Source organism: Neovison vison, chromosome X, assembly GCF_020171115.1.
Source record: "Neovison vison isolate M4711 chromosome X, ASM_NN_V1, whole genome shotgun sequence".
NCBI lineage: Eukaryota > Metazoa > Chordata > Mammalia > Carnivora > Mustelidae > Neogale > Neogale vison.
This window is the reverse complement of record NC_058105.1, coordinates 15,745,156-15,817,244: the sequence shown is the minus strand read 5'-3', so window position 1 is coordinate 15,817,244 and position 72,089 is coordinate 15,745,156. Positions and strand designations below refer to the sequence as shown.

At 41.9% G+C, this 72,089-nt stretch overlaps 1 protein-coding gene and 1 pseudogene across 1 annotated transcript; one reads left to right on the top strand and one right to left on the bottom strand.

Annotated features, from left to right (window-relative positions):
* Positions 1-41,630: 41,630 nt before the first annotated feature.
* Positions 41,631-42,469, top strand: LOC122896490 (annotated as a pseudogene).
* Positions 42,470-58,367: 15,898 nt separating this feature from the next.
* On the bottom strand, positions 58,368-69,715 carry MMGT1 (membrane magnesium transporter 1; the record flags this gene model as incomplete). Its single annotated transcript, XM_044234683.1, has 4 exons — positions 58,368-61,440; positions 63,040-63,143; positions 65,317-65,369; positions 69,391-69,715. Coding segments are annotated over 4 exons (642 nt in total), but the record flags the coding sequence as incomplete, so codon positions are not given.
* Between the last annotated feature and the right edge of the window lie 2,374 nt (positions 69,716-72,089).

Sequence of the window (72,089 nt, the reverse complement as noted above, 5' to 3'; positions counted from 1 at the left end):
ATATAAAGGAATTTCAGTAAGTTGGTGTACAGAGGCCGCGAAGGGTGCTCTAAAACCCAATCATCTGACACCAATTGTGAATCCAACAAGAAGAGAGGAATCTTGCAAACCCAAACTACTTCAGACACTGCTTTACTATCTTAGCGGGAGGAAGAAAGATCTTCTTCCTCCATCCCAGCAACAGCCCTGCCTATGAGACACAGGTACTAGCTCAACCAATGAGGAAGAGTCACAGCTCAGCTGATGCGATACCAGTCACCGCCCAGCCAATGAGAAACTGTCACAACTCAGCCAATGACTGATAGAACCCAGCCAATGAGGGACATTCACAGCTTACCCAATGAGAGACAATCATAGTCAAAACAAGGAGAGACTATCACACCTCAGCCAATGAAGGAGTCACAACCCAGCCAATGAGGGACAGTTGTAGCTTAGCCAATGAGGGAAACTCACAGCCCAGCCAGTGAAGGGCAGTCACAGCCCAACCAGTGAGAAGTCACCCTACTTACAAATCCCAGTTTCCTCCAATGGACTTTTTGTTTACAACTGCCCCCTCTCAGCGATGAAAGGGTCTTCATCTTCTTTGTTCTCTAGGACCTGCCTATGGTTTTCTTGTAGCTTGCTTGTTATGGATTGTTATTCTCTGCTTCTCCCAAATAGATGCCTTTTGCTGGCAAAATAACTGACAGAGTTTGTTTGTTTGTTTGTTTTAAAGATTTTATTTATTTATTTGACAGACAGAGATCACAAGTAGGCCGAGAGGCAGGCAGAGAGAGAGGGGAAGCAGGCTCACTGCTGAGCAGAAAGCCCAATGTGGGCTTGATCCCAGGACCCTGAGACCATGACCTGAACCAAAGGCAGAGGCTTAACCCACTGAGCCACCCAGGCGCCCCAGGGTTTGTTTTTTGTTTTTTTTTTTAAATATTTTATTTATTTATTTGACACAAAGAGAGAGATCACAAGTAAGCAGAGTGGAAAGCAGAGAGGAGGTGAAGCGAGAGAGAGGGGAAGCAGGCTCCCTGCTGAGCAGAGAGCCTGATGTGTGGCTCGATCCCAGGACCCTGAGACCATGACCTGAGCCAAAGAGTTTAACCGACTGAGCCACCCATGCACCCCAATAACTGACAGTTTTATTTTTTAGGTTCACAACTTCTTCACTTGGGAAGGGAAAGTCCTGGCACTTGTTAGTCTGTAGATCTCGGTTTCGTAAGGAATCCAGGTTCCCTTTGTGAAGCAGGGGCATGGTGTTGTACCATTCTCAAGAGCACAGGCCATGACCTGAGGGACACTGGGATTCCCTCTGGCTTCAGCTCGCAGCCAGCTGTCGGACCTGGAGGAAGGACAGCCTCTCTAGGGGATCAGTGTCCTCAGGTGTTAAGTGGAAATCATGGCCTCTGCCTCATAAGGTGGCTGTGGTGGTTGTGGTTAGGAGGATGGTGAGAAACCAAAGCCCGGTAGAGGATTGCGAGGGGGACAAGATGGCGGGGGAGTAGGAGGAGGCGCCTTTTCAGCCCATACCCCAAAGTGAGCTGATTACCTAGCAAAGAACTCCGATCACTCACGAAATCAGCCTGAGATCAGAATTATACACGTCTGGATCTCTACTGGGGCAGAAGAGGCCAGTGGGCAGGTAAAGCGGAGTGGGAATGGGGACTGATATCAGAAGATAAACAAAAGGGGGAGGGAGCCACCAGAGGCGACCAGTTGGAAAGTAATCCCCCAATACGAGAGTGCCCTGCGTCTGGGGACCAGCAGTAACTCGGAGACTGGTGGAAAGCACTCCAAAAGAGCAAAGGATCGCGGGGGCAAATTGTGGGAATCGGGGCGGCTAGGGACAGGGGCTTAAGTCCCCGGTCCCAGACGGCCTCCCCGGCGCGGAGGCAGAGAGAGTGCGGCGGGGAAACCGGCTCCTGGTCCCTAAGCTGCCAGCGCGCCCAAGAGCAGAGCGTGTGGGGTCCCTTTCCTGTGAGGGGCTGGGAGCCCCTCCGGGCGGCAGAACATGCGAGCCCTGCTATAGAGCCTGAGATACTCCCCTGAGAGCGGTACAAAGGCCCAGCCGGCGCCCTTTGACACGCGCCATTGTTTCAGAACCTAAGACGCCTGCACCAAGCTCTCCCCCCAGAGAGGTGCGCAGAAGGCCCAGCCCTGTGCTCTCGGACCTGCGCCCCATTCTCAGAGCCTGGGACCCGCGCGCGACCCACAGTCTCCCCTGAAATTGGTGCGCGCAAGCCGGGCGCTCTTGGACCCTGCAAGACCAGGCGCTCCCAGCCCGGGCCGGCGGCAAAATCTGAGTGTGCCATCGCGGCTTGGAACCTCTCTGGCGGCCGGGAGCTGCCCAGACTGCCGCCACTGCCTTGGCTTTGGGTACAAGCAAAAGATCCTGCGTCCCCAGAGACTGCGACTTGGAACCTGCTCTGCCAGCGGCCAAGGGGGACCTTATTTAGGCTCTGCAGCCAGACTGAGGCTTCTCTCTGAGAGGGAGATCAGGGTGCGGTTTGTTTTCCTCTAAAACTACAAAAACCATCAAAAGCGGTCGAAGTGAGAGAAAAAAAAAAAAAGTGAACAAACATAAAAACCGCCAGAGAACAAAAGCCTGAAAAAAAACCAGTTTCCTCCGAGCCCACCCCCTTGAGGGGGGCGGGAGGACTTAACTCAGGGAACATCATTGACTGAAAACCCACATGGCAGGCCCCTCCCCCAGAAAACAAACCAAGAAAGAAAAAAAAAAGAGGAAAAAAAAGGACTACAAGAGAACAACCACCACATCATAGGAAAACTTTTATTTTTCACACTTTCCCACTATTCTGGTTCATTTTTTTAATACATAGGTAATTTTTTTAACCTATTTACCATCACAGCAAGCTGTACAGTACATCAAACTCCATAATAACCTTCTAACATGAACTTTTTGATACATACACCTATGTTTTTCTTTTGCATTTCTATTTTTTGAATTCCTTTTTTTAAATTTTAGTTTAGTTTAGTCTAGTTTATTCCTTTTTATTTTTATCTTCTAATATTCATATAGAGTTAAACTTCAAAGTAATCCTGTTTCCCCAATCAATACTACCCCTTTAGGTAAACCAATTTTTAATCCCCCTTTATCTTAGGAAAGTTGAGTCCTTTAACAAAGATATCAAGATACATCCAGGAAGAATCAAGACGACCTTCCTTGCACACACTGAGAATTTATAACCACTCTCCCGACTTTTTCTTCCACCACTGTTTCTGTGTTTTTGTGCTTGTCCTGATAGCATATAAATCTTACACTTGGGGTTCTTTTTGACGAGGTTCTTCCTTTACTTGCATATATATTTTTTTCTCTTGTCAAATACTTGTATCAGTCTGTTTGTCTGTTTTTGTTTGTCTACTTCATAAATCTTACCTTGGGGTAAGATTTTTCTTACCTTGGGGCCCATTTGGGCTGAACCTTCTCTTTCATCTTCCCTTTCTTTCTTCTCTCTCTCTCTCTCGTCTTTTCTTTCTTTTTCTTTTTCTTTTCTTTTGTCTCTCATTTGGGTGGGGAATCCTGATTGCTCAGAAGTGTTCCAGGGTGCACCTTGACTGCACCAGAGTAGATACATCCAGCTACATCTGTTCAGTCTTCTCCCACCAAAATGACTAGGAGGAGGAATGCCCAACAGAAGAAAAATACAGAGGATGGACCTTCTGCAACAGAGCTAACGGCTATCAACATAGACAATATGTTGGAAAGAGAATTCAGGCTAACAATTATCCAGGCAATAGCTAGGTTGGAGAAAGCCATGGATGACCAAACGGAATTGATTAGGGCTGAGCTGAAAGCGATGAGAGATGATGTTCACAATGTTAGGGCGGAGCTTAAAGCTACCAGGGAGGAGGTTCACAATGCTCTCAATGAGTTCCAATCTAATCTAAACTCTCTCAAAGCTAGGGTAACTGAGACAGAAGATAGAATTAGTGATCTGGAGGACAAATAGATAGAGAGAAAGGATCAGGAGGAAGCCTGGAACAAACAGCTTAGAAACCACGAAAACAGAATCAGGGAAATAAATGATGCCATGAACGGTTCCAACGTCAGAATTATTGGAATCCCTGAAGGAGAGGAGAAAGAAAGAAGTCTAGAAGATATCGTGGAACAAGTCCTTCATGAAAATTTTCCCAATCTAATGAATGGAACCAGCATTCATGTAGTAGAGGCTGAAAGGTCTCCACCCAAGATTATACATTCCACAAAAACATCACGACATCTGATAGTCAAATTGAGGAATGATAATTGTAGGTATAATCTCTTGAAAGCCGCTAGGGCATAGAGGCTCCTTACTTACAGAGGAAAGCCCATCAGAATAGCGTCAGACCTGTCCACAGAGACCTGGCAAGCCAGAAAAGGCTGGCAAGATATATTCAGGGCACTAAATGAGAAGAACATGCAGCCAAGAATACTTTATCCAGCAAGACTGACATTCAAAATGGATGGAGAGATAAAGAGTTTCCAAGACTGGCTAGGCTTAAAAGACTATGCAACCACCAAGCCGACACTGCAGAAAATATTAAGGGGGGTTGTATAAAAGAGGAAAAATCCTAAGAATAGCATTTAACAGAAATATAGAGACAGTCTAAAGAAAGAAAGACTTCAAAGGTAACTCGATGTCAATAAAAACGTAACTATCAATAATCACTCTCGATGTGAATGGACTAAATGCGCCCATAAAATGGCACAGGGTTGCAGATTGGATAAAACGACAGGACCCATCCATATGTTGTCTACAAGAGACCCATTTTGAACCTAAAGATACACCCAGACTGAAAGTGAAAGGATGGAGAAGCATTATTCATGCCAATGGCCTCAAAAGAAGGCTGGGGAAGCGATTCTCATATCAGAAAAATTAGATTTTAAACTAAAGACTGTAGTCAGAGATACAGAAGGATACTACATAATCCTTAAAGGGACTATCCACCAAGATGATGTAACAATTGTAAATATCTATGCCCCCAATATGGGAGCAGCCAATTACTTAAGAAAACTGTTAATCAAGATAAAGAGTCATATTGATATGAATATACTAATCGTAGGAGATCTTAACACGCCTCTCTCAGAAATAGACAGATCATCAAAGCAGAAAATCAATAAAGAAACAAGAGCATTGAATGACACATTGGACCAGATGGACCTCATAGATATATACAGAACATTCCACCCTAAAACAACAGAATACTCATTCTTCTCAAGTGCACACGGAACCTTCTCCAGAATAGACCACATACTGGGTCACAAATCAGGACTCAACCGATACCAAAAGACTGAGATTATTCCCTGCATATTCTCAGATCATAATGCTTTGAAACTGGAGCTCAGTCACAAGGAAAAGTTCAGAAGGAACTCAAACACCTGGAAGCTAAAGATCACCTTGCTTAAGAATGCTTGGATCAACCAGGAGATCAAAGAAGAACATAAACAATTCATGGAAACCAATGAGAATGAAGACACTTCAGTCCAAAACCTATGGGATACAGCAAAGGCGGTCCTAAGGGGGAAATACATAGCCATCCAAGCCTCCCTCAAAAAAAATTGAAAAATCCAGAATACACCAGCTGTCTCTACACCTTAAAGCACTGGAGAATCAACAACAAATCAAACCAACTCCACACATAAGAAGGGAAATCATCAAGATTAGAGCTGAGATCAATGAGGTAGAAACCAGAGATAAAGTGGAACATACCAATAAAACTAGAAGCTGTTTTTTTAAAGAATCAATAAGATCGATAAACCATTGGCCACACTAATCCAAAAGAAAAGAGAGAAAGCCCAAATTCATGAAATTCTGAATGAAAAGGGAGAGATCACAACTAACACCAAGGAAGTAGAAACAATCATCAGAAGTTATCATCAACAGTTATATGCCAATAAGCTTAGCAACCTAGATGAAATGGATGCATTCCTGGAAGACTATAAACTCCCAAAACTGAACCAGGAAGAAATTGACAACCTGAATAGACCGATATCTAGTAACGAGATTGAAGCAGTGATCAAAAGCCTCCCCAAAAACAAGAGCCCAGGACCTGACGGATTCCCTGAGGAATTCTACCAAACTTTCAAAGAAGAAATAACACCCATTCTCCTGAAGCTGTTTCAAAAAATTGAAGCAGAAGGAAAACTTCCAGACTCTTTCTATGAAGCCAGCATTACCCTGATCCCCAAACCAGGCAAAGACCCTACCAAAAAGAAGAATTTCAGACCAATATCACTGATGAATATGGATGCTAAGATTCTCAACAAGATCCTAGCCAACAGGATCCAACAGCACATTAAAAAGATTATCCACCATGACCAGGTGGGATTCATCCCTGGGCTACAAGGATGGTTCAACATTCGCAAATCAATCAATGTGATAGAACAAATCAATAAGAGAAGAGAGAAGAACCACATGGTCCTCTCAATTGATGCAGAAAAAGCATTTGACAAAATCCATCATCCGTTCCTGATTAAAACGCTTCAAAGTATAGGGATAGAGGGAACATTCCTGAACTTCATCAAATCTATCTATGAAAGACCCACAGCAAATATCATCCTCAATGGGAAAAAGCTTGCAGCCTTCCCATTGAGATCAGGAATAAGACAAGGATGCCCACTTTCACCACTCTTGTTCAACATAGTATTAGAAGTCCTAGCAATAGCAATCAGACAACAAAGAGAAATCAAAGGTATCCAAATTGGCAATTAAGAAGTCAAACTCTCTCTTCGCAGATGACATGATTCTTTATATGGAAAACCCAAAAGACTCCACCCCCAAACTACTAGAGCTCATATAGCAATTCAGCAACATGGCAGGATACAAAGTCATTGTGTAGAAATCAGTGGCTTTCTTATACACTAACAATGAAAATACAGAAAGGGAAATTAGAGAATCGATTCCATTTACTATAGCACTAAGAACCGTATGATACCTGGGAATAAACCTAACCAAAGAGGTAAAGGATCTGTACTTGAGGAACTACAGAACACTCATGAAAGAAATTGAAGAAGACACAAAAAGATGAAAGACCATACCATGCTCTTGGATCGGAAGAATAAACATTGCTAAAATGTCTATACTGCCTAGGGCAATCTATATTTTTAATGCCATTCCGATCAAAATTCCACCGGTATTCTTCAAAGAGCTGGAGCAAATAATCCAAAAATTTGTATGGAATCAGAAGAGACCCCGAATCACTAAGGAAATTTTGAAAAACAAAAATAAAACTGGGGGCATCACATTACCTGATTTCAAGCTTTATTACAAAGCTGTGATCACCAAGACAGCATGGTACTGGCATAAAAACAGACACAAAGACCAGTGGAAAAGAGTGGAGAGCCCAGATATGGACCCTCAACTCTATGGGCAAATAATCTTCGACAAAACAGGAAAAAATATACAGTGGAGAAAAGACAGTCTCTTCAATAAATGGTGCCAGGAAAACTGGACAGCTATATGTAGAAGAATGGAACTCAACCATTCCCTTACACCATACACAAAGATAAATTCAAAATGGATAAAAGACCTCAATGTGAGACAGGAATCCATCAGAATCCTAGAGTTGAACATAGGCAGTAACCTCTTCGATATCAGCCACAGCAACTTCTTTCAAGATATGTCTCCAAAGGCAAAGGAAACTAAAGCGAAAATAAACTTTTGGGACTTCATCAAAATCAAAAGCTTCTGCACAGCAAAGGAAACAGTCAAAAAAGCAAAGAGGCAACCCACAGAATGGGAGAAGATATTTGCAAATGACAGTACAGACAAAAGGTTGATATCCAGGATCTATAATGAACTCCTCAAACTCAACACACACAAAACAGGCAATCGTATCAAAAAATGGGCAGAAGATATGAACAGACACTTCTCCAATGAAGACATACAAATGGCTATCAGACACATGAAAAAATGTTCATCATCACTAGCCCTCAGGGAGATTTAAATTAAAACCACATTGAGATATCACCTTACACCAGTTAGAATGGCCAAAATTAACAAGACAGGAAACATAATGTGTTGGAGGGGATGTGGAGAAAGGGGAACCCTCTTACACTGTTGGTGGGAATGCAAGTTGGTTCAGCCTCGTTGGACAACAGTGTGGAGATTCCTCAAGAAATTAAAAATAGAACTTCCCTATGACCCTGCAATTGCACTCCTGGGTATTTACCCCAAAGATACAGATGTCATGAAAAGAAGGGCCATCTGTACCCCAATGTTTATAGCAGCAATGGCCACGGTCACCAAACTGTGGAAAGAACCAAGATGTCCTTCAACAGACGAATGGATAAGGAAGATGTGGTCCATATACACTATGGAGTATTATGCCTCCATCAGAAAGGACAAATACCCAACTTTTGTAGCAACATGGACGGGACTCGAAGAGATTAAGCTGAGTGAAATAAGTCAGGCAGAGAGAGTCAATTATCATATGGTTTCACTTATTTGTGGAGCATAACAAATTGTATGGAAGACGTGGGGAGTTAGGAAAAGGAAGTTGGGGCAAATTGGAAGGGGAGGTGAATCACGAGAGACTATGGACTCTGAAAAACAATCTGAGGGGTTTGAAGTGGCGGGCGGGGGGAGGTTGGGGTACCAGGTGGTTGGTATTATAGAAGGCATGTATTGCATGGAGCACTGGGTGTGGTGAAAAAATAATGAATACTGTTATGCTGAAAATAAATAAATTAATATTTTAAAAAATAAATAAATAAAGTAGAGGATTGCAAAAAAAAAGAAAGAAAGAAAGAAACCAAAGCCCACCCTGGCACCTTTGAGGTGTTCTGGAAAGGTTCTGCTTGGCTTGGTGATGCCTATAGGAGACAGGCATGACCCAGTACCTCAGAGAGGCTACAGGCTCTGGGCCAGAGAGAAGTACAGGGTGGGCCATTCACTGGGGGCCAGTGATCTCATTTGGGGAACACACAGGAAGCAGACTCCCCTGTGGGCCAGAGATTAGTGGAGGGACAGAATTTTAACCCTGTCTGACAGGGTAGCTCTTCCTAGAAATCCTCAGGGCTGAAGAACTGAGGGAGATCCTGAGGCAGGTGAAATCTAGGCCCTCCCTCTCCTTGGATCTCCTATCAGGGAGGGAGAGTGAGCAGAGAATGTTCCAGATCCAGAGTCAGATGACAAATACGGACCACAGACTGTGGGCCAGGGGTAGCTGGAGGCTGTGGAGTCAGGGGCAGTACTGGAGGAGTGGAAAGAACTTAGCTTCAGGCCAGAGCTGGCCCTGAGTGATTGCTCCAGGTCCACCCATGAGCATATATTGCTCATGACCTGGGGCTATGTACCTAATCTCTTTGTGTTTCCACATCCCCTACTGCAAACTGAGGTTCCTGACAGCATCAACCTCACAGGGGGTCCTGAGGATTAGAAATAATTCATTTGGTATTTGCTAGAAACTGTGTAAGGGGCACCTGTTTTCTAGGTTGGAAAGAACAGTGAACTAGACACTCTTTCATGGATCTTCCATGAGACACTAGACAAGTAGCACAACTGTCGTGTAGTGGTATGTACGCTGCACAAAGTAAAAATTGGATGGAGAAATGCAAATGGGTGGACAACAACTTTAATCGGGCTGTCAGGGAAGGCCTCCCTGAGGAGGAGACATCTAATGTGAATCAGAGTAACAGGCCTTGGCAGTTAGTCCTTTGGGAGGGCCCTGGCCTCTAGCAAACACCCTCTTCCCCAAGGTGGAAGGAAAAGGTACACTCATGGGCATCAGTAGGTCGTTGTGGGGCATGAGGCTCATGTCTGTGGCTTCTGACCTGCTCCTGATCTCTTGTTTCTGAATTCCTGCCCTGCTCCAGCATCAGATAAGGATGCAGTCCAACAGAGAATGCCGAATGATCAAGGACCATTTCATGACATCCTTTCCCTGTAACAAATCCAAATGGCATAACATTCGCCAAGACTCTGGTAATTAATTTTTAGTGGGGGAGCCCAGGCATCTGTAAAGAGCTCTGTGTGGATCTTTTCTTCTCTGCTGGTCAGATATTACTGTGGGCTTGCCCTTGAGGAAGGACCATGCGACACTGCCAAATATTTATGCTGTTAACTGTTACCCCAACATTCCCCTGATTGATCTGTGGCCAAGTACTAGCATGACAGTTCACAGTGGAAAGGTTAGATACTAACCAGAATTCTTGAAGATTATTCAATCCTGGATCAGAATGACACTAATTCCAGGAGACCCAAAGCATCACTGTGGTCCATCAGGCACAGAGAGGGACAATGGAAGTCAGGTCATTATTGGAATTTCACCTTAGTACAACCTCTCAGTGGTCTCAGGTTTTCCACTAACCCACCCAGTGATGACTGGTGGCACCATCAAGAATTTGGAAGATGCATGGTGGTAATCCTGAACAAGTCCTTTTCGTCTTACCTATTTGACATGTGCAGAACGTATAGATCTTGGAGAATGACAACTAAATATAAACTTAGTTTGTTGTTTACTTCAATTATAAGTAAATTACAATTTATTTCAATTTCAAGCTGTGTCACTTGTGGCTCCATGTCACTTGTGTTAGCCATCAACACATTCCTGGCATCTGGTTTATCTATTTGGTTGAGCAAATGCTTTTTTTCTCTCTCTTTTAGAAAATATCACCAGAAAGACCTTGCATTCAGCTGGAAAAGGCACCATCACTTCCTACCTCATGCTTACATCAACTCTCTGAGCTAATGTCAGAAACTGTTCCTTAGGGATCTTGATCACCATTCTCTTGTAACAGACACCACACTGTTCCTTTCATCGATGACATCATTGTGATGGAGAAGTAGAAACTAATAGATACATTAGCATCACACTTGAAAGCCAGAACACAGGAACTAATTCTTACATGAAATCAGAGGCATTGCAACATAGTGAAATGTTTACAGATTTAGTATTTTGGGGCAGGACAAGATTGTGCTTCTACAGTGAACAGCAAATAGACAAGTCTCAATTATCTTACCGTTAAAAAAAAGACATAGCAAAGGGTAGGTATGAGGTGCTGGTGATAGCACATATGTTTATATTCTTGTGATACTAGAACCCCTGACAAGTTACTTGAGAACTGGCTAGCTTGGAGTGGGGCCCAGAAGAATAAAGTTCTCTGACCCTACATCTATGGCCTCATAGGGAGCTCCGTGTGACCACTTGACAGAAAAAGAAAAAGCATCATGCCTGATTTTCAGGTGGGACAATCCAATATGCAGGCATTTGTCCATATTAGTTCTCTTTTTTTAATTTAATTTTATTTTTTCAGATATCAGTTTTCTTTTTTTGGTATTTTTATTTTTTTCCAGTATTCCAAGATTCATTGTTTATGCACCATACCCTGTGCTCCAGGCAATACATGTCCTCCTTAATACCCAACACCAGGCTCACCCAACCCCCCCAACCTCCTTCCCTCCCAAATCCTCAGTTTGTTTCTTAGAGTACACAGTCTCTCATGGTTCATCTCCCCCTCCAATTAGTAGTACATAATGTTACCCCATATTTAGCAGTGAAATGACACAAATGGATGATCAAGGAGTTCCATAGGTCAGAACCTCAGGCAGGCTCGATTGGGTTCTCTGCTTAAGGTCTCACGCAATTGAACTCAAGGTTTTGGCCATGCTAGGTCATTAATTGGAGACCCAAGAGAGAGAAACCACTTCCAAGCCCTTCCAGGTAATTGGCACCTCTAGTTTCTTAAGGTTGGAGGACTGTAGTCCCCTTTCCTCTGCTGTCTCGAGGATAAAGCTACTCTGAGCTCCTAGAACCACCTTCACACATCGCTACGTCCACCCCTCCATTGTCCAAGAAGTAATGATGCATCATGGTCGTGGAGGCAAGGATGCATTTATGCATGGACCATAAACATGAACATCCACTCAGCAAGACTGATGGTGTTGCAGATACCGCTGACTGCTCCATCTGCCAGCGGGACAGACCAACACTGAGCACCCCCAGGTGGTCAGTCAGCTAACTACCAGTTGGCAGACTAATAATTCATTAGGGAAAGGGAGCGCTATGTACTCCAATAGACAATGATTCTTGATATGGATCTTCCTTCCACCCATAGATGTTTGAGGAAACCAGCATTCATGGATTTAGAAAATGCCTTATCTACTGTTATTGTATTCCACACAGCATCACATATAAACAAGGAAATAGCTTCTCAAAGCACATGCTTATAGAATTCAGTAGGTTTATTAGCTACCTCATAATCCTGAAGTGAAGGCTTCAAAAAAGTCCTGGAATGATCTTTTAAAGCCACAGCTATGGTTCTAACATGACAGCAGAACCTTGAGGTGCTGGGATAATATAACTTAGAGGATGTCAATCCTCTACCACATTGGCCAGTATATGCAGATGTCTCTCCCATAGACACAATTCACACCTCTATTAATGAAGGGATGGCAGTATGAGGGACTCCTCTCACTATTACTCTTATGTATCCAGTAGCCAAATTTTGCTTCTAGTCCTCACAACCTTAGGCTTTCCTGCACTGCGTGTCTTTATCCAAAGGAGAAATGCTTTCCACAAGAGCCCTAACAATGACTCCACTGAAATGGAAATAGACTCTGCCACGGGGTCAGGCTGGAGTGGTCCATTCCCTTCATTAAGGGAATGGAGCCTGACAGCCTGATGATTTCAGGCAAACTTGGGGGTCCTACGCAGTGTGGGGAGATGAACCCTGACCGGTAAGGACACAGGACTGCCATGACACAAGACTATGTGCACAATGTTTGGGTTTTTCTCAGCACTCTCATGTTGGTGATTAAAGTCAAAGGAACATTATAGCAATTCAGTTCAGGCAGGACATCTAATGGTGCTGGGTTCATTGGTAACTAAGCTGTGAGTCATCCCCTCAGGCCAAGCCATATGACCGGCTGAGGGGCTGTCTCAGGCAAAAGGAAAAGAAATGGAGACTGTATAGGGTGCTGGCTGGCTCAGTCAGTGGAGCACATGAGTCTTGAACTCCGGATTGTGAATCAGGCCCCATGTTGTGTGTAGAGGTTACATAAAATACAAAATTTTTAAAAAGAAGTGGCTAGTGTAGAAGACAAGTATAAATATGAGCTACAGGCCTGTGACCTGCTGAGGAGCGAGGATATACCGTAGGCCAGTGACTTCAGGGCATTCCTCCACTTCAGGGGGAAAACAAACAGACAAATAACAAATTATCTTTTTAAATGCACTGTTAAAGCAAACTTTATTAACAGAAATTTATAACATTAAAGTTCCAAAGCTTTTTCATAACCTCAAGTAGACAATTTTCTTAACTAACATGTACTGAAAGGCAACACCAATATCCAGTGCCACTCTAAGATTCAACTGGTTCATGTTACACATTGATAACTTGAAAACAGAATTATAAGTTTGGGGTGTAATTATCTTTCTTGAGAAGGTGGTCAAGTTCTAATTTTTCTGGTACTTTCTGCAGGTGCCTTATTAAGTCTTATCTTTTAAATCTGAAAATAGAGAGTCAAGTCATTAACCAAAAGACACCCAAAGAACCATAATGTAGAAGGCACTGTGGGGGACAGAAAGGGAAGTTCACAATCTACAAGGGAATAGAAAATGGACCATTTTGGTGAGGGACAACCCAGCAAACACAAAGAGTATCAGTATTTTGAGGTCTTGTCCTACCTCAAAATCCAGTGTGAACAGAAGTCTTCTTGAACTTGGAAGAGTGAGGGAGACTTAGATAATATCGATCTAATAAGAGCAGAGAAAACATGAAATCTGATTGAAGACTACGGTTGAGAAAAGGCAAGCAAGGCCCAACCACACCCCTCGCCCAGCACCACACTGGGCCCCGCTGTGCTGCAGAGTTTCTCTCTATACCCACCTTGCTGCTTCCTTGACGGACAATAAAACAAAATTTGTCCCGCAGTTCTACAGATCCTTCCATTCCTTCAAGCAATTTGAAGACCTTTTCATATTCTGGAGATATAGAGTGGGGGAAAAAAGCCCTTCAATATCTCTAAAGTATGAAGAGGAGGTAGAACTCAATCTTGGTGTCTCAGCAATCATTCAAGAGCTAGAATGTTACAGAGTATGTGTGCTTTCCATACATTCATTCAGACACCCGAACATATCCACCAACGGAACTCTACTACACAATAACCGATTAAGAGATATAGAAGAATGACAACAAAAAATGGTTACTGGGACATTTCAGTCAAAATAAAGAGAAACTGTCCTAAAGTATGTGAAAACACAGTTCTGTCGAAGGATTAGCTACAAGACCTCAGTTGAATCTAGTCTAAATCACAGAATGGGAAAGACTTCATGTAGTTTCATTGCTGAAAATTCTTATCGCACTTACTTTGTCCAAATCGTCGAATTTCCTCCTTTAATTGAAGTTTCATTTCAGCACTAATTTCCACTGGTATTGGCAGTTGATCTGGCACATCTCCCAACACAGACATTGCTTTGACCACAGGCTCATCTGCAGAGCGATAGCTGAGAATGATTCCTCCCACGAGTACATGACTACAAGCTTTGTGAATCAGCCCACCCTTGCAGACACTGGTTAAGTCATGACACAAAGAATCTAATTGTACCACTTCCTGCCATACTTATAAGCTCTGGAGATCAGATTTATACCAGAAGCCATCAGGTGGGGATCAACCACTTTCCCTCCCCTCCCCGTGGATACTGGGAAAGACAGGTGCATCTGGAAACCTAATTGAATGTGGAGCTACGATGACATGCATTTCAACTACCTCACAGACACATCCATGTGCTCCACAGTCTCTAAAATTTCCTTTTATAGCAGAAGAATATACCAGCTAGATGTATCAGTACTGAAAATTTGACCTCAGGAAAAATAATACAATAAAGAAGCCTCCTCTATTCTTGGCACTGTGCATAAGCACAGAACACACTTGGACAGTATAACCAATTAACATTCACAGAGCCCTGGGACTCAGGATTCAATGTTCCCTTGATGCCCTCTACAAGGTGAAAAGCTGAACATGTCAATTGATGTCAGGATGCCTGATATTGGCACTTCATCACTAGAAATCCCAGTCAGTAAATGACCTTCTTCATCTGTCTTTTCTGTCTCAGGAGATAAATTTTTTTCTACACCACATCTGACACCTCTACTGCATTTACTCATCCTCCTTTGTGCCAGACATGTGCCAAAACTGGGAGATCAGAAGGGAGCCAGACAGACAGAACAGATAAAGACAATCCATGCCCTTATGGACCTTACATCTTCATGGGGAAGGCAGAACTTAGGTGGAAAATAGGCAAGAGGATTCACACCGTTTAATTTTCTGTTAAGAAGGAAGTCAGCAGTTATGTGACTGAAAGCAAGAAAGGAAGCCTTTCTGCCCTCTCAGGAGGTGATCCCTAGGCAGAGCCAGGCACAGGAGACAGATTTGGCCTGTACACATGCAGAGGAGGAGTTCCAGCTACCGTGTGGGCCATGCAAGGCCCCTAGGAGGGGATGAGTTAGGGCCATGGAGCAAAGGACAGAGACAAAGAGAGCAAGGAGAACACGGAAAGAACAGGTGATGGCAGGAAAGGATGGCGGGTCCAAGTCATGCAAGGTGTGGGGACTAGTGTTAGGAGCTCAGACTCCATTCTGAGTGCTTGGGGAGTTGATGATGGGTTTCAGGATATGCATGTAATGATCTGATTTCTATATGGACATGGTCACTCTGGGTGCACAGGAACAAATGGGCTACACAGGGTCAAATGGGAAAGCAGGACACGAGCTCAGAAGCTACTGGAACAGCCTGCTGAGTGATGAGGCAGTCTTGAATGCGGGAGAGTGTAACAGTGGGACTCAGGAACAATGACAGTGTCAAGAGGAGAGAAAAAAGATCAGAAAGGAAAACAAAGGCAAATTCAATAAGGAGAAGGATACCAGTAGAGTCCAGAGTTTGGGAAGCCAGGAATGTCTCCACAAAGGACAGAGTGAACGCGTGGTCCAGTGTGATTAAGAAATTAGTGGCAGTCACACCCAAACCCAGTGACCTTGATTGGAACTGATCCTGAGGCATGGAGGAGCCAGAGGCAGGGCTATCCTGGGTCAAGTCAGGGAGGGGAGGAGAGGACAAGCACCCTCACCATCTTCCGAGGACATAGCTGAGTCTCCGGAGTGGGATGCTTCCTCTCCTTCCTGTTCAACTTCCTGTTCCACTGACAGTGCCATGCTCGGCTGTCTCTTAGATGGAGGAGGACTCATAGGTTCTCCATGACGTTTCATTTGGTTTTCAGGCCCAATGGCAGACTCCTCTGCTTTATCACTCATCACTTCCTAAGGAGAATCAGGAAACAAGTTCCATTAATGACAAAAATGTAACCATGCCCAAACTGCATTCTACATTTGTATATACAACATGCATCTGCATCATTTATATGAGTTTTCTCAGGGACCAAGGCTTACCATGCCCACAAACACTCTGTACGGGAAAACAGAGGAAGTTAATATACCAGTGTAGTCCAAAGGCAAATATTGTACATGATGAGTCAGACTTCTTTCAGAGGAAAGATAGTCCAAGGCAGTGGAGGAGTAGGAGACCTTAGTTTCATCAGGTCCCAGGAATAGAGCCAGTTAGCCATCAAATCATCCTGAACACCAGGAACTCAACCAGAGATCTAAGAAAATAATAGCTGCAACTCCTCAAAAAGAAAAGTGATGACTTTCTGCAAGGTAGGAGGTGTGGAGAAGTGAATCCCAGGCAATAATGAGAATATAAACCGTGGGGTGGGGGGATTGGGAGGTTCCATCATCCGGGACTGGGACTGGGACTGGCATCATCAGGGACTGGGAACTGATATAGCAGTGGAGCACAAAATCAGAACTCTTAGAAGTCTTCTCCAGTGGTGGAATGTCCCTACCTGAAAGATGCTCAGGTTGCAAAGTGAGGTGGAATCCTAGGTGGGACAGTGTGGTCTCAGGATTTCTTGGGTCCCAGGAAGACCAAGAGTGCTTGGTGAAGAAGAGTTCCCAGGCATGAAAGCAAGGAATCAGGCTGCAATCAGCATGCCCAAGAGTGGGATCTCAGCTCACAGTTGCCATATCCTCTGAACCAGAGCACACAACAGGACCCTCCTCCATCCCCCTGGTAGGAATAGCGTGGGTGCATGCTGCAGGATTCTTCAGGGTTTGGAGACTCAAAACAGGGTCGGTCACAGCCTGGGTGAGCATGGAGTGCGAACTGAGACCAGGAAGAAAGGTGAGGTTTGACGGCTTTTCCCTGAGGGCCACAGAGGAGTGGTTCTGGGGCTGGAGATTGGGACTGCCATTTTCATTCTCATCTGCTAAAGTGCTGCAGAAACCCTTCAGGACACAAAAGCCACAGAGAGCAAACCCAAGCAAATTACTAACCTGGCTCCAGCAACGGCGGAGCAATTCCACCTGGGACAGACACCTGAAAATCAGTGCAACAGGTCCCTCCCTCGGCAAGAACATCAGCTAAGACCAAGTTTTCTGATCATAGAGAAATGCAAAACTCCAGGGTTAGGGGAAAATAGGATATAGAATTCATGGTTTTTCCCCACAATTCTTGACTCTTTCATTTTTTTTTCGCTTTCCTTCTTCAACTAATTTCTTATTTTATCAACTCTTTTTTTAATCCTTTTTAATTTTGACGCTTACATTTACATTCTAACCTTTCATTGTGTTTAATTATATATACAAGTTTTTCTTTCTTTAAAATTCTGGGAAGCAGTTTCTTCTAACAAACAGACCAAAATATACCCAGAATCTACTGTATGGCTCATTCTTTTCACCTGTCTAATCATATTCTCTTTTATTCCTTTTTCTTCCTCTTCTTTTTTGTTAAAAAAGTTCTCCTTAGTTTTCATCTTCACAGTTATATTCTATCCTCTCAATGTATTTAATTTCATTGTTATATATGTTTAAGATATTCCTCCTTTACAATTTTGAGACATAGTTTCTTCTAAAAAAAAAAACAACAAGAAAAATCACTCAGGACATAGTGTATTGCTCTGTCATGTTCACCTGTCAGTTCATATTGTCTCTTTTTTGTCTTTTCATCTTCATTTGTATAGTTACATTCTATCCTTTCATTATATTTACTTTCATTTTTGTACAAATATAAGTTTTCTTTTCTTTTTTTTAAATATTTAATTTATTTATTTAACAGACAGAGATCACAAGTAGGCAGAGAGGCAGGCAGAGAGAGAGAGAGAGAGGAGGAAGCAGGCTCTCCACCGAGCAGAAAGCCCAATGCAGGGCTCGATCCCAGGACCTTGGGACCATGACCTGAGCCAAAGGAAGAGGTTCTAAACCACTGAGCCACCCAGGCGCCCCATTCTTTTCTTTACAATTTTGGTACTTAGTTTTCTAACAAAAAGACCAAAGTACACACAGGATCCAGTGTACTGCTCTGTTCTGTTCACCTGTTTGATTATACTCTCTTTCTCTTTTTTAATTTTTGTTTTTGGGTTCTGGTCTCTTCTGATGTATTTAGTGTATATGTCTCTGGGGTCTTTGTTGCTATCTTAGTATTTTGTTCTATCTTCATTTCTCTCTGGACAAAATGACAAGATGGAAAAACTCACTTCATAAAGAGAATAAGACGCCGTACTGACTGCCAGGGACCTAATCAATATGGATATAAGTAAGGTATTAGAACTAGAGTTCAGAATATTGATTATAAAGATACTAGCTGAGCTTGAAAAAGCATAGAAGGCCCTAGAAAATCCCTTTCTGGAGAAATAAAAGAAGTAAATTTAAACATGTCAAAAGCAAAAAGACTATGAATGAGATGCAATAAAAATGGACACTATAACTGCTAGGATAAATGAGGCAGAAGAGAGAATTAGTGATATAGAAGATAAAATGATGGAGAATAATGAAGCTGAGAAAAAGAGAGATTAAAAAACTACGGGATCACAATGGGAGAATTCAAGAGGTAAGTGATATCATAAAGTGAAGAAATATTAGGCCAGCTGGGATCCCAGAAGAACACAAAAGAGAGGTTTTTGGGGGGGAGACGGTGTACTGGAGCCAATTATAGTGGAGAACTTCCTTAATCTGGGGAAGGAAACAGGTATTCAAGTCCAGGAGGCACAGAAAATCCCCCTCAAAATCAATAAAAATAAGCAAACACCCCTGATAGTGAAACTTACAAATCTCAAAGACACAGAGAAAATCTTGAAAGCAGTTAGGACAAGAGTTCCATAACCTAGAAGGGTAGAAACATTTGAATGGCAGAAGACCTATCCACAGATACCTGGCAGACCAGAAAGGACTGGCATGATATATTCAGGGCCAAATGAGAAAAATATGTATCCAAGAATATTTTATCCAGCTAGGATGTCGTTCAAAATAGGAGAGATAAAAACTCTGCAGGATAAACAGAAACAATTTGTGATCACTAAACCAGCTCTGCAAGAAACATTAAAAGAGATCCTTTCGAAAATTAACAAGACAGGAAACAACGTGTGTTGGAGAGGATGTGGAGAAAGGGGAACCCTCTTACACTGTTGGTGGGAATGCAAGTTGGTGCAGCCTCTTTGGAGAACAGTATGGAGATTCCTCAAGAAATTAAAAATAGAGCTTCCCTATGACCCTGCAATTGCACTACTGGATATTTACCCCAAAGCTACAGATATAGTGAAAAGAAGGGCCATATGTACCCCAATGTTCATAGCAGCAATAGCCATGGTCGCCAAACTGTGGAAAGAACCAAGATGCCCTTCAACAGACGAATGGATAAGGAAGATGTGGTCCATATATACTATGGAGTATTATGCCTCCATCAGAAAGGATGAATACCCAACTTTTGTATCAACATGGATGGAACTGAAAGAGATTATGCTGAGTGAAATAAGTCAAGCAGAGAGAGTCAATTATCATATGGTTTCACTTATTTGTGGAGCATAACAGATAACACGGAGGACATGGGGAGATGGAGAGGAGAAGGGAGTTGAGGGAAATTGGAGGGGGGAGATGAACTGTGAGAGACTATGGACTCTGGAAAACAATCTGAGGGTTTTGAAGGGGCGGGGGGAGGGAGGTTAGGGGAGCCTGGTGTTAGGTATTATGGAGGGCACATATTGCATGGAGCACTGGGTGTGGTGCATAAACAATGAATTCTGTTACACTGAAAAGAAATTAAAGAAAAAAAAGAGAGATCCTTTCTGCAAAGAGTGAGCCCAAAAGAAACATACACCAGAAAGGAATAGAGACGATATAGAGAAACAGTGACTTTGCAGGTAATACAATGGCACTAGATTCATATCTTTCGATATGAAATGAGAAAATAAGAAAGCTTATTCTGAATGTAAATGAGCTAAATGCCCCAATCAAAAGACACAGGGTACCAGACTGGATAAAAAAGCAAGACCCATCAATATGCTGTCTGCAAGAGACTCATTGTAGACCCCAAGACACCACTGGATTGAAAGTGAGATGGCAAAAAAAATCAGGCTAATGGACACCACAAGAAAGCTGGGATGGCAATCTTTCTATCAGACAATTTAGATTTTAAACTGAAGACTGTAATAAGACATGAGGGAGGACACTATATCATATCAAAAGAGTCGGTCCAACCAAAAAAATATCTAACAATTGTAAATATTTATGCCCCTATCATGGCAGCAGCCAATTATATAAGACAATAACAAAATCAAAGAAACACATCAATAATAATACAATAATAGTAGATGAATCTAAGACAATGGAAAGATCATCTAAGCAGAAAATCAACAAGGAAATAAGGGCTTTCAATAACAAACCGGACCAGGTGGACTTAAGATATATTCAGAGCATTCCATCCTAAAGCATCAGTAATAAACATTCTTCTAAAGTGCACATGGAACATTCTCTAGAATAAATCATATACAGTGTCCCAAATCAGGTCTCCACTGGTACCAAAAGATTGGGATCATTCCCTGCATATTTTTAGAACACAATGCTTCGAATCTGGAACTCAAACACAAGAAGAAATTTAGAAAGAACTCAAATACATGGAGGTTAAAGAGCATTCTACTTAAGAATGAATGGATCAATCCATGAGAGACTGTGGACTCTGAGAAACAAATTGAGGGTTTTGGAGGGGAGGAGGTGGGGGTTAGGTGAACCTGGTGGTGGGTACTAAGGAGGGCACGTATTGCATAGAGCACTGGGTGTGGTGCATAAACAGTTCATCTTGGAACACTGAAAAAAATAAAATAAAGTTTAAATAAAAAAAATTAAAGAAGAATTTTAAAAATGCATGGAAACAAATGACAATGAAAATACAACTTTCAAAACCTTTGGGATGCACCAAAAGCGGTCCTAAAAGGGAAGTGTTTGACAATACAGCTTTTCTCAAGTAACAAGAAAGGTCTCAAATATACAACCTAGCCTTACACTTAAAGGAGCTGAAGAAAGAACAATAAGAATGCCTAAACCCAGTAGAGGAAGAGAAATAATAAAGTTTAGAGTGGAAATCAATGAAATAGAAACCAAAAGAACAGTAGAACTGATCAACAAAACTAGGAGCTTGTCCTTTGAAAGAATTCATAAGATTGATAAAGCCCTGGCAAGATTTATCAAAAAGAAAAGAGAAGGGACCCAAATAAATAAAATCATGAACGGAAGATGAGAGATCACAAGCAACACCAAAGAAATACAAACAATTCTAAGAGCATATTATGAGTAACTGTATGAGTAACTGTGACTTCCAGGCAATCTGGAAGAAATGGTTGCATTTCTCTTTTTTTAATATTTTATTTATTTGACACACAGAGAGAGAGATCACAAATAGGCAGAGAGGCAGGCAGAGGTGGGGGGGAGCAGGCACCCTGCTGAGCAGAGAGCCCGATGCGGGGCTCAATCCCAGGACCCTAAGATCATGACCTGAGCTGAAGGCAGAGGCTTAACCCACTGAGCCACCCAGGCGCCCTGAAATGGATGCATTTCAAGAGACCTATAAACTACCAAAACTGAAACAGGAAGAAATGGAAAACCCAAACAGACCCATCACCAGCAAGGAACTTGAAACAGTAATCAAAAATCATCCAAAAAACAAGAGTCCAGGGCCAGTTTACTTCCCAGGGGAATTCTACCAAAGATTCAAAGAAGAATTAATACCTACTGTTCTGAAGTTATTTCAAAATACAGAAATGGAAGGTAAACTTCCAAACTCTTTCTATGGGCTAGCATTACCTTGATTCCCCAAACAGACAAAGACCCCACCAAAAAGAATTACAAACCAATATCCCTGATGAACATAGATGCAAAATAAGTCTCACCAAGATACGAGCCAATAGGATCCAATAGTACATTAAAAGGACTATTCACCATGACCAAGAGGAATTTATTCCTGGGCTGCAAGGATGGCTCAACATCCAGAAATCAGTCAATGTGATACTCTACATTAATAAAAGAAGGGACAAGAACCATATCAATAGATGCAGAAAAAACACTGGACAAGATACAACATCCTTTCTTAATTAAAACTCTTCACACTGCAAGCATAGAGGGAACATACCTCAATAACACAAAAGCTATATTTGAAAAGCCCACTTTGAGAATATCATTCTCAATGGGGAAAAACTGAGACCTTTACGCCTAAGGTCCTGGACATGGCAAGGATGTGTGATCTCACCACTGTGGATCAAAATAGTACTAGAAGTCTAGCCTCAGCTTTTAGACAACAAAAAGAAACAAACGCATCTGAACAGGCAAAGAAGAAATCAAACTCTTACTCTTCACAGGTGACGTGATACTCTATGTGGAAAACCCAAAAGACTCCACCCCAAAATTGCTAGAACTCATACAAGAATTCAGCAAAGTGGAAGGATATAAAATCAATGCATAAAAATCAGCTATATTCCTATACACTAACAATGAGACATGAGAAAGAGAAAAGAAGGAGTTGATCCCATTTATAATTGCCCCCCAAATCATGAGATACCTAGGAATATACCTAACCAAAGAGTTAAAGAATCTCTATGCAGAAAACTATAGAACACTTAGGAAAGAAACTGAGGAAGACACAAAGAAATGGATAAAACATTCCGTTCTCATGGACTGGAAGAATAAATATGTTAAAATGTCTATGTTACTTGAACAATTTATACATTCAATGCAATCTCTATCAAAATATCATTAAGTTTTTTCACAGAGCTGGAACCAATAATCCTAAAATCTATATGGAACCGGAAAAGACCCTGAATAGCCAAAAGAATGTCGAAAAGAAAACCTAGTAACCTCACAATTCCTGACTTCAAACTCTATTACAAGGCTGTAATCATCAAGACAGTATGACACCGGCTCAAAAACACACATAGGTCAATGGAACGGAATAGAGAACCCAGAAATGGACCCTCAGCTCTATGGCCAACTAATCTTTGACAAAGCAGGAAAGAATATCCAATGGAAAAGAGACAGTCTCCTCAATAAATTGTGTTGGGAAAATTAGACAGCTACATGCAGAAGAATAAGAATGCACCATTTCCTTACATCATAAACAAAAATAGTCTCAAAACAGATGAAAGATCTAAATGTCTTTAGGATTTAGGTGGACAGGAATCCACCAAAATCCTACAGGAGAACACAGACAGTAACAACTTAGATTGGACCATTTGACAACATCGGACAAGGACATGAGAAGAAAAGAATATTATAGGCCTAGATTTCTTTCCTAAAGATAGATATAAAAACTCTAAACAGAAGATTAACAAACAAAAAACACAAAGAGGCAAATAAGAGAGACTTCATGTCATGATGTTGTATATTCCATGAAGACAACATTGGGTTCAAATTTGAAAATCTATGTATAGTATATTTAGAAAAAACAAGGAAAAAGTCCATTATTAATTTTGTACAAGGGTACAAGTTCAAGAGCTATTCATGATTAAAAATCATCAGCAGGTTGGGGACGCCTGGGTGCCTCACTCATTTAAGAGTCTGCCTGCAGCTCAGGTCAGGATCCCAGAGTCCTAGGATGGAGCCCCAGATCAGGCTCCTTGCTCATTGGGGAGTCTGCTTTGCCTTCCTCCACTGCCACATCCCCTACTCATGTTCTCTCTTTCTCGCTCTCCTCCCCCTCACAAATAAATAAAATCTTGAAAAAATTATTAGAAGGTTAAAATAAAAGCCAGTTTCTTTGACCTAGTAGAGAGTATTCACCCCAAAACATCCTATAGCAAATATTATACTTAATGGTGATATCCCAAACACTTTCTACCTACATTGGCAACTAAGAGAAGGATGTCCACCATCTACTCAAGAATATATGGAATTCATAAGGTGTGCCACAGTACCAGGAAACTATATTAAGTATAAATTTTGGAAGGGAGGAAGCCAAAATGTCACTCACAGATGGCATTTTTTTGTACATAAAATATCCTAAAGGATATAAAACAATTAAAGTTAATAAAGGAACAATAGCCAAGTTACTGAAGGTAGGACCAAGAACCAAAAAAAAACACATCTATTTCTGTGGAATAATGAAAATATTTAGAAAAATAAATTCAAAATACCATTGAAAAGATGGTTAAGAACATCAAAACCCAGGGAGTAAACCTAATGAAAGGTGTGTTGGAGCACTCCACGTAAAACAGAATACCTCACCAAGAGATGATAAAGGCATCAGTAATGGGGAGTTAGAAATTTTGCTTGGATTTCAAGACTCATTATTAAGTCACCATTGTCATCTCAGCCCAGAATAATTATTGCATCATACTTAAAATGTTGTGGGAGGCCACGGTAAGGCTTGAGACGAGGACCAAACCAGGCCCTGACTTGTGTGCCTCCTTCAAAGGCTGAATAGCCGAACAAAAGGCTTAGGTCCATCAAGTCAAGTAGCACGGAGAAAGGGTCTGTGCTATGTGTTGTGCGCTCGCCTACGTGACTGCCCACACATTTGCTAGTCAGATAGAAATGATTTGGTTGGGGTCAGAAATTCTTGGCTGGTCCTTGCTGTCCTTGCATGGGCTATAGACTACACCGTTGTAAGGCTGTGCTGTGCTTACATAAACTATGTCTTGAGTGGCCTTGAAGTCAGTGCATCTGGCGCTAGAAGGTCTGCTATTGATGCTTGGGAAATAGATAATGGGAAAGCTTGAAGAATTTTCTGTGCATGTTGCAAACTCTTTAGTAATCAGCTAAAAATAGATACTTTTCTTATGATTGTTTCTATTAGCTATATAATGCCTCACAGCCTTGAATAAAATCGGCCCTATTGGACATCCTCCTTGGTGCTCCTCCTGCCCCCATCTCTTTGTCTCTTAATTTCTTTTCACCAGCCTCTTACCCTCTCAACCCTGGTCAGTTTGTCGCGCCAGCCACGACAAAATGTAAATGACTTTTTAATTTAAAATTTTAAAATCCCACCCTGTTAATATTGGGAATAATTCATGACCTGATACTAAAAAGTGTATGGATATCAAAGGGCCTAAAATAGCTGAGACGCTATTTAGGCAAAAGCACCAGGTTGGAAGACACACACGGCTAGACAGCAGACATAGGAGCCATGACAACGCTATGGGGTTGGAGCAAGGGTGGGCGGATACACCAGTGCGACAGGACAGGGAGTCTAGACATAACTCGGGAAACAGCAGGTGCTAGGTTGCTGACACCGGGACCTGCAAACCTTTGTGATCCATTCAGTAAGTCCTCCTGCTCCCTGCCAGGGACTGCACCTCTGCTCTGATTCCCTTCCTGTCCATACAATACGAATCTCCCATGAATAGGAGAGCTAGAAGAAACTTAGGATATTACCTTCATAGTTTTAAAAAGTAAGGCTTTTGAAAAAAATAAAAGCACTGACCATGAAGAATAGATTGATTAAGTAGACTAAATTAAGCTGAGACTTTCTGTTCATCAAAAAGGCACTATTAAGGGAGTGACATGGGGCACCTGGGTGGTTCACTCAGTTCAGTATCTGACTCTTGATTTTGGCTCCAGTCATGATCACGGGTTTGTGAGATCAAGCCCCATCTTGATCTCATACTTAATGTGAAGACTGATTGTGATTCTCTCTCCCTCTCCCCCTACCAACCCCCACTCACCAGCACACTCTCTTTTAAAAAAGAGAGAGAGAGATTCACAAAACAAAAGATCAGCAGAAGACACACAAACTTATATATGTAAATATATGTTGAACAAAAAAAAATCAATTTTAAACTACAGATATCTCAATAAAATGTGGGTGAAGTTCCAAAAGGCTTTTCATAAAATACATACATGACTGGCCAATAAAGCACATTATTTCAGCACCAAATGCACATGTAGACATAAGGAGAGCCCCCCCCACACCCACCAGGGTGGCTGAGATTAAAGACTCCCTATACTAAGTGTTTCTGAGCATAGAAGGCAACCAATTCTCATATATTGTCCGCCCCAGATTCCCACTTGGATGATCACGGTCACCCACAGAAGGTGAGATAGAACCCCTGAGAGACTGAGATACAGAAACCCAGGGAAACTACCCCACCCCGGGCTGAGACAGAGCACCCAAACAAGAGCAAACCACCCCAAAGTGCCCGAGAGCCCCCGAGTAAGAATTCACCCCAAAGGCTGAGGGAGACAGACCACACAAGGGAGAGCGCACCCCCTGAGCAGAGCCCCCGGAGTGCCCCCCGGCAACGGCTGAGACAGGGTGGCCGAGGAAGAGCCGCCCACCTCCATAAGGGAGACCCAGTGCCCAAGGAACCCTCCACGCAGGGCTGGGAGAGAGCACTCAAGGAGAACCCCCCTTCTGGGCAGAGAGGGACCTTCCGAGGAAGAGCCTCGGCTCCCCAGATGGCAGCGGGAGCGCCAAGAAAGAGCCCAAACCCCCAGTGTGGAGCGAGCACCCAAGGTGAAGTTCTCTCCCGGCCACGCCCGGCTCAGACGGAGCCCCCCGGGGACAGCTTCCCCATCGTCTTCAAGCATCGGAGGAACGGCACCCCCCTAGGAGGGGACAGAGCCCCCACGAAAGTCTCCCCAGGATGACGAGTCCCCACCAGGGACCAGCAGAGCACCACGGAAGCCCAGGCCCACCATGGCTGAGACAGAGCACCCCGGGAAAATGCCCCCCCGTGCTGCGGTCAGAACCCACCCACGTCCCTCCGCAGAGCTGAGGTAGACCCCCCAGGAAGACACCGCAGCCAAGGGAGAGGCACTTTGAGGGCCCAGGGAGAGCGCAGGGGGAAGAATCCACTGTCCCAGGGTTAAAATCCTGACCTCGGTCCAGGCGCCTGGAAACAAGACTGGCAGGACGTCGTGGCGCCTCTCAGGTGGGCCTGTCCAGAAAGGTGCCCCCTGGGAAACCTCTGGACATCCGCCCCCTAGGGGAGCTGGGAGCGGTGCGCACACACTGCTGTCCCGCCAGAAGGCTGGTCTCCTTATTTTGACTGCCCCGGGGAGGTGTGAGGGCGTTTACACGACTTGGCGGGCCGTTGGCCACACGGCCCTGCAGCAGCCCGACCCCCCGAGACGCTGTGTGCGGTGCGGAACCAGGTGCTGGAGAAGCCTGTTGCCCCCCAGGGGCCAGCGGTGCCCGCTGCCCAGAACCAAGAAGCAGGTCTTTCCGGCCGCGGCTCAGGCGCCCCCTACAGGCAGAACTCGGCCACACAGGCCACAAGAAAAAACACTTCTAGGAACCGGAACTCTTTTTTACATAGGAGGCCACAGCGTGGAGTTTCAAGGTAAGAGTGGATCAATGGATAAGGAAGATGTGGTCCATATACACTATGGAGTATTATGCCTCCATCAGAAAGGAAGAATACCCAACTTTTGTAGCAACATGGACGGGACTGGAAGAGATTATGCTGAGTGAAATAAGTCAAGCAGAGAGAGTCAATTATCATATGGTTTCCCTTATTTGTGGAACATAACAAATAGCATGGAGGACATGGGGAGAGAGAGAGGAGAAGGGAGTTGGGGGAAATTGGAAGGGGAGGTGAACCATGAGAGACTATGGACTCTGAAAAACAATCTGAGGGTTTTGAAAGGGCTGGGGGTGGGAGGTCGGGGGTACCAGGTGGTGGGTATTAGAGAGGGCACGGATTGCATGGAGCACTGGGTGTGGTGCAAACATAATGAATACTGTTATGCTGAAAATAAAAAATAAATTAAAAAAAATAAAATACTTCATTTAGAAAAAAAAAAGAGTGGATCAATGGAAAACTGGCCCACTGTTTCAACAGAAAGAGAGGAGGATCATTTAATCTTCACAATTATGAGGAAAAATGAAATACATTTCATAAAATTTTGTCTACACAAATCCGCTTTGCACCCTATCTCTGGGGAGAATCATTGGAAGTATTTCTTGCACATAAAATGATAGCAAGAGAAGATTACGCACTGTCATCCCCATTATTCTACACTCCCTACAGGGGTCCTGCTTGGGACCTTAAGACTGTGAGCAGGGCTGCGCACAGAGAGAGCTCTCAAACTGTGAGAACTGTTGGATGAGTCCTAGGAAGGTGCTTTTGAGGAAGTCACCAGGCACGTCAAATAGTGACAATTGTCTGGGAATGGAGATTTGTGGGGAACTCCAATCAGTTTAGTCTGTTCCAGTGGCTGACAGACCGCTGGTGTTCTGGGCTACTATGGACGTGAGGTCATTGGTTTCAAGGCTACCCTGGAGCTGGGGAGGGTGGTGATAACAGCAGAAAGCTCACCATGCCCACTGGGATGGACCCATCTTTTGTGAGTGAGCGCACTTTCAGTTGTTGCCCTGTTTGGATTAATTTATGCACAGTTCCGAAACCAGTAAATTAGGGAGGATTTGCCTGTGTTCTCATTGCTTGTGCGCTGGAGTGGATTGTCACAAGCTCTTCCTCCACCAACCCAGACGTGTCTCCTCATATAGACTATATCTTAAATGAGGTTTAAATCATGCATCTGACTGTAAATAATTTATATTGTTTTCCTTTTTGTTTTGGAAGGAAAACTAGTATAGGCAGTTCCTGCATATTATGAAAACTACCTGTAAACCAAGCCTCCTGAATTGCTTCTCTACACAACTGGTTCTATGAAATGCACATGAGGACAGGGGTACAGATTCAGAGAGTGTACTGGTTTTTAATTTTGTGTAACAAATTACCCAAATTCAATGGCTTCACAAGTTTTCCCAAATATGGTGGGTGAAACCCATTTCTTCCTTCTTCTATCATTATCTGTAGCTCCAAATTCAGGATCATCTTGACCGGGGTCTCTGCTTCAGGGCTTAAAAAGCTGACATCATGATTGCGGCCAAGCCAAGTCATACTGTGGAATGCCTGTGGGGACACTGGCCTCCACACTCGGTCAGGATTGTAGGCACAACCCAGTTTCCTGCCACGTGAGAGTATCATCCTAGTTTTCTGGAAGGCCGTGAGCTGCAGGCCACTCTCACCTCTGAGAGCTTGCCATCAGGTCTCCCTCCTGTGGCCCTGTCATCTTAGAGACAGCAAGGGCACAGGCCACATTGTCCCATACAAAACTGTGCTTTCTTGCAAATGTTCGTTTCATACAGGATGGTTGGCAGAAGGTGATCAAAGTAGAAAACAGCAGCTGAGTATTATGGAATGAAACTGGTGGTTGACATGTTGTGCACAAAATAATTGATCTCTTAAAAGATCCCAGGAAATGACTGAAAGTCCAGATGCTTTAGAATATTGCAACTGATTTTAACTCATAGGTTATTACAACATTGACACTATATTTCTATTTTATACTGTTGATATAACTGCTAAATTAGCTGATTATAAAAAATAACTTCTGTGTCATCTGTCTCTTTATAAAATTAAAAACAAATGTTTCATGCTTCTGGGAAAATATGTTAAATGTGGCATGTTGTTGAGAATAAAAGAAGCAAAATGTGTATGTTCTTGCCTCTTGATTGTACAACAGATTTGACACAACCCAACCAAAATTTCTGCTTATTATGTATGTTCACGATAAAGATAATGTCACAACAGTAAAGAGTTTTATTGACTTGGTTGAAATGAAGAGAAAAAGCTGATTATACCCTAGTGGATAAAAATTTTCCTACTTTGAAAGACGATGGAGCTGGCATTAAAGTGCTTCAGCCAGGGACGCAGTAAGGGACCAAGTGTGACAGGTACATACAAGTGTGCATAGAGGCCATTATGCCTGCAAAAATGATTGTGACAAATTTGTATCTTGATGGGCTCAATTTTTGATGAAAACAACTGGATGAGTAATACCCTTTATGTCTGTGAGAAAACTATATTTAAGTACAGAGACATGATAAGGCATCAGAACAATGCAATCAAGAGATTATTGCACACAAATTAGAGACGTCCACAGAAATTTTGTAATGTTTATTTATTTGAGAGAGAGAGAGAGAGCATGCATGCTAGCAGGTGTGGGAAGGCACAGAGAGAGAGAGAGAGAGAGAGAGAAATCTGAAGCAAACTCCCTACTGAGTGCAGGGCCCATCATGGGACTCCATCTCATGACCCAGATCATAACCTGAGCCAAAACGAGGAGTCAGACACTCAACTGACTGAGTCGCTCAGGTGCCCTGAGACTTGTACAAATTTTTAAAAGGTGTGATATCAAATGACATAAAGACATTATACCAAAGCAAAAGCATATCATCAAATGGACTGCAATCTCTTACATAACTTATAAAGGTGGGATGATATTATTTTTTTATTTTTTAAATTTCTTTTCAGTGTTCCAGAATTCATTGTTTATGCACCACACCCAGCGCTCAATGCAATACATGCCCTCCATAATACCTACCACCAGGCTCACCCAACCTCCCATCCCTCTCCCCTCCAATACCCTCAGATTGTTTCTCAGAGTCCACAGTCTTTTATGGTTCATCTCCCCCTCCAATTTCCCCCAACTCCCTTCACCTCTCCATCTCCCTGTGTCCTCTGTGTTATTCCTTATGCTTTACAAATAAGCAAACTATATAATTGACTCTCTCTGCTTGATTTATTTCACTTAGCATAATCTCTTCCAGTCCTGTCCATGTTGCTACAAAAGTTGGGTATTCATCCTTTCTGATGGAGGCACAATACTCCATAGTATATATGGACCATATCTTCTTTATCCACTCATCCGTTGAAGAGCATCTTGGTTCTTTCCACAATTTGGCGACCGTGGCCATTGCTGCTATGAACATTGGGGTACAGACGGCTCTTCTTTTCACTACATCTGTTTCTTTGGGGTAAACACCCAAATAGTGCAATTGGAGGGTCATAGGGAAGCTCTATTTTTAATTTCTTAAAGAATCTCCACACTGTTTTCCAAAGTGGCTGTACCAACTTGCATTCCCACCAACAGTGTAAGAGGGTTCTCCTTTCTCCACATCCTCTCCAACACATGCTGGTTACTGTCTTGTTAATTTTGGCCATTCTAACTGGTGTAAGGTGGTATCTCAATGTGGTTTTGATTTGAATCTCCCTGATGGCTAGTGATGATGAACATTTTTTCATGTGTCTATTAGCCATTTGTATGCATTCTTTGGAGGAGTGTCTGGTCACATTTTCCACCCATCTTTTGATGTGATTATCTGTTTTGTGTGTGTTGAGTTTAAGGAGTTCTTTATAGATCTTGGATATCACTCCGCTGTCTGTACGTGATTTGCATATATCTTCTACCATTCCGTGGTTTTGCCTCTTTGTTTTCTTGACTGTTTCCTTTGCTGTGCAGAAGCTTTTGATCTTGATGAAGTCCCAAAAGTTCATTTTTGCTTTTGTTTTTTTTGCCTTTGGAGACATATCTTGAAAGAAGTTGCTGTGGCCAGTGTCGATGAAGTTACTGCCTATGTTCTCCTCTAGGATTCTGATGGATTCCTGCCTCACATTGAGGTCTTTTATCCATTTTGAGTTTATCTTTGTGTATGGTGTAAGAGAATGGTCAAGTTTCATTCTTCTTCATATAGCTGTCCAGTTTTCCCAGCACCATTTATTGAAGATACTGTCTTTTTTCCACTGTGTATTTTTTCCTGCTTTGTCAAAGATTATTTGACCATAGAGTTGAGGGTCTATATCTGGGCCCTCTATTCTGTTCCACTGGTCTGTGTGTCTGTTTTTATGCCAGTACCATGCTGTCTTGGTGATCACAGCTTTACGAACAAAGAAGAGGAAGGTAATAAAGCTCTACAACCATAAACCATGACTATATATAAAGTCATTTGCTTAAAAGGTGGTCTATTCCCTTGATTTCATGAATGAAAGAAAGTAAATTTGAAAGTGTGTTAGATGACTGTGTAGCCATAACAAAGAGGGGAATATATTTCTTGAGTACCCAGTGAAGGGAAGATAAGTATAGAACTTAGAAATGCACAAATCTCCACATGATAGATTCAATTTTTAAGGGGGGAGTACATATCAAATAGAAATTAGGGAGTTACAAATGTACTAATTTCACATTCAAATGGAGATATTTCAAATTAAATGAAGTGTCCTCAAGTCCTGGAATTCTAAACAGAAAAACGTTACTCTGTATGACTATATCTGATTTACAAATAGAAGCTACTGCTGTGATTCATAAATGTGATGACAATATAAGTTCTGTAGAAATTTCATTGACAGCAATTAGTTTAAAGCAGAAACAGTATCTGGACTTTGTAACACATCAGAATTGTGTTTGGATCTTAGAAATCTGACTCATGAATTTTCCTTTGTCCACTCTTGTCGAAATGCAGAAGTAGCCTTGAACAGCATGTTACTGGCATAAAAACAGACACATAGATCAGTGGAACAGAGTAGAGAGCTCAGATATGGACCCTCAACTCTATGGTCAAATAATCTTTGACAGAACAGGAAAATATATACAGTGGAAAAAAGAAGTCTCTTCAATAAATGGTGCTGGGAAAACTGGACAGCTATATGTAGAAGAATGAAACTCAACCATTCCCTTACACCGTACACAAAGATAAACTCAAAATGGATAAAAGACCTCAATGTGAGACAGGAATCCATCAGAATCCTAGAGTTGAACATAGGCAGTAACCTCTTCGATATCAGCCACAGCAACTTCTTTCAAGATATGTCTCCAAAGGCAAAGGAAACAAAAGCGAAAATAAACTTTTGGGACTTCATCAAAATCAAAAGCTTCTGCACAGCAAAGGAAACAGTCAAAAAAACAAAGAGGCAACCCACAGAATGGGAGAAGATATTTGCAAATGACAGTACAGACACAAGGTTGATATCCAGGATCTATAATGAAATCCTCAAACTCAACACACACGAAACAGACAAACACATCAAAAAATGGGCAGAAGATATGAACAGACACTTCTCCAATCAAGAAATACAAATGGCTATCAGACACATGAAAAAATGTTCATCATCACTAGTCCTCAGGGAGATTCAAATTAAATAAAATCTTTTAAAAAAAATTTTAAAAATTCTTTTTAAAAATGCTGCAATTTTTTGAAGGTTAACGTCTCCTGATCTGTTCCCACACAATACTATTTCTTCTCATTTATAAAAGTGAATTTTATTGTAAAATATTGTATATAAATATATTATAAATACAATTTATAAAGGTGGAAAGTTACAAATAAATTGAATGCTTTACAGAAGTGATGAAATATTTTCATATCGTTATATGATTAAATACTTTGCAACCATTAAAACACGGGTTTTAGGCTGACATTTACGAACTAGAGAAATTGCTGATGACATAAACTTATAGAAAACAACTGATTCTAAAATACATAGTATGATCTCAATTTGGGGTAAAAAGTATCTATTTGCACATTAAAAAACTGCTAAAAGGGAAGATAAAAATATGTTCACATGTTACTGTTTTCCCTTTGTATTTATAACATTTCATTTTTTCCCAATGAGAAAAAGTGTCAATTTTAAAATCAGAATAAGAAGTAGCTAAGAGAAAAAAGAGAAATAATAAATCAAAGTACCCCACCCCACAACTGAGACAGAGCAACCCAGTGACAGCACCTCCCCTCAAAGTGCATGAGAGCACCCAAATAAAACCTCACCCCAAAGACTGAGACAGACCACACCATGAGGAATCTATCCTGTAAGGCAGAGACAGAGACCCCCAAGGCCGGGTCACTCTAGTCTTAAAGCATCCGAGGAACATCACCCACATAGGAGGGGACAAGCCCCAGGGAACTCTCCCCAGGACTACGAGTCCCCACCAGGGACCAGCAGAGCACCACCGAAGCCCAGCCCCACCATGGCTGAGACAGAGCACCCCAGGAAAATGCCGCCCCCCGTGCTGAGCTACACCCCAAGGCGAGTTTCTCGCAGTCTGAGGTAGAAGCCCTCAGCGACAGGAATCCGAGGGCTGAGCTGGTGCGGCCCAGGAAACATCCCCCTCACAGAGCTTGAACCGAGAGCCAGGACCGCTCCCCCGTCCCTCACGTAGGACTGAGGGGATCACCCAAAGACAAGTCCCCTCGCCAGTGCTGAAAGAATTACGTAAGCAGAGCCCCTCACGGAACTCAAGACACCCCCAAGGACTGCCTCTTCTCCACCATGGCTGAGACAAGCTGCCCAGAAAGTGCCCCCCCGTGCTGAGGTCAGAACCCACCCACGTCTCTCCGCAGAGCTGAGGTAGATCCCTCAGGAAGACACCGCAGCCAAGGGAGAGGCACCCCCAGGGCACAGAGAGAGCGCCAGGGAAAAAAAATCCACCCTCCCAGGGTTAAAATCCTGACCTTGTTCCAGGCACCTGGAAACAAGAATGGCACTGAAGTTGTGGTGCCTCTCAGGTGGAACTTTCCAGAAATATGCCCCCTGGCAGCGGCTGGAAACATGCCCCCTAGGTGGTCTGGGAGCGGTGAGCACAGACAGCTGTCCAGCCAGAAGGTTGATCTATTTATTATTACTGGCCCAGGGAGGTGTAAAGGCAGTTACAGGACTTGGGGTGCTCTGGCCACACTGCCCTGCAGCAGCCCGGCTCCCCGAGAAGCTGTGTGCGGTGCGGAACCAGGTGCTGGAGAAGCTTCATGCCCCCCAGGGGCCAACTGTGCCCGCTGCCCAGAACACAGAAAGCAAGTCTTCCCGGCCACGTCTCGGGTGTCCCTACAGGCAGAGCGCAGTTACACATGCCATGGGGGAAAAAATATAGGAACTGGAATATTTTTCACATATCAGGCCAGAAGAGTGAGTTTGAAGGTGAGAGGTAAAAAATTAAAAAACCAAAATACCATATTCGCCAAAAAGGAAAAAAGTTATGGTTTTTAGAAATGCAACAAATGTTCATGAGGAAAAATTAAAAGCCTTTGTTAAGCAGAATCTCCAGCAGAAATCTACATTGTACATTATTCCTGGGGGAGAAACATTAGAAGTCTTCCACATAAAATCAAAGCAAGACAAGACTTCCCACCACCATCCCTTCTGTCCAACGCTCCCTACTGGAACTCCTACCCTGCACCTTCAGATGGTAAATGGCTGTTTGCTCAGAGCGAGCTCTCACGCTGGTCAGTGATGGACGAGCCCGGGGGTGGAGTCTCCGGGCACGTCAAATAGTGACAAGAGTCTGGGAAAGGAGATTTGTGGGGAGCGCCCATCAGTTTCGTCCCCTCCAGTGGCTGACTGTCGCTGGTGTTCCGAGCCACTGCGGACGCGAGGTCCTTGGTTTCAAGGCCACCGCGGGGCTGAGGAGGGGCAGCGAGAACAGTGCTGGCGACAACAGCCCAAAGCTCCCGGTCTCTAGTGGGACGGAGCCATCTCTCTCGAGTGAAGGCCCTTCCGGTCGTTGCCAGGCTTGGGTTAACTAGCGCGGTTCTGAAACCAGTTAATTAGACAGGATTTGCCCGCGTTCTCCTCGCCTGTATGCTGGGGCGGATTTTCGCAGGCCCTGCCTCCACCGACCCTGAAATGCCTCCTCCTATAGGCTACATAGTAAACTAAGTATAAAATCCAGTGCATGAGACTGCAAATTATTTATGCTGTTTCTCTCTTGTTCTGGAAGGAAACTGGAATAGGCAGTGCCTGCATATCAGGAAGAACTCTCTAGAATCCAGGCTGCACGTATTGCTTCTCTAGGCAACTGGTTTTAGCGAAATCCACATGAGCGCATGCGAATCCCCATTCCGGGAGGGAGTTTATTCATTTTTTAATTTTGTGTGACAAATTACCCCCACTTTCACGGCTTCAAAAATCATACCAAACTTAGAGGCTTGAAAGAATATTTGTTCTCTCTTCTCTCAGGGTCCTGTAGCTCAGAAGTCTGATTTCAGCCGAGCTGGGCTCTCGTCTGGAAGATGTGGGGTGGAACGCGGTTCCGAATTCATTCGCATCTTTGGCGGAAGTCAAGTCCTTCTTGCTATCAGACAGATGCTGCATTTCTCGCAGGTTGTTAGCAAGGGCACAGTGTCACCTCTAGAGGTCACTCTCGGGCCCTTTTCATGTGGCTCTGTTGTCTCCAAGGGAGCGATGACACATCAAATTCTTAGGTTTCTAACTCCCTGGGCTGCAGCCACCAGCTGGAGGACACGGATTCAAAGGCTCAGGAGGGTGGCTGGGCGCTCCCATTCATCCCACTACAAGGGTCAGATGACCAGTAGTCTCAGTTCCATCTGTGAAGTCACTTTTGTCCTGTAGTGTCGTGATGGGAGAACACCAGAGGGCAAAGGTCATGGGGAACATCTTGGGAATTCCCCCCAGCAAGAGAAAGAAGTGAAGGTCGCAGGACTCAGAGCCATGGGTTTGGGGCCACTTCCTCGTGCAAAGCCCTCATGGCTTTGGGACTGCTTGGGCTGATCTTGCACACCCCACTTCCATTTGGAAAAGGCTGCTTCTGTACACACCCACGGCGATGACTTGGTGGGTCAGAGAGCACCCGGGTTGGGTTGGTTGCCACTCAGGTGGCATGGGGACGAAGTGTCCCCTGGTCAAGCCTTCAGTCCTACTAAGGCCAGTAGTAAGCCCAGTGTTATTCCAAAGGACCAGAATGATGTTTTGGTTTGTGCTGGTTTTGCAGCCGGGGTCGTCTAATTTGTGCTGGTTTGGAGCCGGGGTCCTCTAATTATGGACAAATCTGATTATTTCTTGTCCCCAACAGATAGTCACCCTGGTAAAGGGATGCAGGCCCCTTTGGGTATGCATGGGAGAAAGATAATAACAGAAACTTTTTTAGAAGGGCGCTTCCTTAAGAAGCCTCCCCCTTCATACACGAGCTTTTGGATCTTTGACCAAGTCAGGTGTGGGGTTTGATTGGTTCAGGGACTCTTGGTCAGAAGGGGAGTAAGCAGGTGTATGTGGGCAACGCACGAGATACTCCCATGTCAGTACGCCCACATCCACTTACTTTGGTCAATGGAAACTACACCAAGTTAATTCATTCAGGACTGCTAATGGCCATGAACCTCGGTAGAGAAAGTTTGGGTCACCCATCAGGAAAAGGATCATCCTCAGAAAAAGTGCCTTTGAGGCTAAAAGAAGGTGGAATGTGGAAGAAGTAATCACATAATCATATGCAGAAAAAAAGGACTGTAATAATGAGTAATTACTTCTTTATATTCATAGGAATTTACTCACATAATATTAAGCAAATAATTGCGGTTTTGACACCTTCTCATCCCCTTATCTTATAGCACAAGATGTTTTATTAAATTTTTTTCAGTATTTAAAGTACAATATATTAAATTGCGGGGTAAATCAGGTAGCCAAAGAATGAACAAGACAAGAAAATAGAGGATTTAGTGCCCTCTTTTAGGGAAGGGTTAGGATTTTCTCAGTTGTAGGTGGGAGAGATTTGTGTCATGTTAGGCAGAAGTGTGACTTTGTCATCATCTGTAGAGATTAAGTATGGTTTAAGGAGATAGGCATGGGTACCACAGTGACAAGGGTATCACTCATGTCAATGCATCAATTTGGCTAGGCCAAATTACATCACCCGCAATCCCCTTTCCGGGATGTATGTGGTTACAGTGTGCCACAGACAGATTCTTTGAAGATTGGGGATGGTGTCTGAGGGGAAGCAGCAGCCATTTTGTAGCTCCCACGTGTTGCTCTTGATTGGCTGATTCACCTTCCCCGGGTGAGGTAGCAGCTGGCCCTGCAATTTCTCTTCTTTCCCCTGGATCTTCCTTCAGCAGCTCTATCTTCTGGGCCACATGTAGGCACTTAGCTCCATGCAAAGGGCCCTCCTGGCTTCTGTGGGTTACCATCATCCCCAAGGTCAGAGGAAACAAGGATGAGTACGTACTTCGATCTGTCCTTATGCGTTCCAGATCATGTTTGTGGGTTCTGGCCTGTTTTTTACTTCCTTACCCTTAGCTGAGGTGACAACATCCTTATAGAGCCTGCTTAACTGCCTTCCACAGTTGTGTAAGGCCAATTTTCTTTAACAAATCTATCGTCTGTCTATCCATCCATCCATTTATATAACCATCCATCTATTCCCCCTACTTTTTCTGCAGCTGGCTGAATGCTAAGGCGGGGGGATGACCAAACGCTTATTAATTCCATTATACCACCTGCTTCTAGACTTGTGAGGTTTCCCTCTGTGCTGATATCTTGAACATTGTCCTGTTTTGAAATCCATCTTTTAAACTCACTCTGCTGTTAAGTTCAACATTTTGGGACCAAATGTGAACAAATACCATTGATGACAATAAGGGATGTTTTAAAGTCCAATTCTTATGACCTCTTCTTCATTTTTAAAAAGATTTTATTTATTTATTTGTCAGAGAGAGAGAGAGAGAAAGAGCGAGCACAGGCAGACAGAGTGGCAAGCAGAGTCAGAGGGAGAAGCAGAATCCCTGTGGAGCAAGGAGCCCGATGTGGGACTTGATCCCAGGATGCTGGGATCATGACCTGAGCCGAAGGCAGCTGCTTAACCAACTGAGCCACCCAGGCATCCCCTCTTCTTCATTTTTTAAAAGAAAGTGGGGGGCACCTGGGTGGCTCAGTGGGTTAAAGCCTCTGCCTTCGGCTCGGGTCATGATCCCAAGGTCCTGGGATCAAGCCCCACATCGGGCTCTCTGCTCAATGGGGAGTTTGCTTCCTCTCTCTCTCTCTCTGCCTGCCTCTCTGCCTACTTGTGATCTCTCTCTCTCTCCATCAAACAAATAAAAATAAAATCTTTAAAAAAAATAAAAGAAAAAAATAAAATAAAATAAAATGGTACAATTTATTTTTCCATGAAGGAATGACAAATCATAAGAAAGATATAACTAGAAATTTCTCCAGCATTAATGAACCTGTGAAAAACCAGTAAGATGTGTTATTTTTACATATGTAAAATCGAAGTCTTTTTTATATAAAATATGTGGAAATTAATGAGAACACTACCAAATATAAACTTGTGTATAAACATGAAAGGAAAACCTCACTTTATTTTGTTTTTCTTTTAGTGTTTCTTAAAATTATTAATGTATTTATTTATTTTAAATTTAAAAATTGTTCACACTTAAGTTTTATAACACAATGATGTATACACATATACATAGTGAAGTGGTTATTACAGTCAAGCTAATGAACATCTGCATCTCCTCACATAATTATTTTGTGGGGAGGGGAGGTGAGAGCACCAAAAATCTATTCTTTCAGCAAATTGCCAGGATTTGACACAGTATTAACTGTCATCAGATCTCTAGACTGACTTATCCTATGTAACCCCAACTGTACCCTTTGACAAACTTGTCCCTCTTTTGGTGTTTTAAAAGCACAGAATGTGCAAGTCAGCCTGCACATGGTCTTCCATTCCTATCTGCCTGAGCTGCTCCAACATCATACCTGGAGACAATGTCCTTAAGGGACTGCCTAAGCCAGTTCTACGTAGCAACCAAGTTCATTGGTTCATATACACTCGTATATGTGATATACATTTATTAAAATCTCCCATTAGTTGTGCTTTTGAGGTTGAAGGCAACTAATACAGATTGGGGTACTGAGAATGGTTCCAAAGGAACAGAATCTTAACAGTGTGTTCTCTGAATTTGTACTGGTTTTCCTGGAATACATCTCTATTTAGACTGGAAGGCTTTAATATCCTGTTTCCAGTGGTAAAGTTGGCACTGTTAGTCTACTGCGGGAAGTGGCAAAAATGCTACTCAAATGTTCACCTTTAGTTACCTATCATTAAGTGCCTATAAAAGATAAGTAAGTCTCCGGGTAACCAAGTATATGATATGTTAGAATATTCTCGTCAAAATAAGGAGGATTATGAAGAAAAAAAATTGGAGCATTATGGAGTTGATTTTTCATTTCTAAATGAACTTCAGATCTTGAGGAAAGAAAAGACTGAGCTCGGGACCTTACAGTCCCAGATCAAGGTCCAGATGAAGCACCTGAGAAGGCCTGTTACAGGCCTGAAAGAAATCGTTCTCTCTTGTAACCACGGGCGCAAAATTTGGGGAATCCAGATCCAAAGTTTAGTCTTTGAGTGGCTGAATTACAACACAAATTAAATTCACAGCCTTGCAGGGTCTTTCTGTTAATATTAGGACACTGACTGGGAGACAGAGGATGCTGGAAATTGGAGTGAAGATATACAGATGCATGCCAATAAGTCAGGTCCTCAAACCTCTGAATTATGTGAGGTGTCTTTGCCGGCAGAAGCAGCCCTTCCACTCCTACCTGGAGAGCTTATTTCCCTTTTGCCTGAATAAGCTCTAAGGGTCTCACCTGAAATGGGGGCCAGGCAAGGCCCTGCTAGTCTTCCTTTGTAGCTCTTACCATTGCCTCTCACTGCTCCTTAACATATACCTAGACTCGAAGGTCCATGGGCCAAGACTGAGCGAAAAAATGAGACCCGTGACAAGATGTGATAGTCACCAGAAGCACGGCACATCTTTTCCAAGAGATACACAGTAGCCTGGGGTAAATGTGTGGAAATGGTTCTGCAGGTTGGGGTAAGGACATGGAAGCAATATAAGGCTGGATCTTGTTCACGTACAAGTTCTTGTGTGGACACATGCTTCTGTGTCTCTTGAGTATGTACCTAGAAGTGAAATTGCTGGCTATTTTGTAACTTGATGTGTTCTTTTTTTGATGAAATGCCAGCCTGTTCTGCCAAGATGCCACATCATTTCACATTCCCACCAGCAATGTGGGAAGATTCCACTCTCTTCAGGCCGCTTGTTAAACACCTATTCACAGCTATCCCGGTGGGTGTGAAGTGGTATCTCATTGTGGTTTTCAGTCCCAGCTCCCTCTTGACTGGTATGTTGAGGATCTATTCACAGTTTAAGACTGTAAACATGAGGTCTGCATCGCGTTGCTGGGTGTCAGCCAGGGGCCAGCTCCTAGGTCCTCCTACATACCTTCTCGACCTTCTCACATGGACCCCTACACTTTCAAAGTGGCAAAGCATGGCAAATCCTGGACTTCCTCTTCTCCCTGACGGAGATAGCTGCCTACCTTTAAAGGACTCACCTGCGTGGATCAGGCCCAGCCGCAGGACATCTCAGGGACAGTGGATATAAAGAGCTTCTGTCAACTGCAAAAGCCCATCACAGGAGGTCACTGCCTGGGTGGGAGGGGGCTGCAGGGCCATGGACGCAGTGAGGACCAGGACGCGGGGGCACTGGAGGCCCAGGTCATGGAGCTGGGGTGCAGTAGGGCGCGGTTGTGGGATGTCTTCCAGACAGCCAGGACAGGACAGACCTTGAGCCCTGGCTCCCAGTGGCAGGGGCGATGGCCTCGCTGCAGCTGCTGGGGGGGCGGTGGAGACACGTGGTGGGGGGCCAGGGTGCGGGCAAGCTGAGAACTTTAAGGGCACAGCCCCCCACGAGCACACCCGGGGTGGGTGGGGTGGGGGGGATGGTGAGTCAGTGAGGGCAGATGTGGGTCCGGCAATGGCTGCATCCACTTCTCTCTGGTCCCGCAAGTGTCTGTCCTGGAGCCATCAGTCATTCCCCAATGAGTCTCCAGGCAGTGACCCGGAGAGACTGCTGCAGAGACCTGAAGAATGCAGCTTTGAAGATGGGGTGCTTTCACGCCCAATATCCCCACTCCTTGGGCTACTGGGGGAGGGCCCAAGTTCTCCCAAACCAAACAGCGGTGGGGGAAGCTGCATTTTGTATGGGCAATGGCCAGAAATACTCAGGATGCTGCTGGACTTATGCTTATACTAGACAAGGATCACTACTTACCCTTGGGCTTTTAGCACGTCTTCCAAAAGATGGGAGAATAAAAGCCACCAAGAATGTCCTAACTGTGGTGTTCTCTCTCTAGGGACCCAGACCCCCAGGGAGAAGTTTCTCTGGCACTGCTGACAAGCTAAAGATGAAAACTTGGGAGCACAATATAGGGCTGGCCTTGACCCAGGATGCATTTTCGAAACTGAGTGAATGCAGACGTTTTCTGTACTAATGATGATGATCACTGGGACAGGACTTTTCAATATTTGACAGTACCCTGGCTGCCAACATTCTGAAAAATGCAGTTCCTCAAGTTCCTAGCAATTTTCATGTGGAGACAGGTATGCAGCATGAGAAAACCTGTAGGCCATCCACCCAGAATTTTGTCCCCCTTGAATAATAACACACAGCACATATTTCCAGAAACTCTATCAGTGAGAAGTTCATTATAGCAGCCATTTTCCCCACCCAGGAAAGAAGGGTGGGGGTATATTAGGGACCATGAGTTCTGTAAAAGCTACAGTGAAAAATCACAATTACAAAAGCAAAAGTGATAGTCTTCTGTCAGATATTAGTCCAATCAGGATACATAATCGAATAAGAGGTTTTGGGAACTGGTTTCTGCTTTAATACAAAAAAGAAATGATTTTATAAAAGGTTTCCAAATATTAGTAAACTTTTCCAATTATATCTGATTAAGATTTAAAACTTGGGTTTTCATTTGGGGGGTTGTATTTAATTTTTTAAACATTCTATTCATTTGAGAGTGAGAGAGAGAAACAAGCAGGGGGGAGGTGCAAAGGGAGAAGGAGAAGCAGGGAGCTCAATGCAGGGCTTGATCCCAGGACCCTGAGATTATGACCTGAGCTGAAGTCAGATGCTTAAATGAGAGCCACCCAGGCACCCCGGGTGGGGGGGGTGTATTTTAAAGTTCAACTCCCAACTGCTAAAGATTATCATTGATGATAAGGGAGGGGAGGGGACACCTTATTAAATTTCTTCCCCGATAATTTTATCTGGAATTTTGTACACTCTTCCACTTTAAAAGCCTATTTTAAGTACAGGAAAATTTATATAAAATTGTCATAGCAGTAAAAAGTATTACAATGAAATTGTTAGAGTATGAATGGAACATGCTGTTTCACTCTTGACACAGTTGCTTGGAAGGGCTTGCTTGACTGCTTTTAGAACTCAAAAAATATGTTTTTAAACACCCTGTCAGAGAGCGTTATTTTCAGTATTACAGATTCCCGTATCATTGTGTTAAAATTTGCCTGTGCTTTGGGACCTTCCTAAAACATTCTCATTTGGAATATATTTGGAGGATAACAAAGTTTAAACATTGTTTTCACCTCAACAGTAGAAATGCTGTTGTTTTATCCCTTAATGCTACCAAAATAAAATACTCATTTTTGCAGTAAAAGCATCCCACAGCAGTACTCATACTAGTGTTTGAATAACCAGAAGACTGGAATATGTGGGGGGGCATAATTCGAATCCTGTCTCCCACACAGGCCAAAAGTGGACAGCAGATGCACTTTGGTCTCATCCAGGACTGCCCTGAAGGACACTGGTGAAAGGTAAACTTCCCAGAGGGAAAATTTTGAGCAGTGCATCTGCTTGTTCACTCTGCCTGGAGGAGAGCTGGCCAAAGGTATGAGTGTATAACCATGCATAGACCGTGTCTGAGTTATTAGCTGAATGATCAGGGACTTTGAAAATACATGACTGAAAGTTTGTGACAAAAAGGTCTAGGGAAGAGGTATGTGGATATGCCCAACTGAATAGACATATGATATGAAGCTAAGTGTGTCCCATGGTGAACACACATGGGACATGGTAAACTAGGGCAGAAGTTTAGTAATCTGATGGCTAGGGATGCCTGGGTGGCTCAGTCGGTTAAGCTGCTGCTTTTGGCTCAGGTCATGATCCCAGAGTCCTGGGATAGTCCCGCATCGGGCTCCTTGCTCAGTGGGGAGGCTGCTTCTCTCTTTGCCTCTGCCTGCCACTCCGCTTGTTCATTCATTCTTTCTCTCTCTCTCTCTCTGACAAATAAATAAATAAAATTAAAATTAAATCTTAAAAAAAATAATAATCTGATGGCAATGGGACCCATTGTGTAAATACCCATCAGGCTCTTCCCCAGCAGTCATGTCTGAGCCCAGTGGGCTCAAGAACTAGGTGGCCAAGTGGCAGGCTGGGATCACCAAAGCTGATCTCACTACAACCATTGCTGAGTGCCTGATCTGCCAGAAGCAGGGGGCCACCATGGAGCCCCTGATATGGCTCCTGTGACTGATCAGCCAACTACCAGGTGGCAGGGGCTTCATGGTGGAGCACTTTTATTAAGGAAGGGGCCATGCTTTGTGCTTACTTAAATAGATACTCTGGATATGGATTTTCCTTCCCACCTGTAGTACTTTTGAGAAACCAATATTTGTAGGGGTACCTGGGTGGCTCAGTGGGTTGAGCCTCTGCCTTCAGCTCAGGTCAGGATCTCAGGGTCCTGGGATCGAGCCCTGCATTGGGCTCTCTGCTCAGCGGGGAGCCTGCTTCCCCCTCTCTCTGCCTGCCTCTCTGCCTACTTGTGATCTGTCTCTTTGTCAAATAAATAAATAAAATCTTTAAAAAAAAAAAAGAAACCAATATTTGTAGATTTGAAAAATACCTTATTCACCATCATGGTATTCCAAAGAGCATCATTTCTAAACAAGGAACCCATTTTATAGGAAATGAGTGCAGCTATTGAGCAATATTCATGGAGTTCACTGGTCTTAGGTTTCTCCTCATCCTGAAGTGGAATGGCATCTGGAAGACCTCACTTGTTTCTAGCTAAGTGGCAGTAACTTGAGGATCTGGGGTAGCTAAGCATTTACATGCATAGGTATATGGTACTGTTCCTCTTATCACATGGATTTATGGATCCTGCAATCAAGGTATGGAAACAGGAGTGCCTCTCCTCACTATTAACCCCAGCAAGACAATAGAAAATTTTTGCTTCCTTGTCCCATGACAAGAGATCTAGCTCTTCTGGGCTAGAGATCTTCATTCCAAAGAAAGAATGCTTTCACCAGGAAATAAAACAATGACTCCATTGAATGGGAAGTTGAGTCTTCCAGCTGGGCACTTGGACTCCCCAGACCTCTCAATCAACAGGCGAAGAAGGGCTATACTGTACTGGCTGGGGTGACTGAACCTGACCATCAAAGAAAATTGAGTTCCTACTACCAAAATGCTATGGAGGCATATGTCTGATATGTTTGGACAGCTTCTTGATAGTCCCGTGTTTTGTGATTAAAGTCAATGAACAATGCATGTCTATCACATCATCATGATGTACACTTTAAATATCCTCAGTGGGTTAAGCCTCTGCCTTCAGTTCAGGACATGATCTCAGGGTCCTGGGATCAAGTCCTGCATCAGGCTCTCTGCTGGTCAGGGAGGCTGTTTCCTCCTCTCTCTCTCTCTCTGCCTGGGATCGAGCCCCGCCTTGGGCTCTCAGCTCTGCAGGGAGCCTGCTTCCTCCTCTCTCTCTGCCTGCCTCTCTGCCTACTTGTGATCTCTGTCTGTCAAATAAATAAATAAAATAAATCTTTTAAAAAATGGTATGGGAAAAACTGGATACCCACATAAAAAAGAATAAAGTTGGGCCCTTATCTTATACCAAGAATAAAAATGAACTCAAGGGTGCCTGGGTGGCTCGGTGAGTTGGGCCTCTGCCTTTGGCTCAGGTCATGATCTCATGGTTCTGGGACAGAGGCCTGCATCGGGCTCTCTGCTCATTGGGGAGCCTTCCTCCTCCTCTTCCTCCTCCTCCTCCTCCTCCTCCTCCTCTCTCTCTCTCTCTCTCTCTCTGCCTGCCTCTCTGCCTACTTGTGATCTCTCTTTCTCTATCAAATAAATAAATGAAATCTTTAAAAAATGAACTCAAAATGGATTAAAGACCTAAATGTAAGACCTAAAACTATAAAACTCCTGAAGCTAAACATAGGGGGAAAGCTTCATGACATTGGACTTGGCAATAATTTCCTTTTATAAAAGATTTATTTATTCATTTGAGAGTGTGTGTGTGTGTGTGTGTGTGTGTGCGGGGGGAGGGCCCAGAGGGAGAGAATCAGCAAGCAGACTCCCTGCTGAGTGTGGAACCTGACTCAGGGTTCAGTCCATGACCCATAAGATCATGACTTGAGCCAAAACCAAGAGCAGGAGACTCAACAGAAGGAGCCACCCAGATTCCCCAATAATTTCTTCACTATAACACCAAAAGCCAAAACAGACTGTGCTGTATGTGGAGAAGGTATGTGCAAGGAAGGGAGTTCAGGAGTTCAGTTTAAACACAAGGAATGGGTGGAGTTTTAAAAGTCTCTTAGACATGTGAGTGGAGATACCATGTATGCATTTGAATCTGAGTCTGGAGTTCAGGAGCAAGTTGTAATCCAGAGGTATCAGTTTGGGAGTTGATGAAATACCCATTGTCATATTTAAAGTTCCAAGACTATGTGGGATCATCTAGGGAGAGAGTATATTCAAGGAAAGAAGGCCCAGGATCCGGATTAGTGGCCATAGAGTATTTAGTAGTGGGAATGAAAAGAAACAAGCAGAAAAGGAAAATGAAAAAGAGTCCCAGTAAGGGAGGAAGAAATCAGGAAAATGTGGTTTCTGAAAGCCCAAGGTTTTCATGGAGGATTGAGTGAATGACTGTGTCAAATACTGCTGAGAAGTTAAAGACAACATATAGCCGACACTGGGGAACTGACAAGGACAGTTTCAGTGGAGCAGAGGAAGCAAAACCCGGATGACACTGGGTTAGAGGACGAACAGGAGGTGAGGACATGCAGAGAGCGAGTGCAGGCCCACTGTCCTGTTGAGTCCATCATCTCCTACTGCCACAGAGACATGCTTCATCCTACCAACTCGTGCAGCAACTCCAAATGGTTGAAGCTTACTAGATTCTTTCCTTTCTACTGGCAAACATGTTCATATCTGTTTCTCAAAGACATAATTACCATCTTCCTTACTATTTCATTAACAGCAAGGCATCCTCCAACTTCTCTTACATGACAAAGGATTGTCGGGTTCTCCAGGATTTTTCATTTTGTTTTCAAGCCCTGAAGCAAACTCATCTGCTTCATTGGTCATCAGTCCCTAAAAAAAAAAAGAAATTTAAAAAATTTTTAAAAATCAATCAACATACTCCATCACTGACAAAAATGCAACTGTTGCAAAGTTGGAAAGTCTGCCTATGTGTCTAAAATCATGCATTTGCATCATCAATATAAGTTTTGATCATGCAGCAAAAACTTACCATCCACCAAGAGATGTTCTATTCTCAGAAATGCAACTTAATTTTAATCCAGCCTAAGCGGAATGAGGAGGAAGTGAAAATACAAAGTGTTGTCCAGGGCACCTAGTGGCTTGGTTGGTTAAGTGACCGCCTTATGGCTCAGGTCCTGATCCTGGAGTCCCAGGATCGAGTTCCCCATTGAGCTCCCTGCTCGGCAGGGAGTCTGCTTCTCCCTCTGACTTTCCTCCTCTTGTGTTCTCTCTCTCTCTCTCATTTCTCCCTCTCAAATAAATAAATAAAATCTTTTAAAAAAAGTTGTTGTCCAAAGTCAAATATAATAGAGCCATGATTCATCAAAATGTTTGGGGAATGAGTGGCTCTCATCAACCAAAAAGGAGCCAATTACACGATTACCCATTAAAGAAGTATAATCCACTCTGTGTCAACTCTCTTTAAGGGAAATCGTGTGTGTTGTCTTTTTATGTTTTAAAGTCATCATTAATAAAATCGATTACCACTTACCTAATGCTACACATAGATAATGAAGGGTAGGATAGTTTGAAAGTGTAAGTCCCCAAACACAAGGAGATTCAAATATGTCCACCTAGGTGCCAGGCAGAGATGGGTGTTTTTCAATGTTGGAGGATACAGATCATAAGTATAGAAGGTTATGTTTAAAAAGAAAAAGTTATATTTAAGCTGTTATCATGCAAGGATAATCAAAACTATGCCCCCTGTTATTCAAATAAAATCCCAAGAAACAATTTTTCATACAATTTGCATTTCCCACAGTAGAAGAGTACGAAGAGGGTAAAAGCATTTCGTTGAGCATTTACTATCTGCCAGGTATTATCCTAAATGGCTTACATGAACTCACTTAATCCTCTACAGAGCCCCGTGAACTAGGTCCGCTGATCATCCTCTTTGTTATAAATAAGGAAACCAAAGCACAGAAAGATTAAGGGAAACCCTAACTGAAGACTGGGTAAGGTGGAATACCATCAAGTCTGGTTTCTGTGAGACAAGGATTATTCCCTGTCCTGTGTCTTCATATCAATGACCTCTTCCACAAGTCCAGATATAACATATCCCTCCCATCCCCACCAGGGCTGTGATTGAACTCCAGAGAAGAGCCGCCCTTCAGGGCTTAGAAAGAACACCCAAGGAAAAGCACCACTCCTAGGACTGAGTCATGGCACCAGTTAGTATCCTCATCAGGACACCCAAGGAAAATCCCCCTACTGCATAGCTGAGATACAATGCCCATGGGAAATCCCCCCCACCCCGACATAAACACCCAAGAAAGAGTGCCACACCTGGGCTGAAATAGAACATTCAATGAAACGTCCTCTCCAGGACTTAGAGAGGGATTAAGGGAAAAAAAATCCACCCCCTCTAAAAGTATTGAAGTCCAGATCTTGTTGGAGAAGATGAGCTATGACTCAGTGCATGGCAGAGGATTTCTGTGGTGCTGGAAACCCACCCTCTGGAATTAGAGCTGTAGAACCCAAGGCAGAATCCCTTTATCTAGGGATGAGAGCAAATACTGAAGGGAAAGCCCCCCCTTAACACAGCTGAGACAGACAGCCTTAGGAAATACCCTCTTGGTCTCCACTTGGACAGGGTGCTCAAGTAAAAGCCGCCTCTCCATCTCTAAGACAGAGTCTCCAAGGAAGAACCCCCATCCCAGGGCAATGTAAAGTCCCCATAGAAGAGTTGCCCTTTACAGAGGTTAGATACAGAATCTAAGACACAGCCCCAAACCCAGGGCTGAGGTGAAGCAATCAGGAAAGGAACTCCCCACTGCATGGCAGATAAACAAGCAAGGAAAGACCCTTGCCCAACATAGCAGAGACAGGGAGCATTCAGGGGAAAGTCTTCCCCCAAGATGGAGTACCAAAGAAGAGATCCTCCTCGCTGGACTCAAATAAAGCCCCCTCATCAACACAACTGATAGTGACCAAGGGAAAGTTCTCCCCCAGGCCTGAGTCACCCAAGAAAGACAGCCCCACATAGCTGAAGGCAGAACACCCAAGGACTGGTCCCCCACCCCATGGCTGATCTATAGTACCCAAGGAAGAGCTCTCCTTCCCAGGGTTGAGAAAGATCAATCAGGGAACAGTACCACCCCCCTGGGCTGAGAATACCCAAGGAAGAACTCCTTCCAGGACAGAGAAAAAGTTCCCAAGGAAGGGTATTCTCATGCCAGGAGTTGTAATCCTTACCTTTTTGAGAGAGACTAGCAGCAACTCAGAGAATGGCAATCAAGTTCTGGTGCCACACCGGTGGAACTTTCTAGAAATCTGCTGACAGCTGCTGGAAATCTGTCTCAGGGGTATCTGAGGACGTTGCACACAGAGTTGTCTCACCGGAAGCACTCTAATGTATTACTGCTTTGAAGGGTTTAGAGAGAAGCTGCTGGCCAAGGAGTGCGGCTGGCCAAAATGCCCCGTATCAGCTGGGTACTAGAAAAGCTGTGTGGGGAGCAGAGTGTGGTGCTGGAGAAGCCTCATGCCCAGAAGGGGCCTGCTGTATCCGTAGCCCAGAACCAGAGAGCAAAACTTTCCCCTGCAATGTCTCTGGCGCCCCCTACAGGCAAACTTCAGTAACAACTGCCACAAGAAAACAAAATTTAAATGAACCAGACCAATTCCAGAGATCGGGCCAAACAGGTGAATTGGGAGCTGAGAGGCAAGAAACCCATAACCAGTACGCTGTTTCAACAAAGGAGCAAAGCCATACGATCATTCTAACCAATGCAAAAAAACATTGTAGAATATGTAGAAAAGTGATAAAATGCAATATCTATTCATGAGGACAAAATCAAAAGTATTTGTTGAAGACTGAATCTACCAGAAATCTACAGTGCACATTATTCCTACTGGTGAAAATTAGAAGTATTCTTTGTAAGATCAAAAACAAGACAAGAGAGGTGCCTGGGTGGCTCGGTCGGTTGGGCATCCGACTCTTGATTTCAGCTCAGGTCATAATCTCATGGGTCATGAGATGGAGCCCCGTATCAGACTTCCCAGTCAGTGAGGAGTCTGCTTGAGCTTCTACCCCTCTGCTCCCTCCTCAGATAAATAAGTAAATCTTTAAAAACAAAATAAAAGAACAAGACAAGAATGTCCACTATCACCATCTCTCTTCAACATTGGACTACAAGAATCCCTAGCTTGCACCCTGAGACAATAAAAGATAAATAAGTTATTTAGCTAAACTAAAAACTCAAAGTAGTCTATAGACAAAGAACTTAACAATGAAGCTAGGTGTAAAATCAACACATAAAAATTGATTGTATTTCTATATAACAGCCACAAGAAATTCAGGAAAGTACACTTTTAATTTGTACATTTTTAATTTACTGTTAAAATTAGCAAAATTATATAAGGATAGATATATAAAGATAGAAATAGTAGTATGTATGGAATATATACACAACAGAGAGAGAGAGAGAGAGAGAGAGAGAGTGTGTGTGTGTGTGTGAGTATGGAATGAATGTAACTAGATGTGTATAAAGTCGATATGTAGATAATTATAAAATGTTATTGAAAGACATCAGAGAATAAATAGGAAACTCAGTGTCCACTTCCTCCACCACTTGATTTAATGTATAAATCTAGCACAATTATAATCTAAACCCCACAGGGGTTTTTACGAAACTTGAGGAGCTGATTCTAAAATTTACATGGAAAAGTAAATGCTCCAAAATAGCCAAGACAAACAAAGAACAAATTAGGGGGACCTGCCTTACTATCCCAAGACTTACTAGCCTTTAGTAATAAAGACAGTGTGCTAGAGATGCAGAGGTATATACATTCAACAACACAGAGACCAGAAAAATTCTCATGAATAGAAGGACATTTGATGCATTTCAGAGATGTCATTTCAGATCACTGGGAAAAGAACAGACTTTTTTTCCTTTGTGCAATACAGGGCGCTGGGACAATTGGCAATCTGCATGAAAAATAATGCAATTGGGTTTCTTCTTCACACCATATACAAGAAATGAAACAATTTTAGATTAAGTACTTAAACATAAAAAACGTGACTGTGGAAGAAATTTGGAAGACTTCAAATTAGGAAAAGATTTCTTAAGGAAGACATAAAAATTGCTAAACATAAAAGGTGGATACAATAGTATTGGCAATACTCTCATGTTTAAGTTTGATGGTAAGTTTACAAACATCCCTTTTATTAAGTTGCATCTTACATAAATGTCCTATATATTTTTGTATGGATGGAATTACCTTATAAAGTGTTTGACTGGAAAAAGAAAGACATACAAAGTATGGCAAAGAAGGAGGTTAGTGTCCTTAATAACCATGGAGGAAATAGGGGCACCTGGGTGCTTCATTTGGTTAAGTGACTGACGCTTTGTTCAAATCAGGTCATGATCTTAGAGCCATGAAATCTAGCCCCATGTTAGGCTCCACACTTTGGGCAGAGTCTGCTTGGTACTCTCTCTCCCTCTGCCCCTCCCCACTGCTCTCTCTCTCTGTCTTGCTCTAAAATAAATAAATAAATCTTTTAAAAGAATAATCATGAAAGAAATAAATCCAACTTCTAGCAGAATTCTAGTCTTACTACCAAATCTGTGGTTTGAAGAAATTTTATAAAAGTAGGGTTAACATTAAAGAAAATCATAAAAAACAAAAATCCTAGAAAGCTGTATTTTTTTTAATGGGTACCTGCTTCATCCCATGAATGCAAAGATGGGTCATCACTTAAAAAGCTATTCTTATAATTTACCACTTTAATACATTAAAGAAAAAATATATGATTATCTCAATATATACTGAAAAAGCATATGATAAAATTCAAGATTAATTCCTAAAATTTAAAAATGATAATAAAGAGTAAGATATAAGGTTAACATACAAAAGTCAATTGCTTTCCTAAATACCAACAATTAAAATTGGAATTTGAAATTTATAAAACAATACCATTTGCAACACCACCAAAATAATGAATAAATATAAATCAAACAAAATATGTACAGGATCTCTATGTGTAAAACCAAAAATCTATATAACAAAGAGATACTCCATGTACACAAATTGGAAGATTCAGTATTAATAAGATTTCAATTCTAACATGATCTATAAATTCAAATTCCAATCAAAATCTTAGCAAGTTATTTTGTAGTTGTTGACAAACAGGCTATGAAGATTATAAGGAAAGATGAAAGACCCTGAATAGCCAACACAATCCTGAAAAATAAAAACGAAGATGGAGGACTCACACTACCCAATTTCAAGACTTAGTGTAAAGCTACAGGAATCAAGAGTATAGTATTGTTGGAAGAGTATACATATAGATGAATGGAACAGAGCAGACAAAGCAGAAATCGAGGTACACATATAGTCAACTCATTTTTGATAAAGAAGCAAAGCCAATTCAATGGAGAAAGCATAGTCTTTTCAACAAATGGTGTTGAAACAATTGGAAGTTCATATGGAAAAACGGAACCTAGACACAGACCTTATATCTTTCACAAAAATTAACTCAAAATAGATCATAGCCCTAAATATAGAGTGAAAAACAATAAAATTCTATAAAAAAAACATAGGAGAAAACCTAGATGATCTTGGATTTGGAAATGAGCTTTTATTTTTTTAATTTTTTTACTTTAAATTTTCAGTTAGTGAGCATACATTGCAATATTGGTTTAAGGAGTGGAATTCAGTGATTCACCACTTGCATGCAATACCCAGTGCTCATCATAAATGTCTTCCTTAATCCTCATGATCCATCTAGCCCATGCCCCACCTACCTCCCTCTATCAACCCTTAGTTCTTTCTCTAACATTAAGAGTCGTTAATGGTAGGGCACCCAGGTGGCTAGTTGCTTGAGCATCTGACCTTTGAATTCCACTCAGGTCATGATCTCAGAATCCTGAGACTAAGCCCCACCTTGAGCCCCATATCAGTCTCCATGCTCAGCGGGGAGTCTGCTCAAAGATTCTCTCCCTCTGCCCCTCCCTCTGCTCTCTCTCTCTCTCTCTCTCTCTCTAAAATAAATAAATAAATCTTTGGAAAAAAGAGGCTCTTATGGTTTGTTTCCCTCTCTCCCTTTGGAAATGAGCTTTTAAATTCAAAACCAAAAGCATGATTTATAAAAGACATTTGGTAAGTTGGACTTCACTAAAATGAAAAACTTCACTGTGATAGACACTGTCATGAGAATGAAAAGATAAGCCACAGACTAGGAGAAAATACTTGAAAAACACACATCTGTATAAGACTTGTATTCAAAATCTACAAAAAACTCTTAAAACTCAACAATAAGAAAACAAACAACACAATTCGAAATCGGGAAAAAGATCCAAAAGACAAACACAGCTGACAAATAAGCATATGAAAAGATACTCAACATCGTTTTCATTAGGGAACTGCAAATTAAAATGAGATATCATGGGGCACCTGGGTGGCTCACCCAGTTAAGTGACTGACTTCTTGGTTTTGGCTCAGGTTGTGATCTTAGGGTCATGAGATCAAATAAATAAATAAATCTTTCTATGAATAAATAAATAAAATGGGATATCACCACACACCTAGTAGAATTGCTAAAACTTAAAACCTTACCATGCCGGCTACTGACATGGATTCAGAGCAATAGGAACTCTCCTTCATTGTTGATGGGAATGCCAAATGGTATAGCTACTTTGCAAGACAGCTTGGCAATTTCTTATAAAGCTGAACATAATCTTACCATATGACCCAGCAGTCATGTACCTTGGTATTTACCCAACTAATATGAATAATTATGTCCACACAAAAACATACATGCAAATGTTTAGAGCAGCTTTATTCATAATTGTCAAAAACTGGAGAAGTTCTTCAATAGGTGATAGGTAAACAGACTGTGGAACATTCATTCAATGGACTATTATTCAGAGATTTAAAACAATGAGCTAAGCCACAGACAGACATGGAGGAATCTTGAATGCATACTTCTAAGTAAAAGAAGCCAGTCTTAAAAGGCTACATAGTGCATGACTCCAGTTATATGACATTCTGGAAAAAGGCAAAATGCTAACAGTAAAAAGACCAGTGGTAAACTGGGGCCTCAGTTGAACAGGTGAAGCACAGGGGATTTTAGAGCTATGAGATTCCTCTATACGATATAGGGCACAAAAAGTGAACCCTAGTGTATATAAATTTTTAGAAATCATTTAGGTCAGGGGAATCCCAGGGTAGAAGGCAGAATGTGACAAAGCAATCTAACTGTATTACAGATCTGTGAAGCTAACACACTGAAGGAGAGGGGGTAAATTTGGAAATAAGTGGGGTCTGTAAGTAAATGGCAACCCAACACATAATCACTGCTCTAGTTGGAAATGTTGTCTTCCATGGGAGAACAGGGTAATGTTTCTGAAACTGTGTATACTGGTTTGTAAGCAATTCAAGTAAACAGGTAGCAGATGGTGGGAACCAGGTTTCTTAGTGTGGGAGTGGGAGTTTGCAGATCAGCAGGAGGGGTGGTTAGAAAGATTTATGTGGTGATGGATGGAACACCAGTATGAATTTGTGTTTCACTTAATAGAAATACAGAGGTTACATCCAGAAATATTTATATGTGTGTATATGCACAGGTTAGCGCATACACATGTATTTTCTTACTCTGTCAGTTCAAAGGGCCTTGAAGCAACAAAACACTGGCAGCACTGGGCACAACTAGGGTCCAGATCCTGGTTTCAAGTACCATCCTTCTCTAAGAGGAACTAGGTTCCCTGGAGAAAAGGCTGATTCCAGGACTGGGGAAGGAAGTATACACAATGAGCCTGGGACGTCTTGTAGTGCCAGAAAGTAAGGAAGTGGAAAACAAAAAAGTCCACAATAATGAGAGTATGTCAAAAGAACACAGGAGCCCAGTGAAAGAGCTCCCAATGTCCAAAACTGGAACAATCTCAACCTCAAAATAAAGTGGTTACATGATAACCTCAAGTATAAAAAAAAATCCAGGGGCCCAAACTCATATAAATATATTGTTTAATAAATTAATAAGTGGGAAAGGAGAAACATATTTCCTGTGCAGAAGAATGCCAAGTAATTGATGTAGATACTCCATCCTTGAGGAAGTGGACCATCATTCCCCACTCCCTAAGTGTAGGCTACGCATAGTGACTTCCTTCCAAAGAGTACAGTATGGAAATGGGGAAGAAAGAGTAGCTTTACAGTGGAGAAACTTGACAAACACTAACTTAGGTGATCAAAAATAACATCAACATAAGTAATGTTAATAAATATGTACCCTTGATAACAAGAGCACACACAATCCTAGTATAAAATGGTAAAGACAGACAAATCCCAATAAAGGAAGATTTTACCAAATACCTGACCATTATTCCTCAAAGCTGTTGAGATCAGGGCACCAGGGTGGCTCCATCGGTTGGGGTTAAGCATCTGCCTTCATTCAGGTCATGATTCCAGGGTCCTGAGATTGAGCTCCGTGTTGCGTACCCTGTTCAGCAAGGAGTTTGCTTCTCTCTCTCTCTCTGGCTACTCCTCCCTCCAACTTGTGCTCACTCTCTCTCTCAAATAAAATCTTTAAAAAAAAAAGAGCTGTGATCAGAAACAAGGACCATGTAAGAAACTGTCACAGCCAAGAAAACCTAAGAAGACATCACAATTAAATGTGATGCAATATCCTGGATGGAATCCTGGAACACAAAAAGGACATTAAGTAAAATCTTCAGAAACTTGAATAATAACTGTAGTTTATATATAATGTATCAATATTGGGTCCTTCCTTGCATCAAATGTCTCATGGTAACCTAAGATGTTAGCAGTAGGGGAAACTTAGTATGGGTTATTTGAGAACTCTGCACCATCTTCCCAATTTTTCTGTAACTCTAAAACAGTTCTGGAAAATAAAGTTTATTTAGAAAATACCATTTTAAAAGAAGAGGTAGGGGGACTATCTAAAATTAGAGACTGGAGAGACACACTAACCAATGTAATTTGCAAACCTTGGTTGGGGCAGCTATGAAAGTCATTCTGGGGACACATGGGGAAATTTGAATATAATATTGGATGGTTCACCATTTTCTTCTGTGTGAAAATGGTATCGTGGTTAAATGGGAAATGTCCTCATCTTATAGGAACAGTGCATTAACATATTTCGGGATGTCATGGTGTCCCAAAGTGTGATTATGAAATCCACACTTACCATGAACTATTCAGGAGGGGTCAAAAGCACATTTGGAGATAACAAAAGCAAAAGTGGAAAAATGTTAGCAATGGTGACTGAAAAGTATATTGGCATTCCTCATATTATTCTTTCACAATTTCTGTAAGTTGGAAATTTTTCAAAATAAAATTTTAGAAAAATATCAGTAGGATTCTAGGAATAGACAAAATGATACTAAGATCCCTCTGGAAATATAAACATACATGAATAACTAGAAAAGGTCCTGAAAATAATAATAATGCAGTATGGACTAGCAATGTAAAATATGAAAGTGTACAGCAACTTAAAATAATTAAAAGACTGGTAATTTACATAACAGATTGCAGAGCTCAGAAATAGATCTAAATATACCCAGAAATTCAGTGTATGGATGAAGATGGCTTTTCAAATCAGTGTGGGGAGAAAAGTAAGAAAGTGGGGTTGGGATAACCAGATAGCCATTTGGGGAGAAAAATATTGAATCCTTACCTCACTCCTTCTACCTAAATAAAGTCCAAACGAACAAAGATTTAAGGGTTAAAAAAAAAAACTTAAAAGTACTGGAAAAATACATTAAATTTATTCTTAAATGTAAAGAAGGCCTTTTTAAGCAAGGCAGCAATCCCCAAAGCCATAAAGACTGATACGTTTAACTACATAAATAAGTAAATAAGTCTGAGGAAAATACTCTTAGACATATGACAATGGACCAATTTTCTTAGCTTACAAAGCGCTCATACAAATCAATAAAAAGCAAATCATCTAATAGAAAACAGAACATGACCACACAGTTCACAGAAAATGAAATGTAAGTTATCAATAAGCATGACGCAAGATATTGTTTATTCCGTTTCAGATGATCAAATGTTTAAAAGCTTAGTACCCAGTATCAGCATGGGCCTTGGAAATAATTGTTCTTACAAATTACATGTGGGAGAATAACTGGGCCAAGATTCCTGGAGAACAATTTGGCAATAACTACTTAATTGAAAATGAAAAATACCCTTTGATCAGCAATTCTATTGCTAAGAATTAACTCCATGGGTATAATCTCATTATATGTGTAAGTATGCTCACTGCAATATGGTTTAGAAGTAGTAAAATATTGAAAACCTGAGATCCCATCAGTGTTTGAACATTTGTAACACATTCCTACATTGGAATACCACACAGTCATTAAAAATAATGAGGTATTTCTGTATATTCTGATACAGAAAGATCTTATAAGACACAGGTAGCAAAAACAGCAAGGTACAGAAGAGTGTATACAGTGTGATTCCATTAACAAAAAGTTTTTAAAACATGTGTTTGCTAGGAAATAATTTTTACCCCAAATGAATATACAGGAAACTCTAAGCTGGTTACCTTTGGAGAGAGGCATTAGGCACGAGAGAGAAGGGGGCAAGTTTTAATGGCATGCCTTTCTGCACCATCTGATTTTTTTTGTTTTTGCCACATACGTATATCGTCTTTATTTTTCCTTTTTTAAATAATATTTGATTTGTAGGTTATTTTGAGATATTTCTAGGTAGATTTGAATATTGCTAGTGCTATTTTTCAAAATACTCCAAATAGGTGCCAAGTTTTACAAACCAGAACTTCCCCTTGGGTTTTCATCAGACTCTGGATTTTCCCGCTGATGCTTTTAATCATAATGATTTCCCGTTAAGTGTAAAGTTATAACAAATTTGTGATGGAATGATTGGGCACTGCTACTCAAGGACTGAAATTCTTATACCCCAAAGGTCCTTTGATAATTTATAAATATAAATGAGATTACACATTCTATTTCAACTCTAAAAAAAACCCATAAAATTGTAATTCGACTTTACATGTACAATAAAAAGTAAAGTATCCATTGAATTTAGTAGAACAGCATCACACTGGAAAAAAATACAGTCATAAAATTACCTCTTACATTTTTCTGGGGACAGAGAAGCAGAAGAGAATGAGATTTAAAAAACAAAAACAAAAACAAAAACCACTACCAAAAACAGGGTGAGACAATCATTTATTTATTGGACAGGGCAAGGCCATTTAAAGAGAGGAAACATATCCAAAAGAAGGTGTTTAGCTTGGTGTTACAGGCATCGATGTTCACAACAAACAACACTACTCAATACATCATGGAAACAGGCCACATACAACTAGGAAGATGCTGTCATGCCACTCAAAAATAAGCCACAGTGCTTAGGAAACAATCATTAGGGAGTTACAGAGCATCATGGTCTCTAATCCGCCGATCTGCATTTTCTGTGGCTGGGCCACTAGTCCATAGCATTTGGCTGGTTCCCTAGTTATTAAGAAGTCTCTTCCTACATTTTAGAGAGCCGTCCAAGAGTGCACACTTCTGAATGTCACTAAAATGGCAGTCAACTGCAGGCTTAATTAGCTCACATCACTACATTTTTCAGGGGGCGGGTGGGAAACTACCCTAGGTAGTCATGGACTGTCTCAAAGCATTATAAATAAAATTCTGAATTTAATCCATTTAGCACTGTTATGATGCACCCAAATCACCTTTAGTTCTATGGTACATATTGGAAAAAGAAAACAAATTCACTGGAGGAAACTGAAGAAGAAATTTGGGAAGCTCACCTGGCCCGAGGTATACAAGCTACTAGCAAAGTTAGACGCACCTGAAAACTATGTCAATTATCTGCCAAATCCTCAGGCATCATTTTTACTGGGACTTTCCTGACTGGGCAGGCAAAGATTTCCATATCTATTCTAGAGACTAGGCAAAATATTATAAAAAGCAGTATATCATGAGTGCTTGGTTACAAGGGAAAACCATTCAGCCTAAGATTGATGAAGAAACGCGGTTAAGTGTCTGGCCCTCCCTACTCCCCATCTACTGATTTGACAAACCACTTCCTTCCACAGCGATCCCAGTTCTCAAGGGGAGAAGTTCTCACTCCACACAGAACACAAAACTATACTTGGGAAGCCAGTCACTAAAGACCAGATATTGTACGAATCCATTCATAATAAATGACCAGAATAGGTGAATCGATAGAGGCAAAAAGTAGTTCAGTGGTTGCCCAGGGCTGGGAGGCACTGGGGCAGGGGGATAGGAGAGGCACCCGCTAAAGGGTACAGGGTTTCTTTTAGGGGTGATAGAAATGTCCTAAAATGCATTGTGGTAGTGGTTGCATCATTTCACAAATATCTGACAAAACCACTGAACTGCACCCTTTAAATGGCTGCACTGAAGGTATGTGGATAATAAAAAAAGGAAGGCCGCCCCCAAAGAGAAGAGGCTCTTTCAAATCAAGTCATACCTGAGGAAATGGCAGGCAAGCCTGATGGGAGGAGCTTGTTTCTCATACAATATTTTGATTTAATTATCATCACATTAACCCCTGAATTCCGTTTTTAACTCATTTCTAAATTATCTTAGGCTAATCAGCAGATTTCTAACTTTGTTCTCCTTAGAGAGCAGAGTCAGTGTTCCACAGATTGGGTTGGCAAAACAAAACTAATCAACAGTAAAAGCTCAACGACAAAAGAGTCTCATGCCTTGAGGCTATGTGTTACCCGGCAGAATAGAAGAGCAGAGGTCCATTTCTAATGGGAAAAATGCCATCAAGCAGAAGGGCATCTTAGGACTCTTGCCAAAAGCATATTGCTTTTCAAGTCTGCATAGTTATTCCCTTTGCACCTACACAATTCAAAGAAAGCAATGTTTTCATACCTGTACAGTTCAACAAAAGCAGCCTTCTCTACAAAGAAGCGTTCAGCTCCCTGCAGATCAAAGGGCTAGCCAAATTTCCGAAGCCAAAATTACTGTTTCTAAAAAAAAAAGGTCTACTCTGTCTCCTCATCCTCATCTTCGGCAGCATCCAACAAAGATGGAAAAACTCTAAGCCGGCTAATGAATCCAAAGCTATAAAACAGTTTCTTAAATGACATTAATGGCTTTTCATTGAAGATACTAGTTCCAAATATTTAAAACATATTTTTCCCAATGCCTTTGAAGCCTACCTTTGATGAGAAGTTTCCTTTAGTTTTACTAATTTGCAAGTTTAGTATGCAATAAAATAACAGAGACTTTGAATAAGTTAAACTGGCTGATGACAAGTAATCAGTTTTCTTCAGTGATTACTATTCTACACAGGCAAGATAATTCATGAAATCATGAAGGGTCTTGTGGTCTATCTTCAACTAGTCTTTAACTACTTAATCAATTGGGGAAATTTCTGACAGAGAAATGAAGAGAACACAAGTAGCTTTATACCAAGTTGAATTTGTTAAATATATTTATGACAAAGAATTTCTGACACAAGAATTACTCACTGCACACAGAACCCCAGAGAAGTGATGAAACAAGACAGCCGATGTTAGAAGGTATATGGGAGTGGGGGTGGGGCAAGAAGTCATGAGAAATTGAAAACTGGCAAGAAGCTGCTGAAGCAGAGCCATTTTTTAGGGGTCATAAGAAAAACTGATAAGCCACCATTTTGGTCTCTTTAGAGAAGTCCATTTGTTGTTAAAAACCAAAGACTTTTTAACTTTCATTCATGCTGCAAAATGCAGTAGTCACATTATTTCCAAAAGGATCCTAAAAACTCAAGTGCAAAAGAAATCTAAGAAAATAAATAATTACAAAATCATCAACATTTTTCAAAGAAATGTGCTCAAAACAGTGTCTTTTACAAAAGATATGGGTTTTTTTTAAATGGAAAAAAGAATTCTCTCTATGAAAGATCAGACTCATTTCACAGATAATTTATACTCCATTAATGATTTGATTGACAGTGTACGAACAAGGGCCATAGACTTTTTTTAATTAGGTCTGAAAGATCAATATAATATAAATACTGATGATGGGGGGAGTGTTTTATACCCCAAACTCCAATATTCCAGCTCTGTGTCCTGTCCTGTTATGATAATTTGTAAAAATCTTAACGACGCAGTGATTCAAGTTTTCGTAACTTCAATGATGTGTTCGAGGACAATGCATCTTGATTTGAAGAGTTTGCTGTATCCGAAGGCCGGAACAGTACTCGACCACGATGATTAAATACATAAAATGATGGGTGATTCCTTAATGTGTCAAATGTCCTTAAAAGAAAAAAAAAGCATCCACTTTAGATACACCTGTACAAAAGCCTATTTGAAAACAAGCAGGCTTCTGACGAATTATGAATTTGCTATGGGTTATAGTCTTAACTAAGTTTAAATCCATGAGATCAGGCGACACATAGCGATCATACTGTGTCTCGTGTTTGTTTGTTTCTGTATAAGGAAAATAAGAAACCTGGAAAAGCAACATAAAGCTCTCAAATCTTTCAGCCACTCCTTCCAAGGTGCCTATGACTATAACACAAATAATCGCTCAGCTTTAATCACCTCTGTAAATCTTAACACTAAGTAGCCCATGCCAAATAGTCTTTAAAAAAAACAATACATAGATTGTACCCTTGATTATTTTCATTTGGCCCTCACTATTCAAGCAATACGATCATTTCACAGATCTGTTTCCAAGAATCTTTCAAGTACAACAACAAAAAAAACTCGTTTTGGCCCTTCTGTACCTACTGTTGTCCAAACTCATATATTTTGCTACCACCTACTAAATTTATATATTTTGCTACCACCTACTTAATGCCATTCTGTTTTACTTCTTTCTTTCCTGGCCCTTTGCCTATGATTCTTGGTAGACTCTTTGTAAGAACTATAGTGGGTGGTGATAGTCGAGTATCCTTTCTTCTTTCCCAGCGAGCTATGTATAGTCGAAAAAAGTTCACAAACACCTAAGTGTATGGCTTTTAGTATTGGTTTGTTTAAACACGATTTTCCTGCAAAAAAGAGAACTCTGGCTTGATAAAAACTCCAATTTCAAAGCCAGCCCACCTAAAATTCCAAGCATACTCCCACATATAACAGGAAGCCTGACATGTAACTATCTAAAATGTAAACTGAAAAGTAAAAGTAACAAGGGGGTGAGTTTCCTCTAACAAATAAATGTTTATTGTGAACCCTTCTGAGGACACATTGCAAAGGGTTAAAAGTGCCAGGCTCAAGAAGGTAGGTAAAGTCCAGAGATGGAATTGAACAAAGCTAAAGAATAACTTTATGAAAGTAGGAAATACGGAAAAGAAAAGCAAGCCAGGTTCAAGAAAATAGCTTAGAAGCAGCACAAGAGAAAACAGAAAACAGAATAACAAATATATTGTAATCCAAGAATAGGAAAGGGCCAGAGAGCAGTTTAGGTCACAGTCTAGGCTCAAGTGATAGAGAAAATGGACCAAAAACCCCTATTCTTCCAAAGACTAAGCTGGGACATGCAGATAAAAAGAGGGAAAAAAATGGAAGGGTGTGGGAGAGGAGGGAAGGAAAAAAGAAGGGATGACAGGAAAACATTTCTGAGGGAATATCTTCCTATTTACCTATTCCCTCCCACCCATCTAACCAATAAATAATTTTAAGCAAATATAACATGACCTCTGAGTCTAATGTCAATCATCTGTCATTCAACTTCCATTTTTCTGTCGTATCAAACACTGCCTCGATATTTTGACCTCATTATTCACACAAACTGCACCATCAAAATGTAAAAGCAAAATCAACTTTTATGTACCAGAAAACATACACTTGAAATTACATAAATGAAATAAAACCCTTATGAATCGAAATGCCTATGAAAAGGGAAAGACTTACTTATTTTTTAGTTCTGAAGTGGCATCCATGTCTTTAAATTCTCCTGCAATATGAACTATACCATAACAGGTAACTGCAAAGGCCAGAAGTGTCTGAAGAACTATCTGTGAGTATAAAGATTGAGATTATCAAATAACATAAAAATATTGTCATAAAAATTTACAATTTTCCCTCCATCTCTTTTTAGCCTCTGACAGGTATTTCTCCCAGATCCTATCAAGGAGTTAGTTCTCGCTTTAAATAATCTGAGCTCAGACACAATAAAATCTTCCATAAATTCTGTGTATCAGTGGAAAAATACTTCTAGGTTTTGCTCCAATAGCAAACAGGTACTAAGCTATTCAGAACTCATTTACCAACTATTACCTGCTTCCAAGAGCAACTAAGAATTTGTTAATGTATTATTGTTAAATATCATTGAGTATGAAAAAGAATACCCCTGGACCCACCACCCAGCTTAAGAAATAAAACTACCAGTACCTTTCAAGTCCCACGTGTCCCTCTCCAATTATATCCTTCACCAACCCCCTCAAAGTTAACTACTGTACTGAACTGCATATTAATCAATTCTTTAAGGCTTTTCTTTATAATTTTACCAGCTATGTATGTACCTCTAAAATGTGTATTGCTTACTTTTCCCCATTTTTGAATATTTAGGGAGATTCATCCCTGTTGTAGTATATCCTTGCAGTCATTCACTTTTACTGCATTTTATATTTCATTATATGAAAATACCACAATTTATTTATTCCACTGCTGATGGCTGTGCGGGCTGTTTTCTGTGTGTTACTTTTACAATGACAATAGAGATATCATGCAGTAGGTCTCCTGGCACATGGGAGTAGAATCACTGGGGGAGGGTATACCCATGTTCAACTTCATTAGGTAATACCAAAATGTCTTCCAAAGAGGTTGTGCAAGCAAAAACTTGCAATATTTGATATTAACCAACTTGGGATTATAGACAGGCACATTTGATTTTTATTGTGATTTTTCTGTATTTTTCAAATTTCCCAATTTGTAAACAGAAGCAAGCTATATTAAACAGATATAAATGAGGGACACCTGGGTGGCTCAGCCGGTTAAGCATCTACCTTTGCCTCAGGTCGTGATCCCAGGATCCTGGGATTAAGTCCCACATGGGGCTCCCTGCTCAGCAGGGAGTCTGCTTCTCCCTCTGCCTGCTCTGCCTGCTGCTCCCCCTACTTGTGCTCTCTCTCTCTGAAATAAATAAAATCTTTTTAAAAAATAGATATAAATGGATATGTGTGCGGTGTGGGGGGGTAACCTACCACACTGCAAAGGTGATAGGAGAGTGGCTTAATAGTCCCGCCCATCATAACTTTTATTACAGACAACTATAGTCAAAATTAGCCACAAGCTATTACTCTAACTTTCTAAATTAAAACTAACGACACATGTTATACCAGCTTACACATTCCCACCACCAGTGTACCAAGACCTATTTCATATAATGCAATCACAGACACTGTGAACAAGAATGTGGCAAATCTGTAAGTTATCATGAAGTTATGTCAAGATAAATAATGTTAAGTAATAAAAGGCTAATTATAAAACTATACATATATACATGTAGATAACTTTTTAAAAGAAAAACTCTTTTGATTAGGTGAAACTATACATAATGTAAATCAAGACCGCTGTTTGTGCACAGTGGGTAAGCTGAACCACTGACATGCTCCAAACTGGTAGGAGGAGCAGCAGAACTGCTGAGCAGTGAGGTCACTTGTCATTTTTGATTTTATGGGGTCAGTCTTACTTTTTACACTTACTGCTTGATTCTGTTATAAAGAAGTTACTATTTTGTCATTTAAAATCCATTCGAGATAAACAAAATGATGAGTGAAGTTCACACTGTCATTTCAGCTTAAAAAAAATTCCTTGTTTTTCTTTACTTTTGCCACCTACATATATGTCCATAAACAATGTTTAGTTTTGCTTGTTCTTAGACTTTACATAAAAAGGAACTTTGCTAAGTAAAATAAAGTCAAATAATCAACTTTTTAAGTCCATCTCAGACTATGAACAGAACAACTTCTAGAATGACTACTTAAACTACAGTTCTAGAAACCAAACAGAAATCTTTTGTTTCCAAATCTTTGGGGTTTACAATGAGTGACAAATAGTAAAGTAGTGAACAGATGTTACTTCATGTCTGGAAATTTTTTAAGAGAACAATAACCAGCAAAAAATTATTATAAGCTATGTGGCTAATTTTTAAAATATATTTTAACGGAATATAAATGACCAACTTACATCTATTGGCAGTGATTCATCTTCCTTTTCTGTTAATCGCATATAAGAACGATCTATAAACCAGAAGCATACCATTAAGGAAATTGTAGCCCATTTTTCTTTCTTAAAATGCAAGCAAATCAATATACCAAAGAAGCGGCTGACTTATATGCTACATAAAGTAATGCTAATCCCGGATTCCTCAAAAACCTCTATCGCCTTAGCCAGTCAGCCTGATCTTGAACTATTTTACTTTCATCATGACCTGCTTTGTCACCTTATAAAACACCGTAGAGTGAAAGGTGAACAAGTAAGAGGAAGAAATACCTAAACGTATTTTTTTTTCTTTCGGTACTATGGGAAAACTAGAATCCTCTGAAACTAACAGTTTCTTTCACTAAATGGTCAGAGAAATCACAGTTATTTAAAAACGAATAATCCTACAGAAAATCTCAACTCTTGATACAGCACCGCCATCACGTAGTATGAATAAAGTAATATTGGTACAGACATGCTTTTTCCGGAGAGAGTATGTTGGGGCAGTGGTGGAACAGGAGAAGTTCCAGAACATCAATTTCTGCCTCTCTGATTAAATCATAATTCTGCTGTTGCCTTAGCCTCAGAAAGCAGCAAGGTATTAAAGAAAAGGACCAGGATTTGGAAGCTGATCATCCGGGATCATAAAACCAGCTCCTCTACTTCCTGTCACTCACTGACTTTATATCATCAAACCTTAAGACATTCTGGTGCATTGTAACATGTATCTCAATTTCAGACTGTTGAAATGTAGGAGTGGGAGGGGGAGTGTATCTTGGAATCAAAGAAATACAGTATCTTTCTACTGCCTAACTGTCTGCAACAGTAAAGTGGGGGATAATGGGAAGATTAAATTAGACACATGGTAGCCATTCTGCCATAACAAAGTTCATCCCAGCAAAGGTGAGCATGCCTTAGCACAAAGGTGTGTTATCTGCAGCTACCATCTGACATGACACAATTAGCTTCAAAGGTAAGTATTAGTCTTTTTCAAACATGAGCATTATAAAGTGGTCCCACTGCAGGGACAAATGCCACAAGGCATTCTCATCTCATCAGAAACACAAAAACACAAAATCCTAATTCTAGAAAAACCTGGCACAATCCCTACTTAACAATGTGCTGTTGACTTAAAAACCCAAATTGCTGTGAGTGAACATGCAGCCACTCTTAAAAGACAATGTGTTTAGAGACATTTCTAAGTTTTATCTTACAGGTTTAACATTAGGACCGGTGTAAAAGAAACATCAATCCAATACTAAAAATAGGTTTGGCTAACTTCCTACTGTCTGTTCAATTCCTAGCCAGCTTTCTTCTTTGCATGCAGCCTAATCTGATTCGAACAGTACCTCTAACCAGGCATTTCCTCATCTGTAAAATGAAGGGGTTGGACTTCAGTCATCTCCTTGCTCAAGTACTGTAAAATTTTACAGCTGAAGCCAACTGTAGAAAATGACGCAGTACTACACAGTATCCTGATCTCTAGGGTAGTGTTTCTCAAATGAATGTGTAGACAGATCTCCTGGGGATCTTATTAAAATGCAGATTGGGATTCAATAAACTCTGGGGCGGGGCCTGAGTTTCTGCATTTCTAACAAGCTCCCAGGCAATTCCCTGGAGGCTGGTCTGCTGAACACCCTTGAGCAGCAAGGCTCTAAGGTATTTCCTTAACCCTCTGTCCCCCACCTCCCATCCCAGCCTGGCTCCATGCATCCTGACATACTCTTAGCAGAGCATCTATAGCACTTTATTGTGATTATTTATTGATTCCACTTGACTTTGAACTCCCTTAGGGCATCACTGTACCTCTGGCACCTAAGCACAGCGCTATTTCAACTACTTACACAAAACTGAATTTCATAAAGCAGTGTAGCACACAGGCTCTAGAGTCAAACTGCCTGTCTTTGAATCCTGGCCCCACCATCATCTCTGTCAGTTTGTGCAAATTTCCCAGCTATGCGTGTCTCAACTTCATCTTTCAAGAGTGATAACAACAGCTACGTCACAGGGCTTTGGGTAGGACTGAATTAGATAATACATGTAAAGCGCTTAGTTCAGTGCCTGGCACACAGTAAGCATTTAATAAGCGTTAGCTATAATATTGCTATCATTAAAGACTGGAGATTTGGAGAAAGTGTCACAAAATACAGAAGACCGGGGAAACATGACAACCAAATGTAACGTGATACCCTGCTTGATTTCTGGAACAGAAGACTTTATTGGAAAAACTGGTAAAACCCAAAAAAAAAGTTTGACTTTAGTTAGTAGTATTATACCAATATTAGTTTCTTAGTTGTGACAATATACCATGGTAATAGATGTTACAATGCAGGACACTGGGTGGGGGATATATAGTAACTGTACTATCTTTGCAACTTCTCTGCAAAATTTCAAAATAAAAATGTATTTAAAAAATAAAGCTGAGTTTCGATCAGACAAACGTCAATACATGTATGTAAAAAGTAGTTAAAATAACTGGATCATTTTAATTCTACATAATAAACAAAAGGTTTTATCTTGAAAAAAATTAGAGCTTTGAAGGAATTCACATTTCATTTTCTACTTTATTCCTAAGATGGAAAGTAATCTAGCAAATGAATTAAGTTCAACTTTGAATTCACTTCCTTCATTTGACTAATTTATTGAGTACCTACTGTGCGAAAACATTGTGCTAGGCATGGAATCACAGCAATGAATAAAATGGGCTGCCCTTGTGGGCTCTACAATCTAAGACAGAGGTTAGCAAACTTTTCCTTAAAGAGTCAGATAATAGGGACGCCTGGGTGGCTCAGTGGGTTAAAGCCTCCGCCTTCGGCTTGGGTCATGATCCCAGGATCCTGGGATGGAGCCCCACGGTAGGGCTCTCTGCTCAGCAGGAAGCCTGCTTCCTTCTCTCTCTCTCTCTGCCTGCCTCTCTGCCTACCTTGTGATCTCTATCTATCAGGTGGATAGGTAAGGTCTTAAAAAAAAAAAGAGTCAGATAATAAGTATTTGGGGCTCTGCAGGCCATCTTGTGTCTGTGTCAACTACTCAACTTCTCACTTAGAAAGGAGCCAGACAATACCTAAATGAATGGTGTAGCTGTCTATCAGGGAAACTTCATTGATGGACACTGAAACTTGGATTTTATGTAATTGTCATGGATCATGAAATGATATTCATTTGCTTTTTCCCCCAACAAATTAAAATGTGAAAACATTCTTAGCTCACTGCAAAAACAGGAGAGAGGCTGCATTTGGCCCACACGCAAGTTTGCTGACCCCTGGCCTAGTAGAGAAGGAAGACCACAAAAAACGAATCAGCTGTCTCAAGGCAGCTATACCTCCTCTGCTAGACTCCAAGTTTCTTCTTGATGATACAATAGTAAGTGTATGTTAAAGTAGTTTTACTTTATTCTTTTAAACTTCCCAGTGACTGTGACACAGAAAAAGCAGGAATTAATATCCACCTCAATGAAGGCTCAGAGAAGGGACATGACTTGCCCAAGGTCACACAGATTTAGCGGTAAATCAAGTTTTTCAGAACCAGTCCTCCAGACTCCCAGTCCAGTGCTCTTTCTCCTGTAACACAGGGCCCCCATGAGGCAAACGGTCACTTAACTTCTCACTCTACCTGGACAGCCAGGAGCGCCCAAGATGTTGTCCACCTAGTTGTCATGGGACCATGAGCACCCGAAGTCTTCATTCTGACACTTTGCCTGCTCAGCCCCACGCTGGATCTGACATCACCTATCCCGCATTCCCCAAAAGACTGCCTTCCTGGTCACCCCGCAGGCGGAGAGACTCCCTCTTTGCCCACCCTGCAGTCAGCTCAGAGCCCTCTCTCCCAGACACCCTCTTCCCCTTCCACCCCTGCTGCACTCTCAGGTGCCCGTCTCCTCAAACTCAGACTCCGAGCCTTCCACCGGGAAGCCCCACGCCGCTTCTCGAAGTCACCCCCCAACTCTAAGGGCTCAAATGACCATTCCTGGGACACCCGGTCCGACACTCCCTCAGGGTGCTCCCACACACCGCCCCCGGAGTCCCACACAGGAGCGGTCGCTGTCCCCCCGGCACTTACGCTGCGCAGCGGAAAAGGCCGCGTGGGCTAGGGCAAAGAGGCCGACGCCCACCAGCCCCTTCCACAGTGACGGCGCCATGATTCCGGAGGAGCAGCAGCCCAACAAAAGAGGCGAAGGGCGGCGGAGCTGTTCCTTCTTCCACTGGCGGGTGTCCGCGCAGCGCAGAGAGATGACGTCACCGAACCCCTGGGCGCGAAGTGCCTCAGAGGTGGAAAAACCAAAGAGCCGTGAGAAAGCGGAAGCAGGAATGCCGGGAAGAAGGGGAAAGCGACACGGAATAAGGTCCGCGAGTGACCACGAGCCGAGCTTGCGTGCGCTGTCTCTCCGTGGGGGGCGGAGCTAAGCGGAGAGCGTACCGAAGGAGGCGAAAGCGGATCAATGGGGAAGCGGAGCGGAAGGGCGCCAGCGAATGAGCGCGGGCCGCGGGGCAAGGGGCGGGGCCTGAGGAGAGGCCCGGGCGGGGCTGAGGGGCGCGGCTCGGGGAGAGCTGGAGGCGGAGGTTCGAGGCTGGTGGCACTGGGTCTCTACTCCTTGCTGGGGGGGTTTGTTTGCTTTGCTTTTCCCTCCGGCTGGGTCCTTTGTTTTCTGCCGGCCTGTCCAGTGCTTCAGCCCTCTGGGAGCCAACACTGCTGAAGGCGGCAAGGTTGTGAAAGCGAAGAGGCGGGTGGGGTGTAGAAGAGAACAACCCGGTATTTGGAACCCCAAACACGTGGCACGCGTGGGATGCTCCGTAAAAGTTAGTTTCTCCTTACCTTCAAAAGGTCTTGAAGAAAGACTCGTGTCCGAAGGAGTGTGGTGTCACGCGGGAGGGTTTGTCCTGAAGAGAGCCAGTTTAGGGAGAAATGAAAGGGGAGGAATAAAGGACACGCAAAACGCCAGCCCATCTCGTCTGTCTCCGATCAGAAAAAAAGTGTACTCTCCCTCTTTGATTTGTCTTTGTCTGCTATCCCCTAAAATGCACACAGTCGTTAGTGAGACTCTCCCTTTCTTTCATTCTGCTCTCCTTTGGCGAGCTTACCTCTTCATTCCCACCCCTTCAGCTACCGTCGATAACACCGTAATTCCAAAGAGACATCGCGATCTCAAATGTCTCTCTTTGGCTCCAGACCTGGATTTCCAGATCCGCTAATCGCTTACTTCTATCCTGCGGCACTTCGAGCTTAATATGGCCAAGACGGAATTCATCCATTTTTCCAAACTCTGCACCAACTCCTCCTGTGCCCCCTGACTGATAGGCACAGCGTTGTAAGCAGCATGTCACAAGGTAAATGCCCTCAGTCCTGTCAGGATTCTACTTTTGAGCTGCATCAATTTTGCTAACTCTAATATACTCAAAGAGAGTTTACTAACTCTCATATACTCAAAGGACACGCCTTTTAAATTTGCAATCTTACCATTCCTGGCCCCCTTAGCCTGCTCTATCTCTGTATCACCCTCTGAAATATTCTATAATTTACCTGTTTATTATGTTTGTTGTGTTATTATTGTTCACTTTCTCTCTTCCACCATTGGAATGTAAGTTCCAATAGGACAAATATTGTGTTCATTATTTTTCTCTGGGCCCACTCCAATTCTTTCACCTCTAAGCCAAGATTTGACACGGTACTCAATCAGTGTCAAGTACAGTGTAATGTATTCCTTACAAATGTAGGCGTATTTATAAACCACACAATCAGGAAGAACCAGGAAATAATCTTCCTGTACTTGACAGGAAAGTGCTTCCTTCACCCCAGGAAGTGGCAAAATAGAAAAGGTAGTTGACCAGAAAAAAAAAAGTCTTAACCCTTGGTTTTAGCTTTGATAATGGTCAAATTTAAAATAGCCTTTTCAGGTATCTTACTAAATTATCTCTGCTAATATTAATTTATTCAAAGCAGAAAAATCATTAGGTTTCTTAAGGGAGCTGAGGTCTGGTTCCTTTCCTTTGAAAAGATGAGGTTACAGAAAAAAGAGAGAGCCGGTAAGAAATCTGGTATTTCTATAAGCCACCATACATTATCCTAGTCTTCAGGGCAGTGGGCAAGCATTGAATTTTGTTTTGTCCACTACAGTCTAAGATACATGCCCCCATTCTCTTCTTTTGAATATCTTACCCATGTGCAGAATGCAAAAGAAACTAGGCTAGTTTCACATTTTCTAGAAATAAATGGTTAACTCCTATTCAGGGAGTGGGATTTTAATGGTCTCATCTGTAGATTTTAACATGAAGGGAAGCCAAGGTATTCATTCAGAGTCATAGTTACCAAAGATTGTATCATTCAAATAAGTACCTTGGGTCCAGTCACACATTGTTTTTTAGGTTGGAGTTCATTCCAAAGGTGCAAGGTACAGCTAGGGGCAGCACTGTTTTCATGAGCTTTTAGAACAGAAGTCAAATTTCATGTGAAAGAACACTTAAATTCCTAGGTGACCCCAAAAGTGCCTTTAGTTTTCCTAAAGAAACAGTCATTTTCCATATGCACAGAGGATACATGGTGTGGATTTGTTAAAGGCGGGGATAATGATCTCTAAAGCATTTCCAACCCAGATGTTATTTATGAAGGCGCATCACGTCTTCCCAGGATAGTCTGTTGAATAGAGAAAGCACTGCAATCCCAAATTATCTTCAAGTTAATTAATTTGGTTACATGCTACCCAACTAGGCGAGTGACTTCATACATCACTCAGTTGTGCCTCCATTTCCCACACACATTCTCCC